The sequence below is a fragment of the Amblyomma mixtum genome, chromosome 3 (genome assembly GCF_055824585.1).
Source record: "Amblyomma mixtum isolate Tamu chromosome 3, ASM5582458v1, whole genome shotgun sequence".
Classification (NCBI taxonomy): domain Eukaryota; kingdom Metazoa; phylum Arthropoda; class Arachnida; order Ixodida; family Ixodidae; genus Amblyomma; species Amblyomma mixtum.
Genome location: NC_143014.1, coordinates 235,766,471 through 235,838,559, shown reverse-complemented (window position 1 = coordinate 235,838,559; position 72,089 = coordinate 235,766,471). Strand labels below are relative to the sequence as shown.

The 72,089-nt window shown below is 47.8% G+C and overlaps 1 pseudogene; it reads right to left on the bottom strand.

Moving 5' to 3' along the window:
* Positions 1–11,621: 11,621 nt before the first annotated feature.
* LOC149354072 (uncharacterized) lies at positions 11,622–61,534 on the bottom strand (annotated as a pseudogene).
* Positions 61,535–72,089: the final 10,555 nt, after the last annotated feature.

The following is a 72,089-nucleotide window of genomic DNA, read 5'->3' as shown; positions in this document are numbered from 1 at the left end:
TTCAATCCCCCTCAAAGTGCTAACGCTATCTTGAAAGACAATCATACATTTTACGCACAGCCAAAGTGCCGGTCCTTGAAACGTGCGCGGTGGTGTGAACAAGCATGGGCAGAAACGCGTAGAACGAGGCATATACGAGGACAAATCTGTGCTCAACAAGAAACAAAACGCGCAAACATGCGCATACCAAAATCATGCAAAGCTAGCGCACGCACGGTCGCATCCCCTTCGCCAAAACAAGTACCGACAGCGACAATTCTTGGCAGAGCAACTCACCGCGGCGACAACAAAAGCGCCTTAAACGCTTTTTATAGCATTGAACACGAATACTGCAGCAGTACGACAGGTCACCGTTCCAGCATTATATGCTTCGGATAATGCACGAGTACTGCTTACCTTTTCAGATGATTGCGTAGTCGTGCAGAACGCTGTTTGCCTTCGTGTCACGGGCACTACACCAACCAGTGAGATTTCAGCACGAGTGCTACGTAGCCGGCACTCTCTACCACGTAGTCACACAGAAGAAAATATTCCGGGCCTTATTTGGAACATTTCCACCGCGACACTGCCCGCGCGTCTTTGTGCCTGGACACCCATCCTGGACTACACAAAGAAGCGCACAGACTGAAAAGTTAGAGAGACCAGAAAAATGACACTTTGCCTCGAATAGGCTACGTCGACAGCACTGCGCGATTGTGCGCCCTTGAGCAAGAAGAAACACACGCAAACCACAACACAGTTCACGACGGCTCACAATCCAAGTAGCGAATTGTAGCAAGCGCCGAGGCGCGACGCACGCGACGCAGCACCCGAACCGCCATGAGGGTTATACAGAAAAACAGCTACCGGCAGCCACCTGGCGGTGACAACCAGTTTTTGTTTCGGTTTCGTTGTGAAAAAGCTTGTATCCTACTTTTTATTTTATTTTTGGTATTTTTATTGGGTATTCAGCCGTATCGGCATCCACAGAAATTGCAGCGATTGCGAGCAATTACCACTGGTAGAAACGCGCGAATTAACGACCTGTTGCTTGCGCTGCGGTTGAAAAATGCCTGAGTTCTCACGGCAGTATGGCTTGCTGCTTTGCTCATTCACGAAATTACATGCCGATTTCTGTTTGTATGGGGAAGTTTTTTTTTATATTGATGGGAGATCAGCAAGGCTAACAAAATACCCAACGTAGCAGTCGTAGAGAGTAGGTTGTCGTAAAAACATGGTGACGCTGTTTGATCGGCAGCACGACGTGAGAGGCGGCAGCGTTGAAACGCGCGTCGAGAGAACAACCTCCACGGTATATGCTTTCTTGAGACTACCTGTGAAGGTGTGCATTTTTTATAGTGGAGTTCTCTCATCCAACGTGAAAACCAAATCAATTCTTAGTATGAAATATGCTGTGTAATTTATATCCTCATATTGTATTTATATATATCTGCATTTCTATTTTGAAAAACAGTGTTGTACTGGTAATTGTGTACCGAGGTGCATGTATAAGAGTGCAGCCTTGTCGAAATATTCTGTGTATATATTTGTATTCGTAACCCTTCTACAAAGAAGCTGTGTGGCCAGCTATGTGGTTAACAATTTGTTAATTGAATTAGTATATGTCTTGAAATGCACGCTCAATAAAATTTTCTGAATGAAATTGAGTGTTCGGATTCAGGCATGCAGGGCTCTGCAAACCTGCAATTTATTATTTTGTGAACAATGAAGTTAAACTTTTTCTCAAATATTTTGCTAATGATAATCTAAGCCCAAGTATATAAGTCGTTACTTTTTAAAAAATTTTTCTGAAACTGTCAAGTCAACAAATGCACGTGTAAAAAAAGAGAAATTTGTCTTGCAGTTTTTATTCTAACAGCATAAAGTGCCAAGTGTACAGTCTTTGTCAAAAGTAACCAGGGTGCATGGTTTGCTTCTAGCTTGTATAGAGGAGCCCTTGTGTTATTCCTAAGGATCAAAACGTGTTGGAAGGTAATAAGACCCTCAGCCCTTACCTTTAGCTACCATTCCAGCTTCAGGGAAGCTGTGAGGGATCCGCTGTACGAGCTAGAAGCAAACCATGCAGCCTGGTTACTTTTGACAAAGACTGTACGTTTGATGGATTTGACCCACTGAGATTGTTAGTGCATTGATGAGTTTCATTTTGTCAACCATATAGGCACATGCATGCAGTATCTGCTGCCCAGCATCGGCCATTCAAATACAGCCATGGTTTGTGCCATGCCAAACAAGTAGGTGCAGTCGTGGGTAAAAAAGATTAGCACACATGACGGAACACCAGAGCGCCGGAATGACAACGCCTGGCACTGCGGGTGGCGGAGAGGCTGATAACGGGAGTGCCGGGCCGTTCCCATTCTACAGTATTAAGGGGGTCTGCCACGGACAGTAAAATTACTGCGGACTGCCACGGACAGCAAATTAGCGGACTGCCACGGACAGCAAAACTGCTGACTAAAAGCAGCGCTATCATCTATTGTTCCCGCGAGTTCCTTTTGACAAACCATCACGGACATAAAAAAACAGTAATAAAAAGAAGCCATCTGTGCTCATGATAACCGAGCCAAAATAAATTCCGCAAGCACAGTCACGTAGGGTTGGCACTTCAACGCTCGGGCGGTGCACGCTTGATAAAGCTTACTTCCTGCCCCCCCCCCCCCCCCTAGGCTGCAAACATGGAAACGGCCCGTTAGGCAGTTCTGCCTACCGCAGCGCCGCGTGGTGAGATATACGAATTCTGATCGCCAGTGATCTGTGCTAATATTTTTTGCTCGCGACTGTACACATCCATAGGCTCCCACCGTGGTTTCCACATAGTCCAGTGTTGCCTGCCAGGCCCACCGAGATAATCACGATGGATACCACCAAGCCCATCCCGTCCCACCGTGTTCACTGAAGTGTCCAGCGTGGTTTCCATTCAGCCCAATATTGTTTACTGAAAGTGCCAGTGCAGCCACCACAATTTCCACTCAATCCAGGGTGGCCCAAAGTCGCCATTAGTGCATCCAACATCTCTCCCATTCGCTCCAACAGCACCCAGCGTGGAAACCAACACTTCCAATCAGCCCACCGTTTTCTCCAACATGGAAACCAACACTTCCATTCGGCCCACCGTTTTCTCCAACATGACTTTTGCTGGAATTTTCAACAGGGAGATCAATGTGTTATTTTATTTCTTGTCTTTTTTTCTGCGATGGTTGTACTTACACTCATGATCACATCATGCACCTCTTTGCAGCTGCGATGTACAGCCAGGTCATCGCGCAAGAGCTTGGCGAGGAATTTGTTTCAAGGCACTGCAAAAGTTCTCTTACAAGAGGAGTGCAACGATTAGTGCCGATATAACTCATCGATTCAGCGGCTCCGGCACAGTGCATTTCACGATGTACTGGCACCGTAGATGCAATAAATTTCGTTCTTTGAATCCGTTCTTTCTTTTTTGTATCACTGCTTATATGTAAAATGTTACACATACAAGCTCCGGCTGGTGGAAAACAAGCGGTATATGTCTGCATTGTTGCTGGCCAGCAAGAGGTGTGGTACAAAACTAGGTGGGACCCCCGATCGCATACAATTTCCCACTGGCCTTGCAATTGATATGCCACCTATAAAAGTTAGATCAAGGGTGGAAAAGTGGGCACAAGTCGGAGCCAACCTGGGGCTATTATTGATACTGGCGGAATGTGGGCATACTATTGGCGCGAATTTCGGGCCATTACTGACAGATCGACTGAATGTGGGCATACTATTGGCGTGAATATCGGGCCATTATTCATAGATTGGCTGAATATGGGCATAGTATTGGCACGAATGTCGGGCCATAATTAATAGATTGGCTGAACATGGGCATAGTCTTGGCACGAACGTTGGCCATTTGTGGATAGACTAGCTGAATGATGGGTCAATGCTGGTAGCTAGACTGGCTGAGTATAGGCACAATCTTGGCATGAATGAAGAGCCATTGTTAGAAAAAGTCTCGGATTGCTCAAATGCCAGTGTAGGACCAATATTCATGCCAATTTCCGCCACTCTTTTGCCACTGTTGGACCAATCAATTTGTGCTGCTTGGGAAAGCATCAGGACTGCCAGAACCGAAGCTCTCGTTAAGCTATTCAGCACTGAAAAATAGGGTAATTAGGGGTTCGACACCACATACACATAATGTAAGCCAACATTCAATGAAGCGAAGAAAAGCTTGTATGACCTAACTATCGCGGTCGCCATTGGCTGAGACGCCGCCTTGTTCTCTTTATCGCAGGGATCAGCCAGTCGGTGCGGTGGATGTAACAATGGAATACACCGTACACCGTAATGAAAAGCGTAGGCGCGCGCAGACCACTTCATCGGGAGGCGCCAAAGCTCATGACAGCGAACATTCGTCTCCCGCTGCACTGGATGCGAAAAAAATGAAATGGCTATGAAAATTGAGCAATGTATTTATAAAGGCTTCTTGTTTCGCAATAACAGATTTATACGAAAATCCTCTTCAGACCATAAATTATGGGAAAATATATATGCGTATCATTAACGCAAGTGATATAATCTACATGCACCTGCTTCTGCAAGAAACAATCTTCTGTAGACATTTTTGTAAACAACCGCAAGGAATAGGATAAGCAAACAGAAAAAGTGTACACAATCTATGGTTTCATAAAAAAAAATGAATGTAAACATACTCGCTAGCAGTTTACATGGACAAGCGCCGACTTCAGAGCAGAACTCTGCGCTTATCCAAAATAAAATGTTCAGTTATTCAATCAACTTACCAGATACATTCCATAATGTGGTCCCCTGCGCAACAAAAGTCAAGAGCAATCCACGAAGGCGTCCACGGCTCATGGTTGACCTTACCTTCGCTTTACCATTTTAAGGTTTGAAAAAGCCATTTCACGCAAGCCTTGGTACCAGGTATAAATGTAAAGGCTTGAAAATCATGACGGGTCTTTGTAGACTGATTTGCCCAGGCCGCTCAGTCCAATCACTCCAATCACTCATAACAGTCAATGCCGATATTTCGCTTTCTCTGATGGTGAATTCAACAGGCACAGCTCAGCGTGCAAGCTATTCGAATCTGCATAGAAATATTCGTTTACTACGCAGTCTTGTTCGTCGGTTCCAGAAAGGTACAGAAGGCTACTTATGGCCAACAACTTCCTGTATGAACCTCTCTGCAATTTGTTGAAGAAAAGTGTCAATCATTGGATAATATGCGGCCACGCGAAGCTCTTCCTGCTTTGTGACAAGAAAAAATTGGTCAGCATACTTGCGGTGCACGTGCCTATTCACTTTTCTCTTTCATAGGTCGGGTATGTCGATATCATGCGTCGGATATAGTCGAGAAATGTCTTGGAACATCTTAGCGAAAGCATTTTCGTCCCGTTCCATTTCTTTGAGGGCCTTCTGCAGATTTCTACAGGTCCGGTAAGACCTTTCTGACCTTGAGGATCATCTGCAAAGGGGATGCGCGTTTATACGCAGGCTATGAAATCAAAGCCTTTACCTGCCAACGGAGTCCCCTCGCCTTCGACAGCGTTTCTGGGGGATGCGTGTTTTCCATAAGCTCTTCTACTATTCTCACGAGGCATGAGTAATCGTCTCTCACGGCTTTCACAGCATCTGCTCCACGAGCCCTCCTAATTGCAGACAAATACTTGAGCATCTTAAGTCCAGTGCCAAACCACTGACAAATCGCGAAGCACTGCGCTACACCCTACGAAGCCGTACGCAATCTGCAGAGTGCCAATGAAGTCAAACAGGACCCTGTTTTCCGCTCGCGAACGACAAGCATCAACAAGCACGAAATCTGACTGTTTCCCTAACGTGCGAAAACAGGGATTCAGGGTGGTGTGCAATAGATTTTTTTTCACCTATTACCTTAAAATGTTTCTTTTTTCCAGCGCATCACAGATTAGCCAACATATTATTGTTTGCAATCATACAAAGAAAAAACAGAATAGGTTGCCTACGAAAAGAAAATATTTATTTCAAACATTTGAGAGACCTGCAAAAAAGCACCAAATTATTACACATATCCATTCAGAAAATAAGAGAATGAAAAATGTAGAATATGCGCTTTGAGTAATCATGCCAAAAATGTGGATTCAAAGTTACAGAACTGTTCATGGTGAACTTTTCCATCGGTAAAAAAAAAAAGCAACTGCTCGCCCCGAGCGCAATGGGCTACTCCGCTGAGCAGTTCACATATGAACGATTCAAATCGCCCGCGAAAAGAAAGAAAGCTAATTTCGGAGCATAGTGGACGTCCTGCGCCATCTAATTTGTATGCTTAAGAACTGCTTTTTTATTTCAGTTTTCGTTTTTGCGTTTTGACGTGAGGGGGCGCCGTGAAAAATAAAACTTTGAACGGCCATAGAACCATGCCAGCCGCAGCATCCATGGCAGCAGCATCAGCCGCAGAAAATGGCGTCCACAACGCCGCGCTCCATCGCCGTGCCCTCCTCGAAAGCAAAAACTTACACCGAGCACGTGGGCCGGTTTCGGTTTCGTTTTTGCTATGACAGCAGCGGTTATGAGTCAGGCAATTATGTGCAAACGTCGGATTTCGGTTTCGACAGCAAGACTTCGCCTCAGTGGCCTGGAACGTCAGCGCGTACTTGCATACTTGCATGTAAGTTCTGTTTTCGTTCGCTATGTGTTTTCTGCGGTGCATGTGGTTTGTAATTAATGAATGTGGTTTATTTTTGTGCTTCAGGGTCTTCACAACGTATGGCGAAGACAGTTTGTGAAATGCTCAAGGTCACGTCGCGTTTTTCAACCAAGAAGGGAGCCAGTTGTCCATACTGGAGCATCGCTACGGAGCGGCGCTCGGATATTGGCTCGACCTGTCGAGTTTTTTATGCTCTTTACGGCGGAAGTGATGAACACCATGTGCGAAAACTCTGATAAGTATGCATGGATGGTGATTTTGGAAAGGCAAACATATGCTCGGCGTGACGGCTCATGCAAAGACGTAAGTCCGTCGGAGATGCTGAAGTTCACTGGAATCATCATATATATTGGAACTGTTGACCTGAAGCGACTATATCTCTACTGAAATACTGGAATAATCTATTCTGGCCTTCTGTCATCAAAAATCATTCCCCAAAAATGGTTTTTTTGCTTTTTTGTTTGTTTTCTTTTGCGCGTAACGGACCCGGATGATTCAGCGGTGGCAGTATCTATTGGCAAGACTTGGAAAGTGTCCTGGCTTTTGAACCACATCGATAAAACGTGCTTCATCCATCCCAATGTTTCAGAGCTTGCCTAAAATACCAAATTTTATCATCTGGCTTTCAGGGAGCAGCTAATTCAACAAATCTTCGGGTATGATGAGGCACAAGACGTCCACGCCCTCAATCCTATCATAGAATGCATTCATCAGCAACTGAAAAAAATGTAAAAAAGAAGAAACTGCAAGCTCGGCTATCAGACAACAAGGCAGGAACAAATTGTGAAGCACCGGTCAGTCTACCTTTGCTTCACATCTTCACCACTGATTGCTTTTCACGGTGGCACAGCAGTCATGACCCCTGACTTAATCGGCCATAGAAAGTGAAATAATTTTTTCTCGTAGCTGAAACTGGGAATAATGACAGCTATAAACATGTCAAACAGTTTGTATATTCCAGTTTTTCTCTAATAAAGTTCTGGCTTAGTGCAGCCGGTACTTTCTGTTTTAGCTGTATACTTTTTTTCTGTTTTTGGCATATTTCGCAAAAAAATGTTCTTATACTTTGGAACGCACAACTATACTGTTTGTTTCATCCAGAAGTGTAACTAATAAGCTACAATTTCATGCATTGCCATATGCGCTGGATTCGTTATTTCTTGTGAAAAAAAATTCTTTCAGTACATCCAAATCGTCCATTTTTCTGCGGTAGCGAAAGAGTGAAAGGAAATTTTCCTGGAAACCTGGAAACTTTCTTCGATCAACTGGTCGTCGTCGGTTGATAGTGTTCCTAAAAATTTGTGAAGGCTCCAGTAATGCTCCCAATCTATGCCTTTGGAGCCAGTCGTTATGCCTTTCCGCCTGAGTTTCCTAAGAAAAAAAAAACTCACTTTAGACACAGCTTGCTGATGTTAACAAAATATCTGACAGCATGCTTGCTGAGTATCGTGCAATGAATTACGCAGAAATGGAAGCTAAATATGATGCTATGTGATCGCAATATAAACTTTCCATATTGGCAGTGACACCCAGCATTACCTTTTAATGACTTGGCTGAGCGGTTATGGCACTCTAATGAGCATGGCAACTTGTTAATCCCGGCCCCAGCGGCAGCGTTTCGATGAAAGCAAAACGTAGAATACGCCCGTGTGCTACGCGGTATCAATGTACGCTAAAGAACAAGAAGTGGCAAGTTAATCGGGAAGTATTCACTGCGCCGTCCCGCGCAGCCCATGTGGTGTTTAGCGACATTCAACTCCCCATTTCGCATTCAATTCGCTTTGACCACATGCAAAGCAGCTCTGTAGTTCACAGCCCGGAGAGCGTCACCGCAGTGGAAACGTCATGGTTCATTTTGGCGTAATTATTTAGTACTGCTAATATTTTAAGAAACGGCCTTGCACTATGCGTTCCTTAACCCAAAATCAAAGAGTGGACGAAGAAAAATGAAGGTAAATATTTCGCCCCATGCAACACAACAAAACAGGTAGCAGTACGGCGCACGACGAAGTTCGACCGCTTGAAAAAGTGCCCGTTAGCTCCGCGCATATTAAACAGCAACCACTAAAACGTGTACAAGATACGAGGTCTGTTAGAAAAGTATCCGACTTTATTTTTTTTTTTTGCGAACAGCTGATCGATATGAAACAAGCGCGCTTGCATCAGGCGACCTTGAACCTTCATGCGCATGCACGAATTTTTTCCCGCCTGCCGATAGCGTCAGTCGCTGGGACACAGCATTTGAGTGAGGCAGTGCGCAGTGCTCTCGTCGGTTTTTTATTGCAAGGAAAATGGCGGAGTGAAAGGAGCAGCGCTACTGCATCAAATTTTGCCATAAACTGGGCGACAGCCAAGTGGAAACCATTCGAAATATTCAGACGGCTTTCGGTGACGAGGCTATGGGCAGCACACAGATTAAGCAGTGGTGAAATTGATTTGAAAATGGCCGCCCATGGGTGGAGAACGAGCCACGCTCCAATCGGCCATCAACATGCCAAAACGACCAGGTCATTGCCGAACTTAACGCTATGGTGATGTGGGACCGTTGCGTGACTATCCGAGAAATTGAGAAAGAGGTGGACATGAGCAATTTCTCCGCACATTCCATTATCACCGAAGATTTGGCCATGGAGAGAGTTGCGACAAAATTCGTGCCGAAGCTGCTCACGGTGGAGCAAAATCAGCTTCGTGTTGAAGTCTCACAGGACATGCTGGATTCCGCAAACAGTGACCCCGACTTCATCAACATCATAATCACTGGTGACGAGTCTTGGGTGTACAGGTACGACCCGGAAACCAGATCCCAGTCGTCACAGTGCAAACATTCCACGTCACCAAGACTTAAGAAGGCCCGCACAGTGCGCAGCAATGTGAAAGTGATGCTGACTGCTTTCTTTGACCCCCTCTGTGTGGCAGACCACGCGTACGCACTCCAGAGGGTCAAACAATGACCAAAGAGTACCACAGGGATGTCCTCTGTTGCCTACGTGATGCTGTGGGGCGCAAGAATCCGGAGCTGAGGTCAACAGGAAATTGGCGCACCCATCGCGACAATGCTCCTGCACATTCCTCGCACTCGATTCAGATTTTTTGGCGAAAACCCAGACTCCTATAGTTCAACAGACTGGTTACTGTCCTGATATGGGCCCTGCGGCTTCAGCTAGTTCCCAAAATTAAAAGGCCATTGAAAAGAGCTCGATTTCAAACAAGGAAGAAGATTATGGCTGCAACGACAGCTGAGCTAAACTCCATTCCGAAAGGGGCCTTTTCGGAATACTTCGCACAATGGCAGCACCGCTGGGAGAAGTGCGTGGAGTCCCCAGTAGACTACTTTGAAGGTGACTAGGTTTGCAACGCTCCAGTTATGCAAGTTTTTTTTCTACGGCCAAAGGTCGGATACTTTTCTAACAGACCTCGTATACTCTTGTACTTACCGGTACTTTTTGTTAAGGTTGTCCATTTCCAGACGAACTTGCTTCACTGTGAACTACATACCTGACGGCAGTTGTGCGGTCTTTTCTGCCGCAATCGCCTCATATATCTTGGTGTTGCGAGTCTTCCACCGCAGGTGGCGCAAATGATTGTCCCACAGGCTTTCCGTCATTGATGCAGACCAGCACGGGCGTTTATCACACGCGGACGCCAACAGGGACGCCGACGCTGCCGACGCGCTGCCTCCGTCCATGGACGCCACCATACTCTCGGTTCACGAGCTAACCAAGGTTGCCAAGCTCGGTTCGCGATAAATGCGGTTAGTGGTGTTACTACGGTTTGGTCCGCTGTGTAACATACGCTAACCGCAGTTAACTCGGCCCGTGTAACAAGAGTATTACAGAGCAAATGTTCCTCAGAAAGGCCTGTCTGTGTTCACTTTTCGTGTCTATGCAGCGCTGAGTTGCCACATCACCAGTTGTGTAGTCGCCATTCATCGCCGTTCAATTTTTTTCCTGCGTCCAAAATACCATTTTAACCTTGTGCGCCTCAACGAACCGTAGGGCGCTTTACATCCGTCCATCCAGAGGTTCCGGATAAGAAGCCTAGTTACCTTGACGGCCCATCCTGGGAACAAGGCCTATGCAATGTTCAGCGTATTCAGCGTATTTGCACGCATTGCGCCCTTAGCGTGCCATCATTTCAAGCAATGGCGAGGAAGCGAAGCAAGCATTTAGATAACTGCAGTAACAATCTATCTACTCATCTCGTTCGTAAGCAGCAGCGAATCACTAAAGTATGTGTCTGACAAGAACTCGTCCTTGTAAAAGAAAAAAAGATTGTCCCGGCTCTACCAGACGTTTAGCAAATATCATAGGGGGACAAAATGTTGGGCATGAAAACACAGATATGTCTTTACTTTTAGCAGAGGAGCCGGTATGTACGAAGCACAGGACCCCCATACGTGCCAGTACCCAGGAAGAGGCTAAGGGTGAAAATAAAAAAAGCGCCATTATGTCGACAGAGGTTTAAACAGAGATGGTTTAAACAGTGGTCACGCAATATCCGACTGCTGATTCTGAAGGAGGACTCAGGGGCAAGTACAACTAAGCCCGCAATCCACAATCCCTCACGGCTTTGTCTTTAGGTTCACGGCATTTTGTCGAAAATAAGATCGTTAATAAAAATTTCTACTCTTCGTTCATCTGCGCTGTTCACGGTTGCCTCTTTTTCGCGGAACCATGTTAATCCAAACATACAGTAAAATGCAACGTGTGAACCAAGATATATAAGCTAGGAGCAATAGACCAACAAGCTATATCTAATATCTCTCCAGTAAATTCAGTGAACAGAACAAAACAAAATTAAGAGACCTTGTGCCTCGAATGAAAGCGGCTATTGTTACTTCATGACCTGGTTAGACGACGGCGTTCCCTACGGCTGGGGGCCAAGTGCGCTCCACAATGAGAAGCGCTGAGCAAGAAAAAGAACAATAGCCTTCAACTTGTTGGACTTTGCCCGAGCTTTATCCCCTCGTGAAGGCGTCGTCCCCGAGGGTATGCAGCACCCGAATGCCGCGCGCCCTGCACACTTTGCGCCAACCCACGGCTAAGGCGGCCACAAATCTTTCCACGTAGAAGGGCTGGCTGGGCCACAACCAGCCGTCCATGAACCCCATGTGTCCCCCGCGGGGAGTCACCGCGGCGGCCAGCCAAGGAGAGTTCAGCACCTCGTCCTCGGGCAGGGTACTCTCGGGGTTCAGGGAGTCGTCTGCCGACACGAGGAAGACCAGCGGTCGCCGCACCGTGCCCAGCCTGCCCTGCAATTAGATTCAATCTAGGGTTGCTATAGAGTATCAGTACAGCGTGCCTATGGTTGTTCAGCTTTCACGTCATCATCTCTTGGACTACAACTATACTTCGTGGATTCAGACTTCGCGCGGTCCGCCATGATTCTATATCCCCTTTTCAGACATTTGTCAGTTCTATCCCGATTTTCTTAGTGAAGCCACCGCGCAGCACGTTCTTTGGGGTGGCCCTAGTGATTTATTAACCCGCCTTCGCCATCTTCAAGGAACGGGCTTATATCGATGCCGGCCTGCTGACTTGGGACACTGGGTATGGGGACTGGCCTTCCAGAAATCTGGGGTTCATTAATACTTTTGAACTTTAATGAGCCACAGGGACTATGCCGCAATTAAACTTGCCACCAGTTTTCCTAAAATGCCAGAAAACTGTGGACCTATACATAGTTACCTACTATCGTAAGACAAACCGTACACTTATGCTCTCTTCAGTTTGGCCACCTCACAAACACAGCGTATAATGCGAAGATAGCTGCATGTAGAAAATACTTTGCAAAGCTTCTGGCGTTGTTCGTTTTTCATCTTTCAAGAGTGTAATTGCTCAGAAGATAAACAGTAACGTCAGCGGAGAATCAAACTCGCCATCTACTGAAAGCTCGCAGAAGCTCGCTGTTTGGAAACAAATGGACTACTTTCTGAATGTCAGCATGGCTTCCGTCGAGGGTTTTCAACGGTGACACAGTTAATTGAGACAATACATGACCTTTCTAAAGCTATAGATGACCGGGGACAGATTGATGTTATTTGTGTAGATTTTGAAAAAGCCTTTGATAAGGTTCCTCATGACAAATTACTCCTGAAAGTGCGAAGGGCTGGCATTAATGGAGACATCCTTAGATGGATAGAAGCGTACTTGGCGAAACGCAAACAGGCGGTACGTGTTGACAATTGCGAGTCTGGCTTTTTGGATGTGTATTCTGGTGTACCACAGGGTTCTGTGCTGGGGCCATTGCTATTTCTAGTTTATATCAATGACGTAGTATGTGCAGTTGGAAATTCTGTTAAACTGAAACTATTTGCGGATGATTGCCTCATTTATGCACCTGTCACATGTGAAGGAGATCAGATTAACATTAACCAAAACCTGCAGGCTTTTGCTCTTTGGTGTGAGAAATGGGAAATGAAAATCAACTTCACTAAGACCACATTTACCCATATAACTAACAAACGAAATATAATTTCTTTTCAGTACAGTATTGCAGGTCACGATTTGGTTAATGTTAGTACATTCAAGTATCTGGGGGTGTCAATTTCTCACAACCTAAGTTGGCACAATCATGTCGAAAATGTTTGTGCGGTGGCACATAGAAAACTGTGTTTTCTAAGAGGAAAGTTGGGGAGAGCAACGAAAGATGTCAAACTTTTAGCATACAAATCTCTCATCCGGCCTTCCCTAGAATATGCATCTGTAGTATGGTCTCCTCGGCAGAAGATTCTTTCAACGGAAATAGAAAAGATTCAAAGACGAGCAGCGAGATTTATTTGTTCAAAATACAGGAAAACAGATTCGGTAACGGAGATGTTAAACTCATGTAGTCTAGAAACATTAGAAAAAAGACGTAAAAGGCAGAGATTAAAAATACTTTACCAAATCATTCACGGAGAAATTAACATCAATAAAGAAAAATATCTGCAGCCTCCAGGTAGACTAAGCTCCCGCCTTAACCACCACAAAGCAATTCGGCCATACTTGACACGAACTAACGTCTTTCGCTGCTCATTCTTTCCGGATGCTATTGAGCACTGGAATAAACTGCCCGCTCACGTTGCTGAGTCTACAGGTGTAGCGGCATTCTTGAATGCACTTGGGGATTCCGTCTAGGCATGGGATTCTTGTAGATGGGCGCGTAACTGATTGTCCAATATTGCTTTTTTTATAGCAGGTGGTTCTGCAGTGGTGTGAACTGTGTTGCGTTTCAACGCTCTCTTGTATTGTATGCTCAAGGAAGCTTGTTCATTCATGGTTATATGTGCATTTCTTTGTCTCTTCACTTTCCCTCCCTGTAATGACCCTCAAATGAGGGTTGACAGTATTCATAAATAAATAAATAAATAAAATAAAGAAGAAAAATGAAGGGGCTGATGAACCCTCATATCCTGAGGCCTGCTTTGGAAATTCCACAACTACTTAGATCAGTTTCGCCTGCTCCTCCCAAAGGGCGTAATTTGTTACCTTCTCCCCTGCACGTACCTTCAGGCTGCACTTCTCATAGAAGTCCTCCACCGATCGGAAGCGGAAAGCCGGGGCGGCGTAATGCTTGTCAAACGAAGCAAGGGTCCAGCAGCTGAACACTTCATCAGACCGGATTTTCTTCTGCGCAGAAGACATTGTGCGGTCTAAGAACACTCATAAAGAATTGCGGCACACTTGCTGCAAAAAAAGGTAATCAATTCAGGTTACTCCTTCTTTAGAAGGAACATCTTGCGCTGTTGATGCCAAATGTGAAGCCCCATGTTTTCGCAGACCTGATACTGGTTGCTTACTCACGACTGAAAATTCACAGGGAAGCACAGATTATTCATGCTGACTGGCCTTCGCCATTGAAAGCATGCTGGTTTACAGCTACTCACAACGTTGCAGCGTTTTCCTGCGTTCGCATTGCCAACAGGGCAGCCTCCTACGTTGTACAGCTAGCTGCCCAGGCGCCATTTGCGAAACGCGTCACCGAACGGATATATTCCTCCCAGTTTCTCATAGCCGTGCCACACCGGTAGATGTGGTGCCGCATGTAGTAAGTTCGTCTGCGGTATTATTTCAAAATCCAGTGCCACATTTTCCGATTAAATATTAGGCGTTTCCGAAAGTCTCTAGGGGCGCATATAGCAGGACTTTGCGTCACTTCCCTCGTCGCTGAAAGCGCTTTCTACGGTATTCTGGGCGGTAATATTGGACAATTTGGAGCAGAATTCGCTTACTATATCTACTGTCGCCAGCCAACCTACGAAAACCTATGAGAGGTTTCTGTTCTCATCTCATTTTGACATGTAATCGGTGTGCTAAGGTAACGCCACTTGCCCGTCTAGGCGAACAAACACGCCACAAGGAATGTCAGGGAACGAGTTACGGTGAAGGCTATTAAATTTAATTCGTCTGATCTACCGTTCCGAAGAGTAGTTTACGAGGACTGGGAACAACTCATCTCCTTTCACTCGGTCGAATTATTTTTGAATACAGATGAGCAATTCACACCTTCAGAAAAAGAAGAAAAAGCTGATTTTTTTTGTCTTCCTCCTCTTCCTTGCTAGCTTGAACATCGCTGTTGCAAGGGTGTAAAAACATTCTTATAATCAGCTCACTGCACATGCGCCAGAGGGTATTAGTACCACGTAACTATATTCTTTGTAACTCAAAAGAAGCCCTAATATTTACCTCAATAGGACTCATAATTTGTAGGTATTTTTTACACGCGCAATCTACGTTTCCATTCAGTAATCTTGTTCTGCATGCCGCTGCGGCGTAATCATGCTAGTGCTAGTGCGTCCATAACGTTTGCAGTTTATTTTTCAACCTGAGCTCAGCACGGTGCTGCCAGGGCGACTACGTGTATGGTCATCCAAGGCTCCAATCACAACAGCCGAAAGCCAGTTTCTACGGGAGCCAGCCATGTCGGAGCAAGTGGTGCATGTACCACCAGATGCTGTGTGTGACAGGGCCTTCGCGTCTGCAGCGAACATGCATTAGCTCCTTCTGTGGAGCCGCTGAAGAGGCGTTGTATTACAGCCTCTCCTATAAGGAAAGAATAGCTCCAGATTGTGCTGCATGCTGTTTTGTGGTGCACTTCTTCACTTTCTGACTGCAACACGGATTGCGCAGGCTCGGTTCTTAGTGGTGCTGCTAACATTTTAATCATTTGTTTTGTTTTTTTGCAATTTTGCATTGCGCACAGCCCAAAGCGGGCGCCAGCCTTTCATGATGGTAAGTGAAAGTATTCGCAGCAATCGAAGCGGCCTGATTCTTTCTACATGTACCCACGTGGTTCTGTTATTGTCGTGCTACGTGAGACAAGAGTATATGTAAAAAATTCAGGGGGCACTTTGTCTGCCTAAAGTGCGTAGAGGTGAAAGCGTTTTCCGCGCCAATTTACTGCCTCTGTGGCGCTGGTTACGTCGCAACTGGATGACGTCACACATAAATAGTGACTAATTACAAAGTAACGACAAATTACTAATTAATGGCTAAATACTGACTAATGACTATATACTGATTAATGAATAAATACTAATTAACTGCTAATTAATTTCGCTTAAGCTTCGCCTTTGGAAGTGGAACGTGACAGCGTGTTGTAGCGCTGCCAGGGAGTCCACGGAACGCCACTACCCGTTCGGCGAGATGCCTTGCCCTTTGAAAGCAACGCTGTGTGATGAAAGGAAGTGGTGCAGTAAGGCTTTGTCATCTCGGTGTACACCTGAACCGCACCGTACAGGAAGGGAAGAAGTCGGAGTGAAAGAAGAAAGAGGGGCCGCAATGAAGAAAATGAAAATTGCATTTGATGAAAGGAAATTACGCAGTAACTGTCTCCATATCTCGGTGGACACCCGTCATCCGTTTGTAGAGGAAGGGAGGAGGTGGGAGTGAAAGAAGAAAGAGAAAGAGCGGCCGTAATAGAGAAAATGAAAATTGTATTTGAGGAAAGTAAATTACGCAGTAACTGTCTCTGATATCTCGGTGGACACCCGTCAAAAGCGCGTGACACCTCTGCTGACAAGCTTCTGCTGATAGCCTTCTGTCGACATCGATGAGGCATTCAAGGCTTTCACCTTAATAAACAAGCTCTCACGAGCCTGCATGTGTTCAACAGAGGCGCTTCTCCGCCTGCAGTCTCTGCTAACCGCAATGAATATTTTCTTTCGGCGCTGTGCCGTGGCTTCGGCTTATGCGCCGCGGTGCTAAGTCCTGAAGACATAAAAAGGGCCTAACCAAGCGCGTGATTTCTCAAGTGTCAATTAGCTTTGTGTGCGATCAAAATAAATTTCGAAATCCTAATGCACTAACTTAGAAAGGCCTACAAAGGGACTTTCCTAACAGAACATTAAAATGGTATTTCTGCGGCACATCAAAAAGAGTGAAAACCCCCTGTGTGTACGACGTCCTCATGCAGGTTTCATCCGTCAGAAGCAACGGATACAGTTATTGCGGTTTTCACAGGCAGCAGACGTGGAAGCGTCGCGAGGAAGTTGACTCATGTGAGTTGCCTCGATTACTTTAATTAAAATCGAAGAAAGACTTCAGCTCATCTTGTTTCCAGGTGTGCGTAAATAAACGCTAAATGAAGCTAAAAACAAAGTTCGCGCCACTGGGCGCACGTTGCGACTCGCAGAAAATCAAGCTCCAGTTGATTTTATTTTTTATAAGCCTTGTGTGAGGCATGTTACACCTGGACTCTGCGTGAGGCTTTCACGCAGTAGTACATTTGCGCGTAACGTTGTTCTTCACAGAATTTTCCTGATAGACAATGAAGGCCGACAAGACAAGGTACATTCGCTTGCATGCATAGCGGAAACTGAGCGGAGATCTAACAGATACTGTTGTGAGGCAGAGTAACGACGTGCACCACACAATGACGTTGCGTATGCGTCGTCTGTTGCCATTATAACACCAGTAGGCAACTTTCAGAACGTTACTGAGAGGTGAAAACCCCATTTCAGGCTCCGTGAAAATATCCCTCAACTACAATTCCCTTTGCATCGCCGATCTTGAGCACGCCTTGCAGACACTTCCAATTAAACAGACCTGAAGAAACGTGGCCTATTTGGCTAGTTGGTGCGCATCTGAAAGGAAATAAACAGCGGAAAAGGCGAGAGAATAAATACACACCGAAATACGCACAAGTCAAAATTCCTTAAAAACACCAAATTTTATTCATCTATCATCTTAACAAAACTTTTCGACCAATCTTTATCCACCGGCTTGGTTCCTGATGATTGGGTGGTAGGGAAGGTGGTTCCCACACATAAAAATGGTGACAAGCATGATGTTAAAAACTATCGCCCCATATCTTTGACATGTGTTCCATGCAAAATTCTTGAGCATATCATATCATCCCAAATCGCTACCCATCTTGATTCTCAATCTTTTTTTCATAGTTCCCAACATGGCTTCAGAAAATATTATTCATGTGAAACGCAGCTGGCATCTTTCACTCACTTTCTTCACAGCGTCCTCGACCACGGCGGTGTTGTCAACTGCATATTTTTAGACTTTTCTAAGGCTTTTGACAAGGTATCACACACTCTACTCCTCTTTAAATTACACCAACTTAACCTGGATCCCAACGTTTTTGCATGGTTGAGAAGTTTTCTTACTAATCGCTCCCAATACGTAACGATTAACGAAATCGACTCCAATTATGTCCCCGTTGATTCAGGCGTGCCACAAGGCTCCGTTCTTGCTCCCTTGCTCTTTCTAATTTACATAAATGACTTACCCACCAAAATTCAATCTCGCGCTGGCCTTTTCGCAGATGACTGTGTAATTTATCGTGAAATAACCAATCCTAATGACGAAAAGATTCTGCAATCAGACCTTAACGCAGTAACTGCATGGTGTCAGGATTGGTTAATGACTCTTAACTCTAACAAGTGTAACTTAATGCATGTATCTCGAATTAACTCTAATGTTTCTTCTTATATTCTTCAGGATTCCCCGCTTGAACAGGTAACATCTTACAAATACTTGGGCGTCTTATTTTCATCCAAATTATCATGGGAACAGCACATCAACTATATAACTAGCAACGCTAACAGATCTCTAGGCTATCTGAAACGTAATTTTGCGAACATTTCTTCATCTCTTAAATTACAATTTTATAAAACACTTATCCGTCCAAAGCTTGAGTATGCTGCTTCTGTATGGGATCCCGGCCTTGATCATCTGGTAACAACCATCGAAGCTCTTCAGAATCGGTCTGCTCGCTACATTCTCAGTAATTATCATCGTACTGCCAGCACAACTAACATGAAAAACACATTACACCTACCTCCACTCTCCTTGAGACGTCAGATACAGCGACTTTGTTTGCTCCATAAAATATACTACCACGACACACTTCACAATCTTTTACTCCACCGGCCCTCTTATGTGTCACATCGCGTGGACCATCGTCATAAAATTGGATCTTTCGCATGCCACACGAATACCTTTCATAATTCATTTCTCCCGCGCTCAATAACAGAGTGGAACCACCTTCCCGAAGATCTTGTGTCTATTACTGATGTTACATTGTTCAAAAATGCCTTAAAAGCTCATTTTGGTGTTCCTGATTAATCGTTACGCACTGTTTATTTATTTTTTACCCCCGTATTACTACTTGTATTGTGTTCTACAGTTATATTTTGGTGTTCCTTACTTGTAGTACTTGTATTGAATTCTTGGATGTTTATTGTTACCTTCTGGTGTTCCTTACTATTTTTGCACTGTTTTTGACACCCCTATATATATGTGTATATATATGTATATATATATATATATATATATATATATATGTGCCTGTGCTTTTATCTTAATTATGTTGAGTATTCCACTCCCCTCTGTAACGCCCGACCCGGGCCCTGAGGGTATTCGAAATAAATAAATAAATAAATAAATAAAAGTCCATTTCTTCTTTCTCGAACGCATTCATTTTCCACAGCTTTTATTTTTGTTTGTAAGAGCAAGTAACTACTTTGGACTGATAAAATACAATGCTCAAGGCAAATTTTTCTCCTAACAACCATGGCATGACGCCACAACGAATGTGTATGCCGACGATTGGCCACGCTCGATAATACAGGCACACAAAGGGCCTGATTGCTGCTTCGAAGCTGGGGGCCGCACCGGAACGCGCCCTGCGTATGGTCGGACGGTGTGGCATCATTCAGCAATAGTGCCGTCAGTCGCTACTGCAGAGAGCGCCATTAATAAAATAATTTCCCAATAAATATTTCGTGATACCTTCCGCTTCCGGATTATGAATTACTTGTGCTTAAAGTTAACAATAAAAAGACCTTAGGTGCTACATATCTTTCACTCAGCTCATGACCGTCATTTCGGCTGCTTCGGAAGGTCCGACTGCACTGCTTTAAACAGTGTATTCAAAGACCTGAATCTAGTTTTACTCCTGAGTCCTGACGCTGTAGAACGTAGTATTAATACTGGACACCGTAGTGTGGAATACAGCGTAGTTGCATTCCATAGCAGTGTAGTTGCGATAGATTCATTACGTACTGCAGGTGCTGCACTTAAACAATTTAAGAAGTAGAGTGGATAAAATTCTCAAGACAAGCTGCTTGTGCAAAATTGTCTTTGTTGGCCAAGCCCCAAATTCAGAGCGGTTTAACGTCAATGAAAACCTCCACCGCAGACTACCGCAAAATTATTTTATTGCACCATATTACACCTTATGTGCAGCATGCATCTGTTGCAGTGAAAGTCTTCCATTGCATTTTTCAGATGTTGCTTTGGCTTTTCAGCTTCTTATCGGAACTTTAGGCTGTTCCGCTGAAGCTCCGGTGCTCTTGCTTGCTTATTTTTTCCCAAGTGGAGCGGAAGGCCTTGTGTTCCAGTGTCAGCTTTTCAATAAGGGTGTCCTTTTTGGTGCTCGACTTTCTCTTACGGCGCAAAGCTCTGGAGGTGGGAGGGAGCTGAAGCTATGCACCTGTTGCTTCAGTTCCACTTGTGACTGTGATAAGACAGATGAGAACTGGATGGTTGTCCACAATCCAGCATTTGGTCACATTTGCTGGTCCCCAAAGTATGGGCTTGTAGTGCGTGCTTCAGTCTTGTAGGTTGTGCTCCCACAGCCTTCTCCTTCGCCATGGTTCGAATGAGCTGCATGAAGAGCAAGGAGCCGAAATCAATAGTAACACTGGCTTAAAACGTTACACGTATAAGAATTCCAGATCTTGTTCATGCTCTAGCGTTAACACAAGCCCCAGAAACCGGATATAGGTTCTGGAGATATAGAATAGCGGGCGATATTTCGATTGAAGTGTGGAATAAATCGTTCACGCCTTGCGTATGCGTGCTCACCTCAGAGACAGATTGCTCTGTCCAATTACACTCTCGATTTGGACGTGGGCTTAGCGCGAAAGTAACAAGACCATGCGAGGGACATAGAACGAGGACTAAGCGATGTGTAAATGTCTCCCCTCCCCTTCTAAATCATGACTTACGAACTATTCCAAACTTCCGCTCTGCCAAGTTACTCTCCAGGACAGGGCAGGGTCATCTGAAGGCAAGAAGTCCAGGAGATTGCGAATTGCCCAGCATAAGCTCCTTGCAACCTCAGTGGAACCTGTAGTTTTCTTCAGTACAGACCAGCAAAATGCAGGCATAGACCACGTTTCCCTCAGTCACAGAAGGCACGAGGTGCTCAGCACAGCTAACCATGCTGACAACTCGCTTAGACCAAAATGTGTGTCGACGCGCCTTGACTCCAGTGAACTTTCATACATGTATTAATGCGCATTTTTGTTTAAATCTGGCATCGTAGAGCATATTTCCACCAAAATGTCCTAGGCGTCGCCTACACAACCAATTCTAGTGTACTCGACGTAAATGTCAACGAACTGATCTCTACAAGACTGAGTGAGGTGCTACACAACGAACCCTAACAATTCAGCGACCTGCACGGTAGCCGCTTGTCCACACCTCGTGCTATCGGAGACAGACGTGTTTTCTGCTTAGTCCTGTTGGCACTGCCAGGATAAGTGGAGAGTAATAAAAATTGGCACAAGTTACCGACGACTGTCGTGTTCGAAGAAATAAAGAATTTATTGTGGGCAGAGACTTTCTGGTGAACCATCCGCATGGCTGAGGCGTTGGAAAGGCCTGGAAGTCTTGATAAGGATTTTTTTTTTGTTAGCCGCAGCGCCATGAGTACTCGTTACACCACTCCGGAAATCGGTCACTTGTGGCAATCTTTTTTCCTCACCGCCGCACACGTACTACCATTTGTACGTAGCTCCTCCTCAGTGCACGATACAAAACAATTAAAAGGATGCAGCATAAACGATGCACAGTACTCCCGGCTGCAGGCTGCCTGGTCATCCTGGTTTGTGAGCTCACATATTGGACACAATAAGCTTGTACAACTTTGCCGTCTGAGGAAAGAAGGAGTTAAGTGCATACCTTTATCTTCCCAGAAGGTGTTGCAATCCTTGGGGGCCACTTGCAACCATATTTCCACCATGCCATTCTCAACCACGGCAGCCGCGATTGCTGTATCCGTCTTCTCTTTTCTGAGCCCGCACAGAATTCCAGTCGCCCCTCACGTATCGATGAAAACTGCTGTTCATTTTACTACTATTCTTCTACTCTCCACGATTGCCCAGAGGCTGTGGCGTCCTGCGAAGTCGTGAACACGAATCGCAGTTTCGATCCAGGCCCCAGCGAAGTAGCAAAATGCATTATGTGGAAGCGAAATGCAAAAGCATTCACGCACCGATATCTGAGTGGCCCATAAAGAGCTGAACCCTGTTGTGAGCTGTGCTGAAGAAGGGTATCTCAAACCTTCACAGACGACATAACAACACAGCGTTTCCTTTTTGCTACAACGGCGAGACACTAGCACAGTTGATAAGCCACAGGCCCCGCAAACACGGAGTCTCGATGCAGTTCCAGCTCTATGCCGAGTCATATAGACGTTCTCTTTACGCCGCCATACCGTCGCCGTCATCTACAGCCTGTACCAAAAGTATAGAGACCAAGGAGTTCGCTTCTTGGCCATGGTGTGTGGCTCCTTACGCATCGCCAGTGTTCCAAATTTCTTTTTGATAGAGACAAGTGGAAAATGTATTATTGGTGAATAAATACACAAAGATGAGGTCCTTGTGATGAACACTCATATGGGCAAACTATATTGTCTCATGAGTAATGATTTAATAGAGCCGAAGAAAACGTCGTTTATTAAGTAATCAATGCCTTCACTTCTTGTATACATGTGAAGGGATGCGCATGCATGTTCAACGGAAGAAAACGCAGGATGCGCTAGTTCGCCCGCAAGTTGCAACGACTAACTGCGCGAGAACACGAAGGTACCACGCCACGAATACATCACGCGCGTTAGTGGTTCCGAGGGCGCACTTTTAGGTTCTTCGAGGTGACCGTAAGCAGTGAGGCACTTTACGACGTGCCCCCACGAAACATGCGAGTTTAGAGGGGGAGCAGACTTTCTGCTCGTCTCTCTCACCCCTTTTTTCTTACCGCCGCCAGAGCAACGGAAAGCATGAATTCTAAAACGTTTTGTTGTTTAAATTCCACTATGACGACCCTATTCGACAGGGGTGACTGACGGTTAGGGGGTCGAAGCAACGTACACACACGGAAAACTTTATTTCACGGTACGGGTACAGACACGCAAGGTTGTGCTGTTTTCAGTGGTCATGCTCCTGCGGAAGTCCAGTGCTGTCTTCTTGAAAGGTTTCAAACAAGCGATAATTACTTACTGCTTTCCGAAATATATTTACACTTCCTACAGCAAAGCAACACTTTGAGAGGACACTCATGCCTCAATTTCGAGGGCGTATCTCTACTACAGCATTGTGTGCGTGGAGATTTTGTTTCGTTTTTATGGCATTTAACGCCTCAAACTGCCTCAGGTTATGAAGGACTACGTAGTGGAGGCCTCCAGATAATTTCGACTAGCTGGGATTAATAACGTGCACGGACCTCGAACAGTACACGGGCCTCTAGCACCTCGCCTCCATTGAACTGCTTCCGATGCTTCCGGGATCGAGCCCGCGTCTTTCTGGCCGGCCGCCGATAACCAATGAGCCACCGGGGCAGCTCCCGTAGAGTTTTCGTTGTATAGTCGAGCGCAAGCGTCGTGTATACTACACGACCTTCAAACACGTCCAGCATGCCATGAGTGGGCATGAAATAGCAGCAGCTATACGGACGAGCCAAAACTTCTGCTTTCTGATGCAGATATTACTGGCCTGCGGATCCAGCTGTCCTTCGCCAGATTTCATCTCACCGATCCCGCCGCATCTGCGGCGTATGCGCAGCACATCGCTACCGACAGAGGAGCGTTGTCCAGTTGCGACGTTTTCTACCACCCGAAGCGTGTCGGTTCACGTTGCCCTCATCCTTGACGTAAGCCCCATCGACGGAAGCATCATGTCCCCGGACCACGTTCAACCACATACTGCACGCTTGGTTCCTCTGTGGGCATGAGAGAGCAGCAGCTATGCGGACGCGCCAAACTTCTTCTGCTTTGATATGCAGCTTAGTCCGAATCCTTCCTTGTACTCTAAACGCACAAACAATGCACACCTTCACCTCTTTCCATGGCCAAATACTTTGTTTAGCCCTGGTACTCAATGTCTGCATGTATGTTGAAATCGCTTTTTTTGGGTGGGGATATCGAACTAAACCCCGGCCCCCCAAGGATGATCGTAGTAAGAGTCATAACGACGTTATAGCTTCAGTGAAAGCACTGAATGGCAAAATGCACAAAAACTACTGAGAAGTCCTGTCCGAGATATGCGAAATGACTGAAATGCAACTAAATCTCGAACAGCTAATGAGTAATTTTTTTGACCGACTAATGGCTGTGGAAGCTAAAGTTGCTACTTCACATTCCTACTACGAAAATGATATTGCCTGTACAGTATGGGACGCTATTCACACCGAAACGAGCGCCACTAGTAGACGTTTAGCCGAACTCCAATACAGATCAAGGCGTGAAAACTCGCTGTTTTGCGGTTTTCTTGATCAGCAATCGGAATCATGGGTGGATTCGGAATAAATGTTCGCGACGCTTCTTTATCGTCATTAAACATGCAGCTAGGTGAACAAACCATTACCCGAGCACATAGGTTGGGCAAGTTTGTTCCGAACAAGTGTCGTCCGGTGATAGCCAAGTTCTCGAGCTTCAAAACCAACTAAACAATTTTTTCCGATAGGTCAGAACTAAAATCACCAGGCGTCAGTGTTTGCGAAGACTGCTGTCCGGCTGCTCGCACATCTCGAAAAAAACTATGTGCCTTTGGTGAAGCCAGCGGTCAGCAGATCTCAGTTCGGTACAACAAGCTGTTCATCAACGAAAAATGGTTTATCTACCTCCCTACAAATGACAGTGTTAACGCGAATATGATAACCTTAGTGATACGTCTGCGCATGTCAGTGCTGCCGATTCTGCATCTCCTGAAAACAATTCACCTTTATCTTGGCAATCAAACTGTGCTTGTTATTCTGCAAGTAAAATTTGTTTTCTTTTTTCAAACATTCTAAGCCTAGTGAACGAACGGGATGACCTGTGCTCCCACATTGACACTTGTAACGCCAATGTTTGCATGCTCACTAAGACTTTGCTCAACGCAAATATTTTAAACAACGAACTTTTCAACTGTGAACAGCCATTTAGCATATATGGATATGATCGTGCTCTTAGATATGACGGAGGTGTCCGAATTGCCATTGCAGACCATATTCGGGGTTTTCATATTCCTATCGTCTCCTCCTTAGAAAAGGTGTGCGCATTTTTCATTAACAACTGTGACGTGGTTTTCTGCACATGCTACCGGCCCTCTACTTCATCATCCTCCTTTTGCACCGATCTTCATGACGGATTAAATATCGTCGTCACATTCCCAAATTCACCTATTTTCCTGCTGGGTGATTTTAATTAGCTTAAATAAGTTGGTCCGCCCCCGTTCAGTTTGTGTCAGACCAGTCATCTGAAACCGCAGCATTTCTAAACGTCTTCTCTGATTTCAACTTTTCGCAGGTCATAACGCAACCAACACGAACCACGCCAGCTACTTCCAATATCGTCGACCCGATTATGGCTATTTCGCGCGATGTTGTTCATTCACTCAGTTTTCTACCAGGTCTCAGTGAACACAGCATTATTGTATTATCATTTGCAGGCACTCTGACTCGCTCCACGCCAGGGCCAAAGTTCACGCAAAATTACAAAAAGTCAGGCTTCGTTTCGATAAATTGAGAACTCGGAACATTTTTGAATGAATACCTACCAAATTTTTATTGCACGTACTCTCGAAGGAAACTGGCCTTTGTTTAAGAAAAAAGTGAATTCCCAAACAGATAAATGCATACCCCTACGTGTAATATCGGGCAGACAGCGATCCCCGTGGTTAAACATTTCCTTAAAACGGCTACTAAATAAAAAGAAGAGATTGTTTCGCAAGGCGAAATCTAGCAGTACGCATGGTGTCTGGGTTGCCTATCTGACAGCTAAGGCTCTATACAATAGAGCAATGACGGTCGTTAAACGAAAAATTTTTCAAACGATTCTGCCTTCTTTGCTGGTTACAGATCCTAAAAAATTCTGGAACATTATTAGTGGCGCAAAATCCAGCATGATAACTTTATATGCAATGAAAATTGCGTTGTTCTTCCTAGTGAAAAACGCTGTGATGCACCTAATGAAGTATTTGCAAATGTATTTTAGCGACTGCAGTCTAATTCCCTGCCTGTTATCGATTACGTGAATTTTCCTCCAAGGCACACTGTACTTATTGACTCGGACGGTGTGCAAAACTTAATTCGGAACTTTGAACTCTCTTCGTCCTCGGGCTTAGACGGTATTAACAAGTTTTTGAAGAGTACTGATCTGTACTCGTCCATAATCCTTTATAAACTGCTTACTCAATCTTTTATTCTTCAGTGTTACCAAACGATTGGAAAATGGGCAAGGTGGTACCGTTACTAGAGTCTGGTGATGCGCTTTCACCCTTTAACTATAGACATATTTCCTTATTTTATGCAAAATCTTCGAACATATAATCGATTCCAACATGGCTAATATTCTTGAAAATAACTCATTCTTTATGCCACATCATCTTGAGTTTCGCAAGTGCTTTTCATTTGACTCACAGCTCATATCCTTCACTGATGACCTTGTTGCTGCCATAAACTCTGTATCCTACATCGACTGCATATTTCTAGATTTCTCCAAAGCATTTGATCTCCTTAATCATCAATTACTTTTTTAGAAGCTTAGCAGTCTTAACAGTTATCCCAACCTTTAATCATGAGTCGAATATTTTGTTCTCAACAGAACACAGTTTGTATATGCCAATAACTCTGACTCTTCTCCCTCTCCAGTTTACTCCGCTGTACCCCAAGAGTTGAAGTTCCCTCTGGATCTTGTAGAGAGCAATTGGGTTGATGATGATTGTTGAAGGATGCTTGACGTCTTGCAGATTCGAATTGCTCAATCATATTGCTAGGGGACACTTCGGGGGAGGCTAACTCTCAATAACAATTAATAACACAAAGGAAGATACAAGCAAGGAGAAAACATATTTACACTTGACTGACTCGTAGTTCTACTTGACGAAACCAGCCCTCGATCCTGCCGAAACAGCTGGTTTGAAACCCTATGTCCCCGACCTCGGTGGGGAGAATAAAAAAATCACGTAACTGCACAAACATCCACCCAATAAATTATTGGGGAAACGAAAACATCACCAATCAATAATTCGGAAAGGACAGCACAACCAATCAATGACTGGGGAAAGAAGGTAACTGATCGCGACAAACACTGTACACATATGTACACTTTCAACCATCAATATTTTGGAGAATTATGCCTTCCTGCTGCGAGCTTCGCGAACACTCTCACTTTCCCATCATGGAGATTATTTCAAAGTCCGGTTGACCCAAGTTCAAGGAAAGTCACTTCAACTCATCTGTTCAGCATCGTCACTCCTCATGCCTGCAGCTAGCGTGGAAATATCCTGTTGACCGCGCTTCAAGCTGTCAACGCACGCCGCTGCAGACATGGGACAAAAGCCACGCTATGTGACGGGGATCCGCCTCGCCGCAAGCACGCGCACAACAGGATGCGACCCAACGTATCCGAGTCTGAAGGGAGTTTGACCTTTCCCGTAATCCTCCGCTATCCGGCGCCCACTTATCCCGCTGGGTAGCGAGTGTGACACACCCCCTTCTCTGCAGTTGTGCGGAGGGCACAAGAGAAAGAACGTAACGAGCATTCCACGAACGTGAACCCGATAGGCAAAACAATGTATAGCACCGCGAACTTCACTCCAAGGTTCTGTGCTGGGACCATTACTTTTCCTTATCTACATTAACGACTTGCCTGACCACATTAACTCTTCAATTAGATTGTTCGCCGATGAATGCGTAATTTCTAGAAGAATTTCTTCAATCTCTGATTCCGCCGAACACCATTCTCACATTAAAAAAATATATCAGACCGTTATAACACCTCGAAAATGCGCCTTAACCCTAATAAGTGCAAAGCAATGTGACTTCTCTGAAACACGCCTTATGTTTGTGTTGTGAAATACCGTGAAGGTATTTCCCTAGAACACGCAATATCTCAAAAATACCTAGGCGTTTACATAACCGACAATCTGTCCTGGAAAACACACATCAACTTCATTTGCAGCAACGCCAACCGCATGCTTGGATATTTAAGACAAAATTTCACAACTGCATCGTCCACCTTAAAACTTTAACTCTGTAAATCACTCGTACGCCCAAAACAGGAATATGCATGCTTGATGTGGGATTCTGCTCTTGAATGCCACACTCAAACGTTGGAGTCTGTACAAAATCGCTGTGCAATATTCATGCTCCACACCTACTCTCGTTTATCCAGTGTATAAATTATGAAAGCTACTTTTAACCTTCCACTTCTTTCCTTTCGAAGAAAAGTGTCTCGCTTATCTCTCTTGCACAAAATTTATCATCACAATCACCATCTTAAAGTAGCGCTTCTTGCTGAAAATGAATACACTTCATCCCGTTGAGACCACCCTCGTAAAGTAGGCATCCCCTTTTGTCGCATGAACACATATTCACTCATTTATTCCCGAGACAAGCAATAAATGGAATCACCTGCCCACCTCAATTGCCTAAATTACCGACTCTGTTTTCTTCAGATCTGCTCTTGAAGATTATATTTACTCCCAGCAATCTGTAGTCTGTTCCGTTGTTGTTCATAATTTTTCTGTATTTTTATGTATGTATATTTCATGCATACACTCCCTTCTGTAATGCCCCAGGGGCCCTGAAGGTATTAATAAATAAATAAATAAACCTTCTCCGACAAAATTTCTGAAAATTGGACACTTATAGGACACTATTATGGAAATATTGAAACTCCATTCTTACTTTTAAAGTGTTTCCATCGATCGCATTGAACAGTTAAGACTCCCCTAGAACGCCAATGGGGAACGCTTTTGACGATAGCTAAAACGTTAATAGAAAAAAGAAATTCAAGACTGCCGTTGGGTGATATGCGGATGGATTGACTGTTGTAGTGCAATATTACACTCTGTGAAAATAAAATGCGTTGGTCAACTGCTTCCCACCCAAAAATACTTTTCCCAGAATTGTTGGATGTGACTACATCGCCGCGCAAAGTGTTCGGCGTTCTCGATAAACAGGAACGCAGCGGACCGAAACACAGAAACTGTCGTGCCTGCAGATATGAGTGGTGTCTCGACACCAGGCACACTCGTGAAATGGCGGTTTCGATGCAGCTACTCGATGTTCCACTCATATACACCCCTTTATCTCACGACAGTACCGCAGGGCACGAACTTGAATTAGATTTTGTAGAGAACACAGTTACGTCATAAAAAAAAAGCTGGCAGCCACTCTTGTAAGTGGGTGCCAGGTTGAATTTCAATAACGCCTTCATGTTCCACAGCGAGCTGCAGAAGCCGCGATCAGAGCAGAGGATCGTGCTTCTTAGCGTTATATTACGCACAAACAGAAAGAAACAGTACAGTCGTCCAGACACCTGTTTAGAGCCCTCAAGTGATGAGCTCGATTGTTGATTTTTGGCAGTCACGATGTAGCTTTTAAAATATGAATAGCAATTTCACCACCCTAATAATCATATTCTTATTTAGACTTTCGTCATGTCATAATGGTTTTGTTTTAAGTCTGTTTAACTCCAAATGAGTGTTCGAGCCTGGCAGAAAGGTATTCACGGCCGTGAATACCTTTAGGATTTTAGGATTTTAGGATTTTTATTTCACTTTACCTGCATGTGGGGATTATGGGTAAGAGGAAACATCGCTAATCAACAAATTGTAGTTACTTAGCTCAGCAAGGAGCAAGTATTCCCCAAAGAAATGCGTGCCGACCTGACGCGCCACATCGAACCTCGTCGTTAAAAGACTTCGCTGTTTAAAGAGGAAGGTTAACGCGGTTCCCTGCATGGGTCAACCATTATTAAGTTTCTGATCCAGCGCGGAAAGCCTAGCGTTGCATTATTCATTCAATACCTAATTTTCATTGCCTAAACCATTTTCCTTTCATATTTTTTAGAATACTGACGCGAGCGCTCGTGCAAACGAAAGCCACAATCAAGAGGCCTTCTACAATGGTTGGGCCGCTGACTACAAGATGCGCTATGTTTATTTCGCCCTGGATGACTACGCGAGGACCTGGATTGAAAACAATGAATCTGTCCTTCGAACGTGGGTTATGCTCAAAACCGAGTTCCTCTAAGTCTCCAAAGACAGCATGTTAGGCAAGGAGAAGGCTGACCTGCTTTTCAAGGCCCGAAATAAACTCCCTAACGAAAGTGGGACGGTGTATGCCCAGGAAATGAACAGACTCTTTCCACGTGTGGACTCAAGCATGTCGGAGGACAGAAGGTGAGCTTCCTGATGAAAGGGGTTAATGAGCAGCTGTTCACCGGCCTGGTTCAAAGTCCTCCAGTGACTTTGTAAAGCAGCAGCAGCATCGATGCTAACTGTCACTGTGGAGGTAGCCACGATGAATTCGGCAGAATCTCTACGCGAGATTGTTCGATCCTTAGTGCGAAAATAACTGGCGAAGCTCTTTCCGGTTAAGGGACAGCCTCAGGTTGCCACGCTTGCTGACGTTGTTCGTGAGGAGGTCCAACAAGCTTTAGCCACGAGTGCACCGCTACCCTGCCCTGCGCAGCCACAGCGCCCCAATCTCAGCTACGCCGCCGTCACACGTCGTTTCATTCCGTCCCAGCCGAACCCACGTTATGACGCACCTGCCTCCCCCGCTACACGCACTGAACTTCTCTAGCCGAACTCTCCCCAGCGTCTAGGACGCCGCAGAACGCATGTCTGGAGAGCACCAGACAATCAGCCGCTGTGCTACCACTGCGGTGAGGCTGGACATGCTTGGCGCCGCTGCCCATACAAGGATACTGGCTTTAGATGATTCTCCGTCGGCTGTACTCGTCCGATGTGTGGAGAACAACCGCAGGAGATCGCGGATAGCATCTCGCAAGCGGACTTCGTACAGCACCTTTTCTGTCGATCACCATCTCCGCGTCGCTACAGTTCCCAAGGATGAGAGCTGCAGTCTCGGAGTCCCCGTACGGGAAACTAGATGCAGAGGCCTCTGGAGGTGTGGCTGCTCAACGACAAAATGTGCAAGATCCTCCGTCGCCACAAGACAATTCTCAACCAACGCCGAATCCCGTAGCCGTACCGACGATTGTCAGCACATGTACCTCAAAACTAGCCGATGTCCTGACGCACCCTTCCGTGGCCACGACGCCTTTCCTTGACGCCGGACTCCTTCGACGCACCACAGCCGAGTCCGAATGCCTTGACATCCCCAAAGTAAGACACCATCAACTGCCGAATTCTTTATTTCGGTTGACGGCGCCTATGTAACCGCGCTGGTGGATGCCGGCGCCAATTATTCTGTGCTCAGTGAACAATTCGCCGCGGCACTAAAAAAGGTCACAACCGCTTGGGACGGCCAACAGATGCGCACTGCACGGGGATATTTGATCACACCTACGGGAACGTGCACGTCGCGGGTTAACCGTACAAGGCCAAACATTCCTGGCAACGTTCGTAGCGCTAGCCGAGGGCTCCCGGAATGTCAGACTCGGCATCTCGGCTTTCTGACCGAAAACACTGCCGTTATTAGTCTGCAATCGCAGTTCATCTAGTTCTCCACCGAGAAGGGCATATCCGTCGATAGTTTTGTCCCAGCTGCGCTGCACATTCTAGACGAACACGTGACAATGCCTTCTCGTTCCTGTGTAATGGTAACCGTCGGCTTAAAGAGCATACGCTTACACAACAAGAGCATACGGAAAATTGACGGTGTCGTGGAGAGCAAGCAGCTGTTGCTTCTGGACAGAGGAATTTCCGTTTCCAGGGCGGTTGTCTTCCTTGAAAATAGCAAGGTCAGCGTTCGTCTCACCAATTTAAGCAACGAACTCCAACACCTTAACAAAGGGACTACTCTGGCTTATATTGGCGCTCTTAGTGAAACTAGGTGTGTGCACAGTTTAACAACGCTTACACAACAGAGCAGCAAGATAAAGTGCGGGAAGTGCTCAAACTCTACCGAGGTGCCTTCGCGTCGTCGCCACGTGTCGGGCGGACGCATCTTGCGAAACATCGCATTATTACAGATGAAAATGTCCCACCACTCCGACGGTCACCTTATCTGGTGTCTACTAAAGAACGTGAGTCTATCAGCACACAAGTGAAAGAAATGCTCGCAAACGACGTTATTCGCCCTTCTAGGAGCAGGTGGGAGGCACTTGTAGTGCTTGTGAAGAAGGACGGCACCTTACGATTCTGCGTTGACTACCGTCGATTAAACCGCATCAGAAAAAAAGGATGTGTATCCGCTGCCCAGAATTGACGACGCCTTGGATCGCTTATGCAACACCGGGTATTTCTGTTCCCTGACTCTGAAATCTGCGTATTGCCAAATTGAGTCCGACGAAAGGGAACGCGAAATGACGGCATTCTTCACTCCAGACGGGTTGTACGAGTTTCAGGTGATGCCATTTGGTCTTTGCTCGGCACCCGCGAATTCCAAAGGCTCATGGACACCGTTCTTGTGGATTAGAAGTGGCAAATTTGTATGGTTTGCCTGGACGACGTCCTCGTTTTCGCCCCGTTTATCGAAGAGCACCTGCGTCGCCTCGATGCGGTACTGCAGGCCTTAACGTCACCAGTCCTTTACTCTAAAAGCTGAAAAATGCCATTTTGCATATGAAGAGTTAAAGTTTTTAGGCCATGTCGTGAATCAAGAAGGGGTCCTTCCTTATCCCTAAAAAACATCCGAAATTGCCAATTTTCCACCGCCGCGTTACCAGTAGGAAGTTCGTCGCTTCGTCGGGCTACGCGCGTATTACCGCCGCTTCGTGGAGAATGTCATTAAATTGCCTCACCCCTTACTGATCTGCCAAATGCGCATGTACCGTTCAAGTGGGAACCACCGCTGCAGAAGGCGTTTTAAGTCACCCTACCCCCCATGCGGACGCACTTTGATGAGCTTGCAGACGGAAGGGTCCACAACGATGCGATCAAGGTTTGTTTGGGCGCTGTCCGCGTTCAAGTTTAGCGGGATAAACAACGTGTCATCGCCTATGTCAGCCGCGCACTCTCGGAGACAGAAGTCAACTACTATGCCTCTGAAAAAGCATGCCTAGCCATCGTGTGGGCAGTTTCGAAGTACAGACCTCACCTTTATGGCTGCTCTTTCGAAGTAGTTACCGATCGTCACGAACTATGCTGGGTGACCAACCTGAAGGATCCCTCCGGCCGCCTCACACGATGGAGCCTTCGACTTCAAGAGTTCGATATTGCCTTCATTTCCAAATCCGGTCGCACACACGCAGACACCTACTACTTATCGCGTACTCCCGTGCAACCAGGTCCGGACGTCGCTGCTGACAACGAAAAATTCCTGAATTCAATACACACCAACGATTTCGCCTAGCATCAACGCGCCGACCCCGATCTCCGCGGCGTCATTATTTATCTTGAAGGTGCCAGCCGTAGAGTTCCTATAGCCTTCAGGCGCGCTTTCTCGTCTCTCTGCATGCATAACAGTGTTCAATTTATAAATAAATCCGCTGCCTAGACTAGGCTACACTTGCTGGTCGTCCGCGTGACCCTACGCAACGAAATTCTTCACGCCTTTCATGGCGAACCATCTTCCGGCCATCTTAGTGTGTCTAGAACACAAGCCAGAATTCAAGACAAGCACTACTGGCTCGCCTGGGTCCAGACGTTGCATATAACTTCCGCACATGCTGGGACTGCCAGCACCTGCAAGGTTCCGCCCGTGAAGCCAACCGGATTCCTCAAGCCCATTGAGCAGCCTTCGCAAGCATTTCAAGAACTAGTCAGTGACGTTTGCCAAGACTACCTAAAATTTGATACAGTACTTATCGAAAGGGCACATAGAGTGGGAGCATACCGGGAAGGGAAAAAGCGGCCAATCATAGCGAACTTTTCAAGATAGAAAGCACTAAGGAGTGTACTACAAAATGCGCAAAAATTCAGACTGCAGTTCCAGTGTCTCGGAAGACTTCAGACGCACTGTCCAGGGAAAACGGCGTCTTATGTGTAGTTATACAAAAAAAACGACAAAGCAAGAAATTTCGTGTACATCTCAAATATAATAAGGCAGTTATAAATGGCGACACGTATATTTGTGACTTTGACACGAAGCAACCTGTATTACTGAGAACTTCTGCGCATTCCAATGACGGGGAATGACAAGCACAAGATAAGACACAATGAATCTATATCGACGCTTTGGCTGAACCTAAAGGACTTTCTGGGCTCTTATTAAACTGCAGAAGCATTAAAAATAAGGCAGACCATTTCGCTTCTTTGGTAGCAACTGTGCAGCCACACGTTGTATTAGGCACCGAGTCCTGGTTAGACAAAAGTGTCACGAACTGAGAAGTCTTCCCACGGGGGTTTACCGCCTACCGCAATGATAGACACCGACAGGACAGAGGCCTGTTTATTTTAATTTCAAACGACTTGCCCAGTGAAGAACTTCAATTTGAGAATGATGCGGAATCAGTGTGGTGTCGAGTGCACCTCAATAAGGGCCATAAACTAGTGTTTGGATCCCTTTACCGCCCACCCGGTAATAGTGAAAAACCAATTAAAAGCCTTGCTGGTATTTTATCGGTGCGTTCTGATGCTGTTTTTATGGGCGGTGATTTTAACCTCCCGGACATAACCTCGACAACTGATGGGGCAGTAACTAAAAAATCACGCATCAATAGTTTGTTTCACGGGCTAATCCTGTTACCCCAAATACGTATTGTCTCCTACTAGACAGGAGGCTACGCTGTATCTTCTCCTCTGTAAAAGCCCCAACATTGTGGCCAAAGTATCAGCGCAACGCGGTCTCAGTTACCACGATGCAGTAATTACGAGCTTAAACATCCCAGTGCTTTCGAGAACTATTCAACACCCACGGTGGGTGTTCTTATATTGCAAAGGTAATTTTGACGCCATTGACTGAACGTTAGTGTCGTTCATGCCAACCTTCCGCTTTATGGTCCACCTTCGCAAAATTCCGTTCGAATAACTCCTAGAGAAATACATCCCTGCTAAATTTCTACGACAAAAGAAAAAATAAACCATGGTTTAATTCTGAAATACGTAGATTAATAAGGAAAGCTACAAGCGCGTACAAAAACTGTTCTAATAATAACAGTTCACTGAGCCGTCAAAGTTTAAAGGATGCGAACCGGACGCTAAAGCTGGCAACCAAGAAAGCAAAGCACTTATTTATCGACGGAATAAAGGCAGATCTGAGAAAGAAAAAACCCTAAAGCCTTTTGGAAATACATAAAAACAAGTAGAACCGATGACACATCCATTCCCGGACTAAAATCTAATGGCGCTACTCTAAAGAAAGGAGCCGAAAAGGTTGATATGTTTAATCTGTATTTCAAATCACTGTTTCCTCGGGAACTAATAAATGTCACAACCACATGACTTCTTCCTAACTATGCCTCTGACCGTTAGATGCCCGAAATAAACATTGATGCACATAGTATCGACTGTCTTTTAAGGGAATTGGACATCTCAAAATCTATGGGTCCTGACGGAGTGCCGCTGTATGTTCTGAAGAAATGCCGCAGTATAATAGCACAATACCTCTGTATTATATGTGAAGCCTCGTTCGAGACCGGGTTGGTTGCGCAGGACTGGAAGGTCACAGATGTTAATCCGATCTTTAAATCAGGTGATAATATATTTTTAACTCCAACTTCCTGCAAGATTTTTGAGCTTATATTGTACAGACAATTATTAAAATGCCTCGAATCCATTAACTTTTTTACTGAATTGCAGCATGGTTTTCCTAACGGTCACTCATGAAACATGCAATCAGTTGAGTTATGACTCTTTATAGGTAACTGCCTTGACAAGAATAAACACATAAATGTAGTATTCCTCGACTCCAGGAAAGCGTTTGAACCGTATCCCATCACTTATTAAATATTAATCTAGCAACTTTTCAAATACGCAATAAAGCACAAAACTGGATTCGCCACTACTTAAACGAGCATAAACAATGTGTGATCCTGAACGCCTGTAGCTCGCGTACATAACGGTATATTCATTAGTGCTCCAGGGCGGTGTTCTGGGGCCGCTGCTGTTTCTCATTTTTATTAATGACATTGTAGACTACATACAGTCCCCCATAAAATTATTTGCAGATGATTACTGCGTTGTGTACAGAGAAATAAATTCACCAGACGTAGCAAGCCTTCAGAACGACATCCACACAATAGCAAATTGGTGTCTGCGCTGGAGTTTGAGTCTTAACATTATTAAATGTATTTATGTCCGTTTCTGAAAAAAAAAACCTCGAACCTCTAACACAATACGAACTTGAAAACAAAATAAAAAACGCGTCAGAATGCAAGTACCTTGGGGTTTATTTCACGCAGAAAATTACATGTAATGCACCCATCCATCGGTCAATATCTAAGGCAAGTAATATTGCCACGTATCATTGTAGTGTTTGTTCGTTCACGCTCAAGGCTGCAGGAAAGGGTTGTTATCACTTTTGTTCGTGACGGGAGAAGCGACAGGACTAATCTCGATTGTTCACAGCCATGAACAGCTGCATCTACTTGTTTTTAGATTACTCTAGATGGTCTCGACCTGTTATCTCGAAGTTTCCTTGCCGGCTTTAAATTGAACGATGCCGCGAGCAGCGGGCATTCGTAGATCGACGATTGACGAGCACGCTTGTTGCTTACGCCGCCACCGAGTGATTCAGTTCTTTTTGCGGGCGCAAGTCAGCCCAAATAAAGAGCTTCGTTTGCAAGTATTTCTGGTGTCTTCCTGACCGCTGGACTGCCGTCACTACAACGTGACATCCGGTGGAGGTGCTGGGTTTCACCTTCCATGTTCCGGACACCCCCTACAAGTCGTGACGCCAGCCCTCTGAGTCATCTACCGCAGGACCTGAGTCCAGTCCACCGCGCAAGCCGACGCCTGCAAGGGGACGCACCTGAGTTCGGGATTCTGCCGGACCCTACCCGGAAGCGAAAGCCAGCAGAAACGTCTACCATGAGCTTGCCCCAGACGACGACTCCAATCATTCTTCAGCAGCCCCGAGTACCACCAACCTTCGACGCTTCGCCTGGCGCCGACCCCGAAGAATGGCTGGAACAGTTCGACCGTGTGGCTATCTTCAACAACTGGGATGATGCTACGAAACTTAGGTACGTCTTCTTCGCCTTGTAGGGACCAGCAAAAATCTGGTTTGAGAATGAGGAAGCTAGCCTTACGGATTGGGAAACCTTCAAGGAGCAGCTTCTCAAGACCTTCACAAATGTCGTGAGAAAGGAGAGAGCCCAGCAGCTGCTACAGTCTCGCATACAACACCCAAATGAGACCGTTGCAGTATACGCTGAGGAGATGAAGAGTCTCTTCCGGCGTGCCGACACAAGCATCAAGGAAGAAGAAAAGGTCAAGCTGCTTATGCGAGGATTTAAAGAGCAACTCTTTGCGGGCTCGTACGGAACCCACCGAAAACCGTCGCGGAATTCGTAGAAGAGGCATCCACTATGGAAAAAACTCTTCATGCCCGAGCCCGCCAGTATGACCGCCAGCAGCGCATTTTCTCAGAGAGCTGCCTGGACACCGCTAACAACAATGACCTGCGGGAGGTTATACATCAAGTTGTGCGTAAAGAGCTCCGACAATTGCTGCCAACGGGAACGCAGCCGCAGTTTACTTCGCCCACCGACGTCATCCGAGACGAGGTGCAACATGTTTTGGGTGTGACACCGACCACCACGCAGCCTCTGGAGCCTCCAGCCATGACTTACGCCGCAGCAGTGCGCCGTCCACCTCGACGACGGGACCAAAGCCCCTATCGCCCTCAGCCAGCTGCGCTGGACCGCCGCCCTCTCGCCCCAACCCGCCCGTCCTACGAGCGTCGCACACAGCCGAGGAAATGCGACGAGTGGAGAACTCCCGACCAGCGCCGCCCACTATGCTTCCACTGTGGCGAAGCCTGTCACGTCCTCCGGCACTGCCCATACAGAAGACTGGGCATCCGAGGGTTCTCTTACGACGCTCCACGACCCCGACCCGGCCAGCGACCAGCCGAAATCGAGGAGTTTTTGCGTCGGGAAGAATACTCACCTCCGAGCCGCCTATCGCGTTCTCCGTCGCCATCATCACCGCGCTATGTATCTCCTAGCCGCGGCTACGCCGTGCGTGGACGTTCCCCCAGCCCCCGAAAGTTAAACTAAATAAAGCAGCCTCTGGAGGTGAGGTAGCTTTTAAGCGCAATGATAAAGATCCTCCATCGACGAGTACTCAAGACCATGCCTCAACTACGACGACAACACCGACGACGACAACACCGACGACGACGACACCGACGACGCCGCCAGACTTGAAGCTTTTACCACTGCCCAGTGAAGTAACGTCGGAGTACGCCCACGGCTGCCTCACTACCCGACGACGCCGAGATCGTACACCGAAGACCAGGTGTAGCACGAAAACGCGAACAAGTGACCTTGAAGTTACGGTCGACGGTCACGCGGTTACTGCCATGGTCGACACGGGAGCTGACTACTCCGTCATGAGCTGGCCACTCGCTGTCCGACTCAGGAAAGTGACAACAACTTGGGATGGCCCGCTGATCCGCACCGCAGGTGGTAACCTTATTACGCCGTCAGGACGCTGCACCGCGAGAGTTACAGTAAATGGGGGAACCTATGCTACAACCTTCCTGGTCCTACAGAAATGCTCGCGAGACGTGATTTTGGGAATGGACTTCCTGAATGAACATCGGGCGATCGTCGACCTTCGATCCAAGTCGATCAAGCTTTCCACGGACAAAGCCATATCTGCAGCGACGACAGCGACTCATCGCGTTGCCTTAAACGTCCTCCACGAAGCACTGAGCGTGCCGCCCCGATCAAGTGTCGTCGCCTGCATAGGTACAGGAGACATCGAAACTGCCGAAGGCGTCGTCGAGGGGAACACCCAGTTACTCCTTGATCGAGGACTGGACGTCGCAAGGGGAGTCGCCCAAGTACGAAATGGCCAGGCCGAGGTGCTGCAAACCAACTTCACCGAAGAATACCGGCATATAAACAAAGGTACGACGATCGCTTTCCTCGACGAGCTGGTAGACATCAGAGACATATTTTCCCTACCCGACCAACCCGTAGAACCATCTGACCAAGGCCATCAACCAACGTTTGATATCAACCCGGCATTACCACAGAGCAGACAAGACCAAATACACAGTCTTCTTCAAAAGTACAGCGATTCCTTCTCATCAGCATCGAACGTGCGACGAACCCGGCTTGCCAAGCACCGCATTGTCACAGACGAACACGCCCGACCCTTGCGACAGAGCTCCTACCGCGTATCGCCGCTAGAACACCAAGCTATTCGCAAGTAAGTTCAGGAAATGCTTCGTGACAACGTCATCCAGCCATCGAGGAGCCCCTGGGCAGCTCCAGTGGTCCTAGTGAAAAAGAAAGACGGCACCCTTCGCTTTTGCATCGATTACCGCCGCCTGAACAGCATTACGAACAAGGATGTCTACCCCTCCCCCGCATCGACGACACATTGGATCGGCTATGCAACGCTAAGTACTTCTCATCGATGCACCTGAAGAGCGGATACTGGCAAATTGAAGTCGACGAAAGAGATCGCGAGAAGACTGCGTTCATCACGCCAGACGGACTCTTCGAGTTCAAGGTGATGGCCTTCGGCCTCTGCTCTGCCCCAGCGACGTTCCAGCGAGTAATGGATACGGTGCTCGCAGGCTTGAAGTGGCAGATTTGCCTAGTCTACCTAGATGACGTTGTTGTCTTCTCCTCAAGCTTTGAAGACCACCTGAGAAGGCTTCGGATGGTGCTGGAAACGATCAAGTCTTAAGGCCTGACATTGAAACCAGAGAAGTGCCACTTCGCCTACGAGGAGCTGCTGTTCCTTGGTCACTTCGTAAGCAAGGATGGAGTTCGCCCCGACCCCCAGAAGACGGCTGCGATCGCAGAGTTTCCACAGTCTAATGACAAGAAAGCTATACGCAGATTCCTTGGATTGTGCGCTTATTACCGGCGATTCGTCAAGCACTTTTCGCGCATCGCTCAACCTTTCACCCAACTTACCAAGGCTGACGTGCCTTTTAAATGGGAAAGGCCGCAAGAGGAAGCTTTCAAAGAGCTGAAGAGCCGCTTACAGTCACCTCCTGTGCTCGGACACTTTGATGAAAACGCCGACACCGAAATTCATACAGATGCAAGCAGTGTGGGGTTAGGAGCGGTCCTCGTTCAGAAAGATGGCGAACAGGAGAAAGTTATCGCATACGAAAGTCGTTTACTGTCGAAAGCCGAAACCAACTATTCGACGACCGAGAAAGGATGTCGCGCCATTATTTGGGCCACGTCCAAATTTCGACCCTACCTGTACGGACGACCATTCAAGGTTGTGAGCGACCACCATGCTCTGTGCTGGCTTGCCAATTTGAAGGATCCCTCTGGCCGCCTTGCTCGTTGGAGCTTGCGTCTTCAAGACTTTGACATAACTGTAGTCTACAAATCTGGCCGCAAGCATTCCGACGCTGACTGCTTGTCCCGAGCCCCCGTCGACGCAGCACCGGAGGAGGAAGACGACGACGCTTCCTTAGGACCGGTAAGCGCGAGCAGTTTCGCGGAGCAGCAGCGCTCGGATCCTGAGTTGCAAAGCCTAGTTGCTTATCTGAAAGGAAAGACCACATCGCCTCCCCGAGGGTTCAACCGCCAACTGTCGTCCTTCGTCGTTCACAATAATGTCCTCCTGAAGAAGAGCTTCGCGCCCAACAGGACAGTGCATCTTCTTGTCGTGCCCAAAAATCTCAGGAAAGAAAAGAAATTATGCAGGCATGCCATGATGAGCCGACTGCAGGGCATCTCGGTATTGTTCGCACGTTGCACCGCATCCAGGAGAAGTACTATTGGCCGCCGTTAGCTGCCGAGGTTTCCCATTACGTGAAAACGTGCCGTGAGTGTCAGCGACGCAAAACGCCTCCGACTAGACCAGCCGGACTCCTGAACCCCATACCACTTCAAACTAAGCCCTTTCAGCAAATTGGGACGCACCTTCTAGGCCCCTTTCCGACTTCATCATCGGGTAACAAATGGATCATCGTGGCCACCGACTACATGACCCGATACGCCGAAGAAAAAGCGTTGTCTAATGGTACCGCAACAGAACTCGCTAAATTCTTTGTCGAACAAATTCTCCTGCGACACGGCGCCCCCGAAGTGCTCATCACAGACAGAGGAACGGCGTTTACAGCGGAGCTGACGCAAGCCATTCTCAAATACAGTCAGACAAGCCATCGGAGGACAACTGCCTATCACCCACAAACCAACAGACTCACAGAGCATCGGAACAAGACCATCGCAGACATGCTCTGCATGTACATCTACGCCGAACACAAGACGTGGGACTCCATTCTGCCCTATGTGATCTTCGCCTATAATACTGCCGTCCAGGAGACAACCAGGTTTACCCCATTCCAGCTGGTATACGGCAGGAAGCCCACGACAACACTCCACGCAATGCTCCCGCACGTTTCCGACGAAGACAACCTCGACATCGCCGCCACCTTCATCGCGCCGAGGAAGCCCGAAGACTTGCGCGGCTTCGCATTCAAGACCAGCAGCTCACCGACGCCCGACGCTACAATCTGCGCCGACGAGACACGCATTACAAGCCAGGTGATCGTGTTTGGATATAGACGCCAGTTCGCCGCCGTGGATTGAGTGAAAAGTTGCTGCGACACTACTTTGGCCCGTACAGGGTTCTCCGTCGCATCGGTGACCTCGACTATGAAGACATCCCCGACGGCACGACAGCATCTCAGCGACGCCGCACACGCCCGGAAGTCGTACATGTCGTACGCCTGAAGCCATATTATGAACGCTAAAAGACTCCAAGTTTCCATTCTCCGTGTTTATTTTCATTTTAAAGCACCGAGACGATGCTTCTTTGGAAGGGGGGTAATGCCACGTATCATTGTAGTGTTTGTTCGTTCACGCTCAAGGCTGCAGGAAAGGGTTGTTATCACTTTTGTTCGTGACGCGAGAAGCAACCGGACTAATCTCGATTGTTCACAGCCATGAACAGCTGCATCTACTTGTTTCTAGATTACTCTAGATGATCTCGACCTGTTATCTCGAAGTTTCCTTGCCGGCTTGAAATTGAACGATGGCGCGAGCAGCAGGCATTAGTAGATCGACGATTGACGAGCACGCTTGTTGCTTACGCCGCCACCGAGTGATTCAGTTCTTTTTGCGGGCGCAAGTCAGCCCAAATAAAGAGCTTCGTTTGCAATTATTTCTGGTGTCTTCCTGACCGCTGGACTGCCGTCAGTACAACGTGACAATATGTTGTTTTTTATTCGTAGAAATTTCAAATCAGCGTCCAACGACGTTAAAGAAACACTTTTTTGCACGTTAGATCTAGCTCCGATTACGCATGCATTATTTTGGACCCATATTAGGACTACTTGATACACTCAATAGAAAAAGTGCAAAATCAGGCTGCGCGCTTCGTCTCCAATAATTATCACCCTTTTCAAAGTATCACTGAAATAAAGGCCGTGCTGGGCTGAGATACGGTAAGCGCCAGAAGAAAAACATTAAGGCTGAAATTCTTCCACAGTATCAGCTATAATGAAACAGGCATTGATAAACGCAACTATATGTCGGAACCAACCTACAACTCGACTCGACACGACCACACCAAAAAGGTGTGCGAACATAACTGCAAAACAAATACGTTTGCAAAATCATTTTTCCTAAAACAGTGAAAGAGTGGAACTAGCTTCCAGAAGAATGTGTTACAGTCTACGATCACCATGATTTTCATTCTCGACCTTATTCATGAGTGTAACATGTCTTCATTATTTTTTGTGTGTACTGTTTTGCATTACCTTGCTGCTGACTGTTTTTGTGCGAGTTATTGTGACAGTTACATCATTCTAAAACGGTCTCCCCTGCGATAATGTTCCCGGGACACACCGGTATTCTGTAAATAAATAAATAAGCAAATCGGCATGAACTTTCTCGGACCCTTTCCTACATCAGGCTAAGAGAAACATGAATAATAGTACCACTGATTATCTCATGCGTTTTGCTGAGACAGCATCTCTTCAGAGTAGCACCGCCATTGAAGTAGCCCAGCTCTTTGTTCATAAGATCGTCTTACGTCATGGTGCTGCACAAGTTTAGGTTACGCACAAGAGGGCTGCCTTTACCTCTGAGCTTCTACATAGTATTCTAGGTTTCAGTCACACCAGTCACCGTAGGACAACTTCTTCTGATCCCCAAACTAACAAGACGCCTCCAGAAGTGCTTTGAATGTACGTGGACGGCAAACATAAGACTTTGGACGACGTCCTGCCGTACGTCACGTTCGCGTATAACGCAGCCGTACAGGAAACCACCAACATGCCACCGTTAATCCTCGTTTATGGACGTCCGGTGACGAGAACACTCGATGCCATGCCATGCTGCCTCATGACAACGACCACCCAAATAGCGAAGCTGCAACCTTCTTAAAATGGCCCGAAGCTGTCCGCCAATTCGCACGGCTTCGCATTCAGGACCAACAGGGCCAGGATGCTACAGCCTACGGAGGGTGTTCAATACTCTTCAGCTGATGTTGTCTAGGTTTGGTCCCCAGTTCGACAACGCGGACTGAGGGGAAAGCCCTAGCGCCGTTATTTCGGTCCCTAAAGAATTGTGTGACGCCTTGGAACCCTGAAATATGAAGTCGTTCCGCACGAGACTCAACCATCTCGACGCCACCAGCGCCCCGAGGTGGTCCACGTGGTTCGCCTCAAGCCCTACTGCGCAAGGACACCCCAACTCTTCTCGAGGCCCCTTTTCGTTTCAGCATCGGGTCGATGCTTTCGGAGGAGGGGGGCTAATGATGCCAGCGCTCGTGCAGAAGAAAGCGCCAATGAAAAAGAGGAAGAAGTGTGTGTTGTGGAAGCGCACGTCCTGGACTACGCCGATGTTGAACCTCGGCCGCTTAACATCAACGTGACAATATATCAGGAAATGATTAGTTGGTGAAGTGGTGCGCGTGCTTTCCAAATCATCCCCTTGTTCATCTATGGGGCACTCACCGCTCTGCGGACCACCTCTTCGTTGTCTCGCAGGCGGCCCACGAGTCCCCGCGTGATGCAAGCGTTCAGCAGCCTGTTGAAGCCACAGGGGTTGGTCAAGGCGCGGGCAGCCACCGCGGGCTGGAAGGGCGGCGACACGGCCAGCGCCGCGTCCAGCTGCGCGTGGTCACCCAATATCGACAGGTAGAGGGAGACCAGCAGGCCGCCCAGGGACACGCCCACACCGAGGAGGCACTCGTTTGGGTAGCGCTTGCGAACCATGCGTACCACCTGCAGCGACGACCGGTGGCCATGTCATTTAATGGCTGTCCCGTACTGAACCGCTCAAGTTAATGAAAAGCTGGAGCTGGAAAGCGCGTTCCTGGTTTCACTTACGACCATGGAACCCACGTTCGCGATTTCGGACGGTACCTAAGCGTCTTAAGTCTACCATAGGTATTACAGAATTTATGTATGCGGGGTTTAATGTCCTGGATCTGAATGTGGGGTATAGACGCCGAAATGGAGGGCTTTTGGTTAATTTAGAGCACCTGTTCACATTGACGTGCGCTTACGTCGCACAGCACACGGACAATTTTCGCATTTCGCCTCCATCGTAATGCAGCCGCCGCGGCCGACAATCCATCGCGTGACCTTGAGCTCAGCAGCCGGACGCCAAAGGCCCTGAGCCACAGCGGCGGGTTTAGTTATTTGGTAACATCTTGATAACCTGCTATTTAATACTATTAAACTGTTTTGGCTTTGGCGAGGTTGAAAAGTTTCTTTAATCGCGAAGACTGCCGGGGCTATACTTTTAACTGTGCTTTCCACTGTTATTTTGTAGCCATGGAGCTAAGTGGTCACCTATGGACTGACTCCTGGTATTTGTTCATGAGTCGCTTTATATCCCAGACTTAGCGGAGCGCTGCCAAACTTTTACTTTTCTCCGTCTCAAGTATTAGAAAACATTTAATGGTTCTTACTAAAAATCACGGTGAAATTTTCGAAACAATATTGTTTCGACAGGCGATGAAAAGAAAAAAAATGGCTGAGGCTTAACTTGGTTAACCCTGGTCAGATGCGAAGCATATTGATGGCTAGGCTTGGTAATACATGGCTTTCCTTGGTTGAATACTTGGTCATTTTAATACAACCACTACAAGCCTTCGTCGTGGGGGAAGACAACGGCATGGCTACAGCGGAACGCCGACTAACCCCGAGACGCGCGTGGGGTGAGCGCCTGGATTGCCACGGAAGCCGCGTCCGCCTGCCCGGTGGAGCGAGCGTTTCACCTACACCGAGTGTGAACGCGCGTTCGAAATGCGCGGGAATGCCGCTCGAGGACATTCCGGCATCTGAGCGATGGCATCATTCTCCCTCTCCCAGTGCGTGACGGCGATCTTTCGTAACGTCATTGTGTCACGTGGTGTGACGTCACCATACCACGTGGTCTGCGCGGCGTGCAACCGCAGCGACGGAACAAGTTGGAGCCCCGTCTCTCATCTGTCGTGACGTCATTGTGTCACGTGGTGTGACGTCACCATATTACGTGGTCTGCACGGCGTGCAACCGCAGCGACGGCATGAGTTGGAGTCCCGATTCTCATCTGTCGTGACGTCATTGTGTCACGTGGTGTGCATGGCGTGTAACCGTCACGAAGGGCTTGGATTACCTATTGTAATATGCTTCGCATAAAAAATGATTGCCTGCTTCTCATTCAGGCAGTCCCTACATTATAGCACGGGATTCTGAAATCCCTTGTCAGTGCTCGGGAGTCCCCCGAGGCTCCGCTGAGTTTAAGCACAACTTGGCTTTGCATTGCAGCGAGTGCAACGATTGCTTCCCCCAGTAGATAAGACAAGTGTCGTGTTTAATAACCCTGCTTGCATATGGAGGGAGTTGGTCGAGGCCTATGTGATCGGGAAGGAAGCAGATGAGTGTGTTGCTTCACCATCTATCAATTTGGCAGACAAGGAGTAAGGCTTTCTGTATCCCGAACCCCTATAGCTCAGTATCTTCAAATACACAGCTAATCGTGGCTTCTCACTATAGTACAGTAAGAAATTACGATATTGACTTATTATGATGACGTCAACCTCCTCTCTTCTGATAAAAATAGTATCATAAAAAACACACGCTTGGATGGGTTGACAACGCTTCGTTTTTGCACGGACACAAATTGTCAATAGCCCCGACGCGGTGGCTCAGTGGTTATGGCGCTCGGCTGATGACCCGAAAGACGTGGACTCGATTCCAGCCGCGACGGTCGAATTTCGATGAAGGAGAAATTCTAGAACCATGTGTACTGTGCAATCTCAGCGCACGTTAAGGAACCCAATGTGATAGATATTTCCGAAGCCCTTCATTACGGCGACCCTCGTAGCCTAAGTCGCTTTGGGACGTTAAACCCCCATAAACCATAAAACTATAAACATTTTAATTTAATTTCGTATTATTCTAACTTGTATCGCAACGCATGTTTTAAGTGAAAATTTTCCAAATAGTAACAAGGTGCTAACAGACGCAACCGGAAAATAAGCTCCCACTACAACCGCGAGAAACCCCCCGATTACGGACATGAAAAAAATTAGGCAACAAGAAAAAATGCATTTTCCCTTCCTGCGAAACTAAAGAAAAACGATGCTTGCGTATAGGAGAAATGCTATTCAGTGCAGCACGCAGATCCAACTGCGATCCCCAATGTCAAATACTCTTTTCTTCTGCTGACATTCCAACAAAAATTTTGACTTATAATGGGAGAAAATTATGCCAGGAATTAAATGAGCAGAAACCGATTCTTAAATCCATAGGCTGACGCTATTTTTCTAGCATTTTGCGAAAGCATTGGGCTAAGTACCCAAAAGGCCTTCATTGCTAAAACTAGCCCAACCAAATTAAATCCTAATGTTTCATTGTGGATTAAAGAAGTTCTCACTAATCACTCCCAATTTTTCCTTCTTAATGGCCGCAGCCCTCTCCCTGTAGAATCAGGCCTCCGCCAGGATGTTTAGTAGCAATCCTCTTGTCCTTATGTCTCTATAAACGACTTACCCTGACAGCTACCTTGAAATTTACGACTCTTCGCAGACGACTTCGTGCTATACCGCACAAAACCAACACCTGTGGTTAATGCCAGCTACAAAATCACCTTAACTCCGTGCATCCATGTAGCGCTGGCAAGCTAAGTCCCTAATTCCCAACAAGCGAGAACTAATGTCTTTTCACCAGCGGCTTAATACCAAAGTTTTCACTTACACAGTTGCTAACTTCCAGCTTGCATCTGTAGACTTATACAAGTACCTAGTCGTCCCATCGGGCCAAGAGCTCATCTGGCGCACACACGTAACGACTGACCGTCAGCACTGGCTGACGGTCAGGATCATCGCTGAGCAGAATATCCTCCCACTGCTCCTCCGAGGGGTTGGGAACAAGGTCAACTAAGGCATTAAATTGGCATGCCCACAACATATGGTAGAGGTTAGCTACCTCTCCACAGAGTGGGCACTGCGGAGAGTATAGTGTAGGGTACCACTGGTGTAATTAGCTGGTGTTGGGTAAGTGTTAGTTTGTAGTCTCCTAAGGGTGTTCTCTTCGAACGAAGGCGCATCTGCTAACCGATAACTGTTTTTTGTAGCGTCATCTACGGCACGCCTCTCAAACTCTTCAACTTCTCGCCTTCAGATCACTTCAGAGACCAAGACTAGAATACGCATCTCCTATCTGCAGTTCGCACAAAAAAATTCTCAGTAGCACATTGGAATAAGTTTAAAATCACGCCACATGGTTTATTCATCGTCGCATTTCTTTTCTTAGGCAGTTTCATAACCTTTTTACAGTTGACTTGGCCGAGCACCTTACATAACCCCACCAGCCCGCATATCTCACCGCGCCAGCCATTTACTACAAGTTACTTGCGTACGGGCCCACAGCGTCACGTTTTCCGCCCCTTTTTTCCTCCTAGCGCAACCGACTGCAACGACCTTTCCCACGAAGGAGCTGCCATCACTTGTCCATCTAGGTTAACGCTTCAAGGTGCACTGAAGAGGAATCTGAACTCGTCTTTTTGCCGCGGAACTCAATCTACACGTTCCCAGCATTCTTAGCAACTTCGATTTATTGCCCTCTGCGGCTGATTTCCCCAATTAAATCGGATTAACGTCCGGCTCCCGCCTTTTCTCTTTAATTCCCCGCATGCGGTGGGAGGAGTCGAGCAACGCATGAAGTGCCTTTCAGGCAGTCGCGTGGTGACTTTGCTTTCGTTTTTGATTTGTTTCTTTTGGTTTCCGTGAATAAATAGGTCTATTCAGAGACTACATAGATGCAAATTAGGCCCATAGAAATAAAAATACGCGTGTGCCCTTTGCTTTTGCCGATCACTACGTATCAACCCGCCGATGGCAGAGCGGCAAGCCGCCACGGGATTGGTTGAAAGGTTGGTCGACTCCACCCACCGTTTGCGGGGAATTAAAAAAAAATGCCGGAGCCCGACTTCACTCCGGTTTAAATTAGAGAAATCGGCCACACAGGGCCATAATTCGAGGTTTCCAAGAACGCTTGGGAGGTGTAGATCGAGTTCCAGCGGTAAAAATACGAGTTCAGATTCCACTTCAGTGCACCTTTAAATAATCCCTTCAATGACTCCATGCGGCAGTCATAATTATACAATCCTTGTACTTCCACATAGCCTTTAATACCACCAAAGTGGGATGTTTAAGCTAATAAATTGAAGCCAAATGGAAACTGTGCTCCAAAGAGCCACCTTCGCCAGCCTTTACTCGTTATAACCGGGATGCTTTGGGTAGGCTTGATCAGCTGGCGTCCGGTGTCGGAGCTCATGCTTTTAAAGCAGTCTGCATCTAGAAAACGGACATGACCAGATTGCACCTTCACTATAATAAGTTAATAAGCATAATAAGTATAATAAGTATAATAAGTTAATAAGTATAATAAGCACCTTCACTATAATAATTGACATCCATCCGAGCGCAGCCATCCGGCAACAAAGGAAAGCTAACAGCTTCCTCAGAAACATCGCAGTTTCTAGTAGTAAGAATTCGTCCTGGTGCGGGGTTCGAACCCAGGACCACTGCTACACCGGAGCAGTCGCTCTACCAACTGAGCTAACGGGGTCAGCAATCTTATGGTAGGGCGAGAGTGAATTGATCAAGTAACTGAAGTGGGAACAGCGTTGGTCAAATGATTATGGGAATCCCCCAAGGCGGAGTAGATTTGTAATGACAGAGTAATTACTCACTGACATCCACCCAAGCACAGCCATACGGCTACAAAGGAAAGCTCTACTTTGTAGCCGTATGGCTGCGCTCCGATGAATGTCAATAAGCAATTACTCCCTTATTACAAATGTACTCCATCTTGGGGGATTCCCCTAAACATTTGACCACCTTGACTCTAGTGCATATAGCTCTCCGGATTGGCTAGCACGTAGGCACCACCTGCCCACAAAACGTACCGACGAGCGAACACTGAAAACTTTTGGCCCCGATTACCCGACCCTGCTGTCCTCCACAGAGCACCGCAGTGCAGCAGGGTAAGGATCGAGCAGACAGCTTCGAATGTAGTGCCTCGGCGAAATCTCTGGCGCTGGCCGCGTAGGTGATGCGGTGATTGGTGAGCGCAATGCCTCCGCAGCCGCGACCGTTCACCACCACGCAGGGGAAGCCAAGCGCGGCGAGCGCGGGCAGCAGAGAGCGGCACGGCCGCCTCTGGCTGTCCGTGTAGCCTCCTGCGACGAGCCACGGGGCCTGGCGCCTTCTCGTTGAGCCAGTCGAGCGCCACCTGACCCTGGTCAGAGAGCAGCAGCACCTCGCGACGGTAGCTGATGCGCGGCAGCCACCACTGCGTTTGGGCGCACATCGCATCTGCTACTGCATTTCTTGCCTGTGTCACGACCACGGCAAGCTATATATGCCATAAATTTCTAAGATCGCGCGTCCTAATCGTGGGTTTACCTGCGTCCACAGCAGGAGAACGGTATATCTCTCGAATCGACCCTCTCCACTCCCAGCAGCAACCATCTTATCTACGCAAAGATCCTCATCTCCTCCGCTTACCTAACTCTGTCGCCCCTTGCTACGCTTCTCGTCTCTTGCACTCCGTTCCGTTACAGCAAGGAAAGATCGGTTATCTTGCCTTCGCATTAAATGCACTGCCATTCCCGGGAATGGTACGTTATTGATGCAGCTAGACAGGCGACTCGCTCTAGACGAATGACATCATGTCGGAAGTCTCTGCGCCTTGAAAGCATCTATTGACCCTCCAGGAAAAAAAATTAAAAGTGCCTGCTCCCTATCTTGTGCACATTCTACACCCAAGTCACGTTGCTCCTAGCTTGATATGCTCAGCGTGTAATCGTACCAGAAACGCACTCCACCAGCTTTTTTTCCCAAACCGCTTCAAATCTGCCACCAGCAGGGAGTGCGAATGAGCCCTGAGCGCTGGTAACGCACCATTAGGGCGGTGTCCCCCTCATCGGCCACGCTCGGCATTGATTCCCGCACCTGAGAGGCGTGCGTTGCGCTCACGTGGTAAAGGCTGCCCACGAGGCGCTGGAGGTTGGCGCCGACGTACCAGACCGGCGTTCGGTAGTAGCCCTTGATCACGTCCTCCATCTGGACACTGATGAAGCGGCGCATGTGGCCACTGCGGCACACCAGCCGCGGCTTGCGCACCACCGCCAGCACGTAGTAGATTACGTAGGCGGAGCACGCCAGACAGAGCAGCAGCCCGGCCTTGGGGGGGGCCTTCACAAGTTGCATGACGCCCATAGCACGCTGCATCGAACCGCAAGGTCGTCTTACCCTTCGCTCGAGCAGCCAGCGCGTGGGCACGCGCCTGTCGACTGAATAGCTTGCAATACGTGCTGGCAGCAACGCCTGCGGCAACAAGGCATGTCCATCAGTACCTCTTTTCTTTTTCGTTGGGTGAGTGTGCCAAGCAATAATTTAAGGAAGACAGAAGGGGGTGCAGGACACAAATCAAAATCAGAAATCTAGTAGTGTTCAAGAAGTCACGCTGCTTTCCCGCGCCGTGAAAAAAGCGTTGTAGAGCAGGAACGGGCTTCGTGCAACCAGGGTCGCACTAAAAAATGCGCGTGGTGTCTTCGTGCCTTTCCCTTCTGTCTCAGCAATACCTCTACGCGCAAGTCCTGTCACGTTTTGCGCCACTGGTGGTCTACTGCTGAGTCACTGTACGTCCTGACATAAAATGTATGACGCCACCCTTCCGCCTTCATGTGATCCGAGTCGCCATGGGCTATGTGGGTGATAGGCGTGCCCCACCTCATCCTCCGTAGAGGGATCGGAACACCAGAATCGGACATCAACAAGTCACATTTTTACCTACCCTACAGCCTAAACCTCGCGCCATCACATTTCAAGCTGGTTAATAAGATCAAGAAGCACCAGAAGCTAATGTGGCTCGCATGCGGCGAAGAGGTTGAAGAGCAGCGAGCCACTAGTGACAGCACGACGCATCGAATGCCATGGTGCTATGCCGAGAAGTGATGTCCCCCTGCGAGGAGGCTCCGAATTTTTTTAAGACACCGCTAAATAGGAACGCTAAGTCTCCTTTGATTGAAAGAGTAGAGCTTCGAGGTTCGAAATCTGTTATTTTTACCGAAAGCAGAACTTCGACGAGCCATAAAACCGCCTAGAAACTAAACGTTCTAGCTACGCCTCTCTAGAATGGCGGTGAGCGCACCTAGTCATCTGAATTCTTCGCCTTTCATCAATAGCGCTCTGCTTTTCAGTGCAATGCTATTTCGACGTGGACAAGAAGCATCATCATGTAACAGCGCGCCGAGGACTGTTGAGGTACCCGAATAGGGCCATCATGAAGCAGTCGTGCGCAGCATCTGCGGAAGGGCTAGCTAGGCGAAACAGTCGGTGAGATTCAGGCTTGTCCCGAACAGTGAGGCAGGGATTGGCGGTGATGATGATGATGCTAATGAAGATGATGTCGCGGGCATCAACTTAGCTACATGCAAGCATACGACAGGATTGTGTCAGGCTAAAGTACACACAAGAAAAGAAAACAAAACAACTGACGATGATGATGACGATGATGATGATGATGATGTACTGTTATGGACTAGTCTGTGACGACTGGAGCAAGACAGCGTGATAGCGCCATCAACAACTGGCCCATGTGGTCAGCGGGAAATTCGATGTTGTCTTCGCATGTTCCGTCCGATTGGTGGAGATTGTTTTGTCCGCTTTTCCAGAGGGATGTCACCGCGACGCCGGGGTTTCACGGCAGTTGAAATGTTTTCAGAAAACGGGGAATGAACAACTGTTGAGAAATTGAGTTTTTTTAACACCGCTGCCCCCTATTTCACGCACTAAAGAACGCCGGTAATCTCCCTTTAATTTAATCTTCAGTCTTACTTCACTAGCTCTATCAAGGACATGTTCCGAAAATTTCTTGTCACCTAATTCCTTTACGACTGAAGGCGAGCAGACTGCGTAGTAATATTTATTGAAGCCATAGGTTAAGAACATTCCGGAAAACTTCGCCTGTGGGGCTCCCGTGAACAGGCTGCAGTCCCCTCGAATTTTGAGGTTTGACACCCTGAAGCTCAATTATACTTTCCGAGTGGCGCCGACAGTTCATTTGCATTGCAACAGCTAGAGGTTAGAACAAAGACCGAAAACGCCAATTTAAAGGATATCGCATTTCAAAGCAGAACCTAAGGAAGGAAAGAGGGGGTAAAAAAAAAACTGCAGAGCGCAAAAGAACCTTTTAATTTTGTTGCTCATCATCCATTGAAGCCAGGGGTGGCCTTTCATGGCTGAGAAGAAGGAGGTGTAGCCCATGGTCATTTTCCAGTTCCCACATCCGAGGGCTAGAAGCAAACTCGTGGATTGAACGTGCCCAGGAGCGCAGCTCTGCTGGCATGCAGGTCCCGTCCACTGCCGCCATGGCTTGCGCCCTCTTCGCCGGGCCACTGCTCACGCTCCCTACATGTCCTCGTCTTCCTGATCCTTCTTGAAAGGCTGATCACCTGGCATTTGGGCTGCCTGAGCAAGACTGTCCAATCCTGCGTAAGAAGACAAAGCACCGGTTACGGCAAGTCGTGAGAAGTTGTACGCACTTTTCGGCTCAAATGTTGCGCTACGGAACTAAAAATGGCAAAGCGGATGTCTAGGTAAACGGTACACTAGAGAGCCAGATGTACCTCGAACTGATTTTTGACAGTAATGACTGTATCAAACATACTATTAGTGCTTCTTTATCCTCTTATGCACATTTCTGTAACAATTGGATTTGGAGACGCTTTTCTTCCTTACGAGGTTTCCTTTCACAGACTTAATGAAATGGAAGTAAATGACTCATGCGCTTTCATATTTCCCTAACGTGAATCCTCACTCGCGGCAAGTAACCCACCATCTATCTCGATAGGCTGTGTTGTTCGTTTCACTTCGATTCTTCAGCGGCAAAGAATAAGGGATGATTAGAGATGAGAGTTTCAATTACCAATGACTTTAATGTCTTCAAGATAACAACTGTGGTCAGGACCAGCACTCATTGGCGCAGTCGGGAAGCTGTCGACGAAAACATGACACGTGTGTAAATCTTATTTCGTGGGAACTCCACGGTCGTGTCTGCAGGACAAAGTCAAGTCGTCCGTAAGCATTTACCAAGGTTTGAGCGCAGTGTGCACCTGATCGCCTCCTTAGCTCACAATACTCCCAGAGTTGCATCACTGCGGGACAGAGACCGTTCAGTGCCCACTCTTAAGCTTCAACTGCTCACTGCCAGCAGCGTGCCCATGTTCGCAGTTTAGAGGCAAATTACAAAAATTGGTTAGTAATTTGGAGCCCAAGGAGATTCTTCTATGTGGCTGGCGCTACCAAGAGACTGCATTTGATGAATTTGGGCAGGTACTCCAGATGAGGTGCTCGCTGTGAGAATCACGCACTGCTGGCGTTAAAATACTTCATAATAGGTGATACTAGGCAGACCATAATTGACACTTTTTTCAAAAGTTTGCATCCTGAGTACAGCTATTTGCAGTATCTTGCATAGTGAACATACTGCCCGGAGTTGTTGACTCGCCCCATGCCGCCGGCCCCTTCGTCAACATCAAGACCACAGCACGCAGATACACTACCCTAAAAGGATGGCGCAGCAGCTCGACCATGCCGTAGCACTTAATATTTGCTGCAGTCCAAGGTGGTCGCGCCTATGCTGTAGCATCATGGTTCTAGCAGACACCACGCTGACCGCAGACGCATCGCTGTGAGCGGCGTCCTGTGGCTCATCGCGGCTTTGTGTAATCAGAAGAGGTGCTGGTGTAACTAATGGCGTATTCCTATCGGTGATCCGGGGCAGCTGTCCATATCCGTTAAGAAGAAATATGCAGGATGTTTCACCTAAGACGTTGCACATGTTTTAAAATTGCGCTTTTCGACTTCGAGAGTCGGCTTTCTCGGCATAGCATTGTTAGCGGTGTAGTACATCAGAATAAAGCTAAGTCGTGCTAACTAGCAGGCAGGTTAACTAATATTGAATAGTTATCTTTTAACTATTACTGTTAGGCTTCTTAATTGTAGCCCACCGTAAAAAATATCCATATCGGTCATTAGAATTTCCAAAATGCTGTTGCCATCGGCGCTGTGGCCCAACGAATGTTGCCGGTTTCGACGAGTTGCTTGCACTGGACAGGTTGCTTTTCCTGCAAGCTTCTCGAGCGCATGTATTTTGGCGCGATGTCGCCAAAATCTATTGGCCCACAGCGCCGAGGGTAGCCGCGTTTTCGAAATTCTAAAAATTTATGTGCATATTATTTACCATGGGCTACACGCCTCTCAATAATTCAGGAGGTTAACAGAATTGTTTAAACGGTTAACTATTGAATAATAGTTAACCAGCCTGCTAGTTAACACGTCCTAAACAGTATTTTAAACAGTAAACAGTAACAGTTTAACCGTAAACTGTTAAACAGTAGTTAACAGTATCCTGATGTACTACACCACTGACCATGCTATGCCTAAAGAGAGTTGTTCTAACTCAAAAAGCTTATTTTTAAAAAGTTGTCTAAAGCCTTAGGAGAAACACTGTATATCCGCCGCAATCCAACTCAGGATTTGAATCCCAATTGCCCACTGAAGCACACTTCGATTTCGCGGAGCAAGAAAACCTCAAATCTTGCTCACGAGCGCCGATTGGAATGCGTAATGAGTTATACGAGGTACTCACACTGCAAGCGGGGGCGCATTGTCACCCGATAATTTTGAATTCTAGCGGGCATCATTATAAGCTAAGGAGAAGTTACCATGCTGAAGTCATTGTAAAGAGAATTGAAATGGATATCTTTACAAGTGAGCATTGAGTCAATGGGGCATCGTTAAAATGAATGGAGGGATGACTCCCCGAATGCAGGAAACTCTTTCGTTACGCACAGTGTAATCTCTTGAAGCCCCAAGTTCGGTTCAGTCATGGCAGTCAACGAGACCGTAGCCCTGCTATGACAGTGGCGACTCTATACAAGGTGGTTAGTCTAAGTTGCATCAAGCTTTAAACCAGTGTACAAAGATTGGCTAATGCAGAGTTTTAGAGACTTGTTTTGAACAGATCAGTATATTTTTTATGCATCTGATTACCTTATTATCAAACATAAAATACCTTCCTTATTGCCAAATCTAGCGCAAAACTTTCGAAGTCAGTATTGTAGATCATATTGAGAAATGCTCATTTCACTTGTTGCCTTCAAAGTAACTTTCAAGCTTCATTTTTTTCTTAGACTGAGCTAAAGTGCTTTGCTTCACTCGGTCTCGATCGGTAGACGAGCAACGGGCCTTACCGGAGCAAGGAATCCTTCTTTCCTAGGTTATATCACTGAGCCGGAAAATATTTCGCTCTTTCTTACCTTGTTCAGGCAGCTTTCAACCTCCCTATCACTACCTCTACCGCTAAGATCTTTGCCACAGGCCTTTTCCATCCTCTCCGTTCTCTTCTCTCCCTCCATCGTGACTCACAGCTTGCCCGCCTTTCCCTTACCCGTCAGGGTCAGTAGTTACTGACTCAAGTGGGTATCTCGCCCATTCCCATCGCCCCTTTTACCTCTCCTATTCCAACCCCGGCTCCCAAACTTCGTATCCTCCCCCTCCCGACCAACATGCCCCCCGTCCTGCACGCCGGCCGTCATCACAAGCAGCAGTGTTTCGGAGAAGGGAGGGGTAAACAGATGGTCTGATGTCCGATGAGCAAAGAGATTTTAAACGAGAAACTAAAGAAGCAGTAACAGAACAGTCCAGGAAGTAATGACGGATATTTTCACATAACAATCCACAGGAACAAGTTGAAGACGGAGACAGGCCAAATCTTTTAAAATAGAACGGAAATCTACCATCCCCAGTAAGTAAAGTTATTGGAGGATTCCTGGGTACACGAATGAGGGGAATGTAAAGTGTATCAGGGATCCAGTTGATTAGTTCAGTGCCACCATTATTCTCGCGCCAAAAAATGCTCCATAAAAGAAGTGAAGAATGATGCAAACGGGAACGCACGCAACGGCGTGAAAGGGTAGAAATATGTAAACTTCCAAACTGGCCGGCCCTACCAGCAGCTTGGTCGGCTAACTCGTTTCCAAAGATTCCAGAATGACCCCGGATATGAAATAAAAGAAATGGGCTAAAGAAGACAAACGATAGAGATCTTTCTTAATTGCAATAATAGTAAGATTGTAAGAAGTAACTGAAGACAGCGCAGAAAGCAGAGATAGAGAATCAGTGTAAAAATGAACAGGCATGGAGGGAGGGCTGTGAATAGCATAAACAACAGCAGAATGAAAGGCTGCAAGCTCAGCGGCATAGGCGCTAGAGGGTAGTTCTAAAGAGTCACGATGTACATGGACAATATTTTGTGTTGAGCTAAGAACAACAAATGCTGCACCAGCTGAGCGAGGAGTGAAAGACCTATCAGTGTAAATATGCAGGGCACGTTGACAAGAAAAGAATACAGCTTCTTGAGAACTGAGTTGAACAAAAGAAAATTTAAATTTCAATGAGGGATGGTCTGACCAGGGATCAAATAAAGGTTGAATGTGAGAGGGATCATAAAAAGTATTGCCGTACACTACGGATTGACGTAACGTGAAAAACAAAAACTCTGCGCATAACTGGTCCAGATAGATAGGAAGAGGAAGAACGTTTGCAAGAACATGAAGAGCAGCGGTTCGCGTAGTATGATAGGCACCAGTAAGAGGCAGAAGGGGAATTCGTTGAAGCGATAAAACACGATCTCTTAGCCGAGAAAGGGGGCAATGAAATCACCAAGCTGGGGCGGCATAGGTAATTGTAGGGAGAATAACCTGATGATAAATTTGGCGCATATGAGAAGGAGAAACACGAAAATGGAAATGGAACCAATTAAAGAGCTTGGTGGTAGATGCAAGAATTTTCGTTTGCAAATAATTAACATGAGGAATAAAGCTTAAGTGAGAGTCAAAGAGAACACCTAATAATTTAATACTCGGTTCACACTTGAGACTGTAAGTGTCAAGTCGAATAGTCGGCTTACGCTTGTGTAACGCCGGAGCTGCATTAAAAAACAAAACATAAGAACACTTTTCTGGGTTTAACTGAACGCGGTACGTGGTACACCAGTTTTGGATTAATGTTAAAACATTTGAGCCCAGCGTTGACAACTCGCTGCTAGTTTTGCCAGGGATGAGAACAATGGTGTCATCTGCATATGCCTGAATGTGGATAGGTGAGGGCACAGGAAGGTTTAGGAGATCATATAGCAAAATGTTCCAAAGCAGTGGCGAAAGTGGTGAACCCTGCGGACTGCCGAGGGAAGAAGGCAAAGAAAGAGTACAAGAAGGAGATTGATAGGTCAAATGGCGGTTATGAAGGAAAGACTCCAGAAGGGAATATAGATTTCGTGGGCAACGATGTTTTCGTAAAAAATGTAAAACCAGAGGGTGCCAAACACAATCAAATGCTCCTCTGAAATCCAGAGAAATTAGAACCACAGGAATTTTTTGTTGTTTATAACTATGTAAGAACTGCCGCAAATGATATAGAGCCTGAACAGAACTGCGACCATGCGTGAAACCATACTGATTTCTATGAAGTAATTTATTTTGGCGCAGGAAGTAATACAGCCGACCATATAGTAAACGCTCGAGCACCTTACCGAAAGACGAGTTAATACAGATCGGTCGGTAAGAATTTGGAAGGTGCTTTGGTCTATTCGGTTTGGGAATAAAAGTAATTCTGCCAATTCTCCATGTCTGCGGAAAGTAACCCAAGTGCAAGGCAGAATTAAAGAGGGAGACGAAAAACAAGGAATGAGCGTTAAACAAGGCGACAACAAAGCGGGGAGAGATAAGATCAGGCCCTGGAGAAGACGACAAATCTAATGAATTGACGACAGCTTCGATCTCCGCAGCAGTGAACGGTAAATCTTGGACTGAGTTATTGTAAGGCTGTGCAGTAATGTCCCGAACATGAGTATGAAAAGGGAGATCACGGGAAGAATCATCTGTAGCGACGTGAGTACGAAGGAGCAACTGTATAGCGTCAGGAAGCGTTTCAGTATATGTGCCATCAGCGTACCGTAGAGGAGGGATAATGGAAGGGCACCTGAGCTTGCCAAAAGCATGTTTATGTGGCTTGCCAAAGAGATATTTACGTGTAGCTGTGGAGCAGATCTCTTTTATATAACTATCATGTGTGGTTCTGATGTTAGAGCGATACTTAGCAAGAGCTTTATAATAAATTGAACGGTGAAGAATTCTCAGCTGTGGGTCTGAAATGCGTTGAAAACGGCGACGAAGAGCGCGCACACGGGACCTCTCCATGCTCAAATCAGCCGTCCACCAAATGGAACCGTCGGGAAAATGTGGTTTAACCAAACGCAAGTTTTTCTTGTAAAGTCATATAAAGGTGGCGTTAAATTTTGAGAGGACATAATCAAGAGCACACGCCGAATGAAACTGATAACTGTAAAAAGATTTGAACCAAGGCAGCGAAGTTAACTGGGCAATTAAGCGGCTGGAGCTGGCTCTGGTGAGCCGCTTGAACGGCGACAACGGTTGGGAAAGAAAAGAGTATGTAATAAATCTGTGTTCGGAAAGAGATAAATCAGGAATGACTTCCCAGGAGTAGCCCTTTGCAAGCAAACTAGGTGAAGCGAAACAAATGTCAATCCAACTGGAAGCGTATGGAGTTTCATAAGTTGGTAAAGAGTCCGGATTATTCAGAAGAACCAGGGCATTAGAAGCCGCAAAAGCTTCAACATGAGTTCCTCTAGCATCAGTGGTATTGCCACCCCATAAAATGTTTTTTGCATTAAAATCACCGCAAATGATAATTTTGTCAGTCGGTGAAGTCTGGATACAAGTGGTGAGCAAAGCCAGAGATACTGTGAGATATCCGCACGAGGCGGTACATATACTGCTACAAAAATGAATTGATCAGTCGATGTCGAACATAAGATGGAAACAACTTCAGGAGAAATTAAAGTAGGGAAGATATCAAAGGTAGGATTGTGTAGCAATATGACACACCGAGGGTTTTCAGGAGACAGGATTTTGTAAAAAGTGGAGGGAATTCCTACAAATTCGTTATGGGTAGTAATATATGGATCTCCGACAGTGGTGATTGTGATATTATTGTCCAAAATATATTTAACCATCGGGGCAGTCGCACACCGGGTGTGATCCAAATTGACTTGGAGAAAATTGTTGTGGTCGGGCGGAGGACACGGGGTTACATGAGGAGCGCTACGAGCCATAATTAGTGCGGGAACGGATTCTCTCCGTACGTTCACGCAAGAGTGAACAAGAGACATGCCCCGCAGGATGATCGGAAGGGCGACCGGCGGCCCCGGTAGGGGCGCACTTCCATTGTGGATCCTGGATGGAAGTTGGGCAGGCCGCCAAGGCATGTGACCCCGCACAGCGGGTGCAACAAGCCTTTGAAGGATCATTTTTCATCGTGAAAGCCGTCAAAGCGTGGCCATATTGAGCGCAATAAGTGCAGAGCGGCACATGCAGGTCTTTCTGCACCTCAACTGAAGTCCACCCGAGGGTCACGCAACGTGTCTGGCATAAACGGACGAAAGCAGGGGGATCCACCTCGAGGACGTGGACGAACTGTCCGGATCTTTGGGGAAATGAAAGTCTGACCTTACAGGCGGATGGGTCCAGATGAAGATTAGGGTTCCGGCGGTTGAGTGCCATAACTAGTTCCTGTGGCCGCACGTCGGGGTCGACCCCTGCCAGGCGAATGTGCGGGTTCCTCTGTCGCGGGACACGGACCTTGATCGCGGTTCTAGTGACTTCAATGCGGGTAATGGCGGCCTTGAGGAGGTCCAGGTCTGCAGGGTCACTGGAGGCAACCGTGAGGGCACGAGGGGAAGGCCGAAGGGCAACAGCTCCGATTCTCTCGGCCTCGGGATCGATGTTTTCCCTAATCAATGCCACCACCTCACGGCCGACGTCTGCTGAGGCCGCGACGGAAGTTAAAAACATCTGATGCGGCAGGGGGTTCGGTCGGGTGTTCCCAGCAGGTGGAGGCTGTGGCCGGCCAGGGGTCGAGTCCAGGGCTGAAATTCCGATGTCCCTCTGAACCGGAACCGGAGCACCACGCAGGGCATCTGCGAAAGTAAGGGGGACCAATGCCTCCTGCCTCAGGTCGCGAAGTTCCGCCTCAGCCGCGGTGACCCTAGCAGACATCTCCGCAAGCTGTACTTTAACGGCGTCCAGCTCGCGCTCTCTGGCTTCCAATGAGGTCTGCAGCGTCCTTGAAAAATTGGTCTCGGCGACCGCGCACGCAAAAAAATGCGCCGTTTGGCGGTACAGGTCGCAAACCAGAGACAGTAGGACTGCGCGAGCTGCAGGGCCTATCTTCTTGTCTTTGTCCAAGATCGCTGTCATTAGCTGTTCGTGAGCCCGCATGGCAACAGCGTCCGTGCCCCACTCCAAGCGGGCGGGTTGAGGCGACTCTGGAAGCCTTGCTGGCTGCGAGAGACCAGGCGACCACAAGACCTGGGAGACTCCAGGTTCTACGGGGGCACAGGAGGCGCCTCCGGAATGGTGGGCAAGGGCAGGATCCCGAAGCACGCCAGCGTGCAAAGGGATGACCGTGTGGTGGTCCGAGGACTTGTCCGAGGTAGATCCAGGATTTGCCGCACACGAAGAAGAGCCGCTCGGGGGTGGCGGGCCATCTGGAGTAACCCGATCGGCCATGGCCAAGCTGGCAGCTGACAGGCCTAACCAGCCAGCCGCCAGACACCACAAGCCGCCGAAACTGCAAAAATAAAACACGGACCTCAAAGGAGGAGGCCACTCGGAGGGTCCCCGACGTCTTACAGGGCCCCTCCGAGTAACAGGATGTGCCAAGAGGCCGTGAAACTGCAAAAAAGCAGACGTGCAAGAGCAGCGAAAGAGCACGCCCGAGACACAATTTTCCGGGCACCGCTGATCCCCTGGCCCAAGCCCTCGGAGGACGGTGGGAGACTCACCCTTCGCCGCACCATAAAAGAGGTCTACCTCGAGCTCCGTCTAGACAAACGCCTTTACCCTCCCCTTCATCCATCGCTCACGGTGCCGGAAGCTCGCCTTCTTCGGCACATCCAAATGAATGCAGTTATCACCCCGTCTCGCCTCTTTCTCTATTGCTATCGATCAGACCCTTCCTGTCCCAACTGCCCCTGTATCTATGCGGACCTGGCCCATTCCCTCTTCTATTGCCCGGCTGCTGAGCAGTCGGGTTCCTACCCCCCCACCCTTCTTTATTCATCACCACCTGGCTCGACTGGCTTGGCGCTGAAGGGGAGGAAGAATAGCGACTTCTGGTCGCCCAGGCGGTCCACATGCTCGGCCTTTAAATTATGGCCGAATAAAGGTCTTATACTACTACTACTTACATTGTTCAAGGCACATCATCGTTGCAAACGCTATCTGGCCGTCCTCAGCCATCGTCGTGACATAGTGTTGGATGGTTTGTGTATATGCAGGAGGGGGTTCTGTTTCTGTTGTGTCCCCTTATTGCTTTTGTGTGTGTGCGCCCCCTCCTAACGACCACTCGCATTCCCCTCCTAACGACAGTTCGCATCCTCCTCCTAACGACCACTCAATCCTCCTCCTAACGACCGCTTGCCCCTCGTCGCACGCTGTCGCCGGATGCCCCCCCACGGTGCGCCCCCGCACCCTCCTCCTGTTCTGGGAAGCCACTCCCTGCCGTGGACGCTTCTCCACTCCCTCCTTTCTTCGGGCGGCCAGTTCGGCTCCTGCCTCGGTCGACGCTGGTCGCACCCTCATCGGCTTTAAACAAACGAAGTCTTAAAGTACCGTGTGCGTCTTTCGCTGCATTCAACACAGCGACCGGACACGACAGTGGCGACGAGAAAGTGGATTCGACCCGCGCTACGCAACGCTATTGACAAGCCATGGCTACGCGAGGGTTTCCCAACCAGATACCAGAGTTCAACGGCTCATCGTGGTCATCGTGGGTTGGACGCCTTCAGTTCTACTTTGAAGCTAACAACATCACAGACCCAGCCTTGAAGAGGGCCAACCTGCTGACGCTGTGCGGGGAGCAGACCTACGATACTGTCTGCGCCCTTATTCAGCCAAGCACACCAGCGGCAGTGTCTTACGACGACATCGTAAAAGCGCTGCAAAAGCACTACGACCCAAGGCCATCCGAGGTCTACAGCCGGGCTCGCTTCCAACGACGAGATCAACTGGGAGGAGAAACTGTGAGCGCCTACGTAGCCGCGCTCAAGAAGCTCGCTGCCGACTGCAATTTTGGAACGCTGTCGACAACAGCTACCGGGCAGGAGGGAGACGCAGCTTCTTCTGCTAACACCACCATGCTTCCCTTGGACGTGATGTTACGCGACAGATTTGTGTGCGGACTGAGTGACGAGTCACTGCAGCAGCGCCTGTTCGCTGAGAAGGACCTCACATTCAGCAAAGCTTACGACATCGCCGTTCGAGCGGAGAGCGCCGGCCACCAGCAGGGAGGGATTCGCCGGAACACCGAGCCGGTACACCAGACAAGCAACCAGGTGCGCAAGCCTTCTGTTGTTGTAAAATCGGTCAAAAAGGCACAACGCTGCTGGCGGTGTGACGACCAACACAACCCCCAGGGATGTCGATTCCAGTCAGCCACGTGTAATTTTTGCCACAAGCGAGGGCATATCGAAAGAGCATGCATTACGAAACGGAGACTTGCCAAGATAAAGTCACCTTCCCAGCCTAATCACAGCGTCAACGCCTCAGAGAATACGCCGCTATCTGATCTCCATGGAACAACATCAGCAACACCATCTGTGTTGTACGACCTGAACACCATGAATCTCGGCACGCGACCGAAGATTTTTACAGAAGTAAGCGTACATCACCAGCTGATTAAGTTCGAGGTGGACTCCGGCGCAGCCTGTACTCTGATCAGTGAGGACACGTTCCGAACTTCATGGCCATCTGACGCACCCGCCCTGCAACAAGACGACACGCACCTGCGAACGTGGTCAGGACAGAATCTGCCACTATTGGGCTCTGCCAACGTGCAGGTTAACTACAACGGCCAGACCCATACGCTACCTCTGCTTGTTGTGAAGGGCACAGGATCAAGCCTTCTAGGGAGAAATTGGTTTTCTCCACTAGGCGTGATGAAATGGAGTAAACATCAAAACGCCGATGCGCTAAGCCGTCTGCCACTAGACGCAACTGTTGACGAACCATTTCCACCAGGAGACGTTCTGATGTTCGAAGCACTGCCAGAACCTCCGCTTACAGCAGGCACAGTTGCAGCATCTACGCAGAAGTGCGCAGCTCTCCGGCTAGTTTACACAGCTGTTCAACAAGGCAACGTGCATAAACTCAAAGGGGACAACTTCGACGCTTACCGCAGGCGAGCTACAGAGTTGAGCACCCATCGCGGCTGCATCATATTTGGGTCCCGAGTTGTGATGCCGAGAGAACTACGCGCACAAGCTATGTCTCTCATCCACGCCGGACATCGGGGCATCGTTGCAATGAAAAAGTGTGCCAGAAGCTACATGTGGTGGCCTGGCATTGACAACGACATCGAAACAGTGGTGCGAGAATGCAAGCCTTGCCAGAGCAGCCGGAGCGCCCCGCTGAAAGCTCCTGTCCCAGAATGGGAAAAGCCAGACACACCATGGCACACACTGCACATTGATTTTGCAGGACCAATTGAGGGCTGCACTTTCCTTGTGGTCGTAGATGCCTACACAAAGTGGCTTGAGATAAGGCAAATGGGACAGACGACTTCGGCAGCAGTCATTGACAACCTCCGATCACTATTTGCAACGTTCGGCCTGCCGCGCAAGGTAGTGTCGGACAACGGAACACCGTTTGTATCTGCGGAGATCCTCAAGTTTTATCGCGACAACGGGATCTCATCAGTTACATCGGCCCCCTACCACCCAGCGACAAACGGACAAGCCGAGCGCTACGTAGCCGAGCTAAAACGCGCCCTTGAAAGAGATCAGACAGGCTCGCTGCAGCGCCGCCTTGCGCGCTTTCTCTTCAAGCAGCACACGACGGTTCAGAGCACAACAGGCGAGACCCCCTCGAAAATGATGTTCGAGCGTGAAATGCGAACCCAGCTCACAGCCATCCTCCCCGAGCCAAAGGCAGAGACGTTCCGGGAAGAAAAAGCAATTCCGCGCTGCGGCACGCTTAATGAGGGGCAGCGCGTCCTCGCCCGACAGTTTCTGAAAAAGCCACGCTGGGAGGAAGCTACAATTGTCAGACGCATAGGCCTGCGCTCTTGGCTCGTCAACATACATGGCACAGTAGCACGCCGACATCTCAACCAGCTGCGTAGATTTACGACGCCGTCTGAGAGCTGTCCGCCAGCGGAGAGAACACGTGCACCATCTTCCCACATAGCCTGGCACCTCTTCCCGGAAGAAGAGACTTCGCCCAGGACAGACCTAGGAGACACAGCGAACAACAGCCAGCCTACAAGTGTTTCTTCCCCGAGCGCACAAAGCCAGCGCGCCTCCACGCGTGAGCGCCGACCCCCTGCACGATACCAGGCAACTTTCTAAGGGGGAAGGAAGTGTTGTGTCCCCTTATTGCTTTTGTGTGTGTGCGCCCCCTCCTAACGACCACTCGCATTCCCCTCCTAACGACAGTTCGCATCCTCCTCCTAACGACCACTCAATCCTCCTCCTAACGACCGCTTGCCCCTCGTCGCACGCTGTCGCCGGATGCCCCCCCACGGTGCGCCCCCGCACCCTCCTCCTGTTCTGGGAAGCCACTCCCTGCCGTGGACGCTTCTCCACTCCCTCCTTTCTTCGGGCGGCCAGTTCGGCTCCTGCCTCGGTCGACGCTGGTCGCACCCTCATCGGCTTTAAACAAACGAAGTCTTAAAGTACCGTGTGCGTCTTTCGCTGCATTCAACACAGCGACCGGACACGACAGTTTCCAAGGACAATACTTGGACTGCATCTACGAGTTCTTCCACACTCTTGTCATCTGCAACAGGCAACACAACACTTAGTTGGTTACCGGAGAAGCAGACTATGAAACATCGCTTACCATATAAACTATCGAAAATACACGTTGAGCCAAAACTTCGCAGGTATAAGTGCGGTACAATTCTGGACAAGAACTTCCACGATCCGAACTGCACATTTTCGCCCTTGAACTGCAAACAGGCATGACTCCGGTAATTTTTGGATGTGTTTTGTGTAAAATGTATTTTTTTAGGGCATACTGCAGGCCCAGTGAAGGGCCTTGGCAAGAGGGGCAATATAAACACAATACAAAAACACAAAACAAAAGTCAATGACAAGTAAAAAAAATCAATGAACGGCCGGTTCAATGGCATCGACATCAACTGTTGATGATGGTGGTAACTGATTCCACTCGGTAATGGTGCGGGGAAAAAAAGAAAATTTGAATATGTCAGTTCTGGCAAAGTAAGGTTCTAACGATTCAGTGTGCCTGTTTCTTGTTGACCTGGACGTTATCGGTTGGACATACAAATCGGGAGCCATTGACAGTTTGTTATTTTTCAATAGAAAGAGAAATCTTAACCTTAGTATACTACGCCGAGTTTCAAAGGTGTGTATATTATGTTGAAGCAACAGAGCAGATGGTGAGTCAGTGGTGCGATATTTAGAAAATATAAATCGTACTGCTTTGTGCTGAATTCTTTCAAGGGCATTAATGTTAGTCTTTCAGTGAAAATAGCCTTATGGGAAAATAGCCTTTTCCCATAACAACCTATTATTCTGTGGTAGTGGCGCGATGCACAAGAGACGGCGTTACATTTATGACGTCGCCGTCAGTGAAAATTCGGCTTTAACTGCCTCCGGCACTTAACCCACGCCTCTATATAAAAACACTAGCATCGATTGCATGATGGCCCAGGAAGGTAACTCCGAATTGATTCGTTGCTCAACCTTGCTTGATTGCTTGGTTTTTGGCCTAAAGCTGAACCTAGGGCAAAGCGGCACGCCGTGTAGTGAAGGGCTCCCGACCGGTATCGAAAATCTTGAGTTCTTTAATTTCCATCGAAGCCTTAGAACGCTGGCATTTTTGCAGTTCGCCTCCCTCACACTGCGGGAGCCGAAGCTGCTATGGAACCCGAGAGGTGGTGGTGGTAAACTTTAATAAATATCGAGACATATCGTTGACTGTTATTGGGTTGGCTGTTGGTCTCGTGAAGTGGCCGACAGCTGGACACCGCGGCCTCCCATCGCTCGAGGTCAGTGAGTTGCCACTCTGATGGCGGCTGGAACTCAGAGCATATGCAGAGTGTGTGATAGAAATCAGCTCTTGGGACTCCACATAGGGTACACTCTGGCGAGAACAGCCCTGGGTGCACTAGTGCTAAATGAGGGGGGGGGGAGAGAGAGAAAAGTACGGGACTGTAGCTGGCGCCACGTCACCTGCTCTAGTTCAGTGAGTGATTTGTGAGGTGGAGGATAGTGGAGTCGTTGCTCCCTGTAGTGGAGTCAAATCTCGTTGTATGTGATGATTCGGTCGCGGGCGCTCCCTGGCTCGGCGGCTTGCCCTGCTCGGTTGACGTATGGTCGAATGGTGCCATGGGCGGCTTCGTTGCCTCGATGCCGGCTTGGGCGGGGGCCCATATGATTCCAGAAAATGGTTGTAGCGCCGAAACAAGCAACACACAGAAAGCTAGACGGTACGCGCAACTTCCACCCATTTTCTGGAACATGCACCAACTAGCCCCCCAACAAGCATTACTCGGCCCATATGATTTGAGCGGGCCTAGTGGGAGGCTAAGAGGAATTGGCCGACGACATGCGTCCACCCTTTGGCGAAGTTTCTGACCGGTTTTTTGAGCCACTAAATACGAGTGTGGCAGTGTTCGAGGAGATCGCAAGAGCAATTCCAGCTTCTTCGGCTTCTCGCGAGGTGTACGTTGCGACCGATACAGCTGCTACAGGTGAAAGATTGTGGCCGATTGTGCTAATGGCAAAGGCCGGCTGAGTGGTGGCTGAGGACCTGGCTTCAGCAGCCCAACGCCTTAGCTACTGAGCCATTACAGTGGGTCCAAATCACTCACGAGTTTGGAGAAAAATACTTCCCGCTCCTCGAGAGCGCACCACATATGTACAGCGTGCGCCGAAAGCCAAAAGAAACAAAGACCTCTTTAGGCAGCGTTTTGAGCAAATTCCTTCTTCCAATATTAGCCGCATAAAAAACAAACCGGTGCGGAATCCATGGCATGGTGCATGCAGTGCGTCTGCGCCAAGTTGGGTCACGCAGAAAGGAATGTGTCACCCACTTTTGTCCTCGCATTTTTTCTCCGGCTCGCATGCGTCGCGGAAGCCCTCTTCTTCAGGCGCTTGGCGCTTCTTTTCTTGATCCACGCTCGGCGGCTGCAGAGAACAGCGCTGCTTGCCATAGCTGCACACTTAGCATGAAGCACCCAACCCTCATCAGCGCAGTTACTTCAGCGGTGCAAAGACAGTGAACGTACAGTTTTCGCTGAGAGGTTTGTCAACTGTCTACGGTGCTTCCTAGCAGAATATAAGAAGCACAGGGCGTGGAAAACACGTACGGGGGGAGAAACAACACGACGAGCGCTTGTCCTGTTTCTTGCTACGTCTCTTAAAATGGCACCTTATCAACTCGCACAGCTGTTTCCACAATATAGTTGAGGCCTTCTCTATTAACTTCTCATCCGATCATGAAACACTGCCTGGAGGAGGACATCCCGCTACGGTTTATAAGAGTGAGTTTAAAAGCGTTCGAGGTTTAAATGCGTTCGAGGTATCGGATGAAGAGTTGACGCAAGGACATGTAGGTTTTGTAGGCTTAAACGATCCAGTCGCGGTCATAAAATGTACTCAAAATGCTCTGAAATACTCCATTTGTTGGCCCTTGCACGGCATGCGCCATGGTCCACCACTAGCCTGCCAGCAAGAAGGAAAATCATCCACCAGTACCTCCGTACCGCATTGGTCTTCGCCTGATGAAAAAGGCTGCTATTTGATAAGAGACACTGTTCGTTTAGCGTATCATGATACGAATGGTGTAGGCATGCGTAAGTGACTGCTACCAAGAATACAATCAAGTATCCACTGCCTCCTGATTCTTGGCTGATTCCCCAGTGTGGGTATGTGCCATCCTTTCAAAGGCTAACAACCAAAACAACAAGTCAAGTATCCACAACAGCACTATTATTTGCGGCAAGGCGAACTCAAGATAATGTGCCTAACCAAATGTTTTTAGGGGAATCCCCCAAAGATGGAATTACTCCCTTATTATAATGTGCCTAGCTGCTGCGTTCGAAAATGAGTGGTACATCAATTGCTATATTAGCCAGTCGATAAGGTAGCGGTTCGCAGTGCAGGCCTATATGCGCTGATCTACTAATCGAGACCGCGTCAGGCCTACGCGCCTCGCTCGTGCAGCACGTTAGGCCTCATGTGAGCGCGTAACTCTAACTGTAGGCTACCCAGGGCCGACATGCGTCTGAGGCAGATAGAGCGGGTAATATGCCACCTATAACTGTCAAGTTTATTTTCAAGATGCAGCAAATTAAGAGCCTGGGAATTCCTTCTCACAAAAGCTGCATGCCATCCTAGACGGCTCCCGGTTCATTCCTACCGCCTGAGTGTTTCCACGCAGTCCAAAGATCACTAGACTCATTTACATTACTTGCTTTTTCCATCTCTCCTTCCCCACAATACTGGCGCCGCAGTCCGGAATCGAACACGAGCTCGTGCTCCGCGCCATGAACGCCATTCCCGCAAAGCTTCCCAAGGCACGTTGAACGCAAAAACCGCGTGCAGGGCGCCTCAATTATAGGGCTTCTCCGGTCGCCGTAAAACCCTCTCATTCGGATGGACGAGGTGCCACACGTCTGACGCGTTTCCTTAGTCACGCGCCCCACAGAGCCGCAGAGAGCGTGTGTTAGCTCGCACAGTGGTACAACGACAGAATAGCAGGCCAGAGGAGCTGCTTGCCGCTTCCAGAGCCGAGTCGTCATCCATATCGACGTACGCGCTGACCTCGGCGACCTGGTAGGAGCTCCACCCGTCGTCGCCTTCCATGGTCTCGAGTGATGGGGTCTCCGGCTTCGATGGCACACGGCGTAGCTGGCGCGCTCATGCCGCGAGACAGGCGCACCCACTGTCTCGTGCGAATGTGGTTCTTCTTGTTCTTCAGCCTGGCGCTGATGAAGTAATATTTCGCGACTCAACACATGTTATCTGTAACAAGCGCTAGTCAATCAAACATTATTCTAAGTTTAAGCCATTATTCTGCGATTACGGCGACATTACAGTAGCAACAGCCTCGTGATGCCTTAGATGCCTCTGCCACTGCTCCACAGTATCCAGCCAGTCTCAAGCCAGTACCTGGATAGATGCGTGCCGCTTGACATCCGAATACAACTTTTATGCCAAGCGCTCTAGAATTCTCACCTAAACGGGGTAAAATTCCGTAGCTAGGTGCTTTTTTACGCTCTCGAATCTAGTCATGAGTGAAGATTTTACATCCAATCAACACTGTCACGTAAAAGGGGCAGCACTCGTGGTAGGTCAGTTTTTTTTTTTGGCAGACTTGATGCCCATGCCCCCCCCCCCCCCCCCTACCCCCCGAAAAAAGAAAGAAAGAGCTCGGTGGCGACGATGGTGACTCGAGCAGTCAACACTCATCTGGATCAGAACGACCCACTCTCTCGGCCGCGCTCGATTTAGACATCACTACAAGCCTTCTGGACAGCGGTCGCAGGTTTTCATGAGAAGTTGCATGGGGCGCCAGAGCACCAGCGTGTTGTCGCGAGTCTTCGGGAACAGTTTTGTACCATTTACCACCCATGTTGTGGTGGCTAGGGCCGCCATTTCAGATAATGCGTTCCGCGTGGTGAAGAAAAGAACGATGAGGCTGGTCCCTGGAAGTGAGAAACAAAAATGTTAAAAATAACGCATAAAACTTGTGGTGATATGTTGAGAAACCTCTCCCAGTGTTGGCGGTGTCGATTTTCTTAGGCCGAACTCAGCTCTCCTCTTCGATGCATTCTAAGGCGCCGTTTACGTTCAATAAACTGTGTGTGTCCACTCTGTATGATTTTATGCTCTGCAGAGCTAGATTTTTGACTCGATAAAACACTTCTGTAAGGCATGACAAATCTTTCATTTTGAAGCAACGTTACTGCACGTAGTTACCAAAGCAAGGGGTTTATTCCATCTTAATGCAACTACTGCTTTACAAGTTGGAACAAGTTTCGCTGCCAAAATATTTGTTTCAACAACAAAAAATTTCCTGCCCCCAAGCAGGACTCACCGCAGAGGCTCCGTGGTTTTGGCGTTCGGCTGCTGATTCAAGGTCACGAGTGCGATCCTGGCCGCGGCGTCCATACTTCGGTAGGGACGAGATACAAAAAACTGGAGGGGAGACTCAAGCTCCGTCTTAAGGATATCAAGTGATAGAGGTGATGAGTTACTGTCCATACATGCGCACTTGTTCATTCTCAACATTGCATTCATATGTCTCTGGGAGTGCTCATACTACTCCTGGCGCAATGGTGCAACGGTTAAGGGATGCGCCACCGCCCTGCGATGGCAGATGCTGCCCCGATGGGTCTTGTGCGACGCAGGTTACCATTCCCGTGCAACATTTCGCGATCAACCATTAATTTAACTGCCACCTGTCAGGGTAGTTAGTTTGCTCACAATCCGCGGGGTAGGTTGTGACCACACCACAAGGTCACGCGACCCAGGTTGCTTCTCCGGCGGTGGCTGCCTGAGGCACCCTACGCCAGCCTGCTTATCGATCGCAAAGACGACGCCGACAATGCCGGCACCGGGTTTTCTGCTTGACGGGGTCTTTAACGCGAACGCCCTCCTGCTGTGCGATGTCCGCGCACGTTAAAAAACCCCAGGAGGCCGAAATTAATCCGGAGCCCTCCACTACCGCGTTCTTCATAGTCCATATGTCGCTTCGAGACTTTAAACCCTACAATTCAAAATTCTTATTTCGGGCAGACGTAAATGATTCAGTGATAATGTAAATCGCGCCAAAACAATGCACGTCCTATACAGCGGAAGCGTGTACCTTTGTGTTCAATAGGATGGTATGTGATTCACTCGAATTAGTATGACGTCTTGCTACTACGATCATAAAAATGAAAATAGTACAGTACAGAAAGTAGAAATACAATGACTCCAACAACTGTAACGGGCAAGCGTACGCAAATCGTGCACTGCTTGACACCTGTGCACTGCATGAGTCAGCGACGTACAAGCAACAGGACATAAGGCGTATCACAGGCTGTTGG